At 45.1% G+C, this 72,089-nt stretch overlaps 1 long non-coding RNA gene across 1 annotated transcript; it reads left to right on the top strand.

Annotated features, from left to right (window-relative positions):
- The first annotated feature begins 54,240 nt into the window (after window positions 1-54,240).
- On the top strand, window positions 54,241-71,971 carry LOC123733411 (uncharacterized). Its single transcript, XR_006763772.1, has 3 exons — window positions 54,241-54,593; window positions 60,645-60,787; window positions 71,911-71,971. It is a non-coding gene; the product is annotated as an uncharacterized lncRNA (long non-coding RNA).
- The last annotated feature ends 118 nt before the right edge of the window (window positions 71,972-72,089 follow it).

The following is a 72,089-nucleotide window of genomic DNA, read 5'->3' as shown; positions in this document are numbered from 1 at the left end:
CTTTACTCTACAACTTCATCAGTAGTATTGTGGACAGTATTCATTGGTGAGGTGACCTCTACAACTACATCAGTCGTATTGTGGACAGTACTCATTGGTGAGGTGACCTCTAGAACTACATCAGTCGTATTGTGTACAGTTTTGATTGGTGACGTGACCTCTACAACTTCATCCGTCGTATTGTGGTGTCACGCTTGTCGTCGGTGAATGAGGACCAAAACGCAGCAGGTACGTGAATGCTCATCTTGATTTTTAATTACTCTCAAAATGAACATACAAAAATAACAAACACGAAAAACGAACGACAATAACAGTCTGACTAGGCACACGGCTAAGCACAGAACAATCACCCACAAATCACACACACAAACACACCCTAATATATGGGACTCTCAATCAAAGGCAGATAGACAACACCTGCCTTCAACTGAGAGTCCCAACCCCAATTAACCAAACATAGAAACACACACACCAGACTAACCATAGACTACAAACACATAGACCATCAACCAAAAACCCGGAAATACTAAATCAAACACCCCTTTACACAAACACACCACCCTGAACCACATAAAACAAATACCCTCTGCCACGTCCTGACCAAACTACAAAAACAATTAACCTTATACTGGCCAGGACGTGACAGTACCCCCCCCCTTAAAGGTGCTACCCCAGAAGCACCTTAACAAAAAATAACCCCAAGCAACACCAACAAAAAGTCCCCTTTTCTAAAGGGAGGGAAGGGAGGGTGGCTGCCGTCAACGACGGCACTGTGCTACACCCCCCCTCCCCAACCCACCTATTTCTGGAGGTGGCTCTGGTTCCGGCCGTTCCAGGCTGTCGGGCCACTCTGGCATCGCCGAGGGGCAGTCGGGCCAGTCTGGCATCGCCGGGGGACAGTCTGGGCAGTCTGGCAGCTCGGGACAGTCTGGGCAGTCTGGCAGCTCGGGACAGTCTGGGCAGTCTGGCAGCTCGGGACAGTCTGGCAACTCGGGACAGTCTGGGCAGTCTGGCAACTCGGGACAGTCTGGACAGTCTGGCCACTCGGGACAGTCTGGCCACTCGGGACAGTCTGGGCAGTCTGGCAACTCGGGACAGTCTGGGCAGTCTGGCAACTCGGGACAGTCTGGGCAGTCTGGCAACTCGGGACAGTCTGGGCAGTCTGGCAACTCGGGACAGTCTGGGCAGTCTGGCAACTCGGGACAGTCTGGGCAGTCTGGCAACTCGGGACAGTCTGGGCAGTTCAGGGCAGTCTGGCCACTCCGGCAGTTCAGGGCAGTCTGGCCACTCCGGCAGTTCAGGGCAGTCTGGCCACTCCGGCAGTTCAGCGCAGTCTGGCCACTCCGGCAGTTCAGCGCAGTCTGGCCACTCCGGCAGTTCAGCGCAGTCTGGCCACTCCGGCAGTTCAGCGCAGTCTGGCCACTCCGGCAGTTCAGCGCAGTCTGGCCACTCCGGCAGTTCAGCGCAGTCTGGCCACTCCGGCAGTTCAGCGCAGTCTGGCCACTCCGGCAGTTCAGCGCAGTCTGACCTCTCTGGCGACTGTTGACTGGCGGGCAGCTCTGACGACTGTTGACTGGCGGGCAGCTCTGACGACTGTTGACTGGCGGGCAGCTCTGACGACTGTTGACTGGCGGGCAGCTCTGGTGACGACTGTTGACTGGCGGGCAGCTCTGGTGACGACTGTTGACTGGCGGGCAGCTCTGGTGACGACTGTTGACTGGCGGGCAGCTCTGGTGACGACTGTTGACTGGCGGGCAGCTCTGGTGACGACTGTTGACTGGCGGGCAGCTCTGGTGACGACTGTTGACTGGCGGGCAGCTCTGGTGACGACTGTTGACGACTGTTGACTGGCGGGCAGCTCTGGTGACGACTGTTGACTGGCGGGCAGCTCTGGTGACGACTGTTGACTGGCGGGCAGCTCTGGTGACGACTGTTGACTGGCGGGCAGCTCTGGTGACTGGCGTGGCTGGGTTGACGCACTTGTAGCCTGGTGCGTGGTGCTGGTACTGGGCTTACCAGATTATGTACACGCACCTCCAGGCTAGTGCGGGGAGCGGGAACAGGACGAGTCGGACTGGGTTGACGCACTTCCGGGTCCGCACGAGAGACAGGAGCTGGAAACCCAGGGCTATGGAGGCGCACAGTCGGTCTCGATCTTACCTCCTGCACAACCCGTCTTGGCTGGATGGAACTAGTAGCCCTGTACGAGCGGGGTGCTCGTACAGGGCAGACTGGGCTGTGCAGGGGCCTGATGGTAGCCGTGCGTGAGCGGGAGTTGGGTAGCCTGGTCCTCGGAGGCGTACCGGCGACCAGATGCGCTGCGCAGGCATCCTCCTACCAGGCTGGATGCCCGCTCTAGCACGGCACCTGCGAGGGGCTGGAATAACGCGCACCGGACTGTGCGTGCGTATGGGTGAGAGAGTGCGCTCCTCAGCGAAACATAGCGCTCTCCACCCCATACGCTCCTCCATATAACCACGGGTAGCTGGCTTCCGGCTCTTCTTACGCCTAGCCAAACTACCCGTGTGCCCCCCCCAAAAAAAATTCTTGGGGGTGCCTCTCGTGCTTCTCCTTCAGCGCGTCCATGGCCTCGTACCACCGCCTCTCTGCCTTGGCTGCCTCAATTTCCCACTGCGGGCGTCGATAATCCCCAGCCTGGTGCCAAGGTCCGGCCCCGTCCAGAACTTCCTCCCAGGTCCATTTCTCCCGCCAGTCCAACTCGAAGTCCCTCTGCTCCTTCTTCTGCTGCTTGGTCCTTGAGTGGTGGGTGATTCTGTCATAGAATAAGTCGTACTCATCCTTAAAAATGTCGTACTGGAGAGAAGAGGACCAAAACGCAGCAGGTATGTGCAGGCTCATCTTGACTCTATTAACTATCAAAATGAATGCCAAAATAACAAACCATGAGAATGAACGAACAACCAACAAACAGTCTGGCAAAGCATAGGCTAAGCACAGAACAATCACCCACCAATCACACACACAAACACACCCTAATATATGGGACTCTCAATCAAAGGCAGATAGACAACACCTGCCTTCAACTGAGAATCCCAACCCCAATTAACCAAACATAGAAACACACACACCAGACTAACCATAGACTACAAACACATAGACCATCAACCAAAAACCCGGAAATACTAAATCAAACACCCCTTTACACAAACACACCACCCTGAACCACATAAAACAAATACCCTCTGCCACGTCCTGACCAAACTACAAAAACAATTAACCTTATACTGGCCAGTACGTGACATGTGGACAGTATTCATTGGTGACGTGACCCTTTACTCTACAACTACATCAGTCCTCTTCCAACTTAGCACCAGATTTACTCAAACTAAAGAGCACAGCTTCTTCGGTTTCTCTGTTACATTGTCTAGCACAAGGTATTCCTCTTTGGTCTGAAAATGCATTATTATGCACAGAAATCCTACACTGTGATCACGTCTTTTTAAACCTACACATCTATGATGACAGGCCCTAGGGCCCATAAACGACCCACCCGCTAGGCTATGGGTTCCTGTCACCGGTGTACTGTATATGCCTCACAGGAGGCTGGTGGCACAATAATTGGGGAGGACGGGCTCAGGGTAATGACTGGAGCGGAATCAGCGGAACGGTATCAAATACATCAAACACATGGTTTCCAGATGTTTGATGCCATTCCATTGGCTCCGTTCCAGACATTATTATGAGCCAGTCTCCCCTCAGCAGCCTCCACTGATATGCATCCCACATTGTTCTGTTCTGCTGTAGAGATACCTCAGGTCAGGGGACAGAGACAGACAGCCGGCGAGGGTACAGGGTTCTGCTGTAGAGATACCTCAGGTCAGGACACAGAGACAGACAGTCGGCGAGGGTACAGGGTTCCGCTGTAGAGATACCTCAGGTCAGGACACAGAGACAGACAGCCGGCGAGGGTACAGGGTTCTGCTGTAGAGATACCTCAGGTCAGGGGACAGAGACAGACAGCCGGCGAGGGTACAGGGTTCTGCTGTAGAGATACCTCAGGTCAGGGGACAGAGACAGACAGCCGGGCGAGGGTACAGGGTTTCCCACAAGGTCTCCCAGGAGAGGAGAGAGAGAGGGGTTGAGGGAGCAGAGAGAGAGAGAGAGAGGAAAGAGACAGAATCACAATGAAAAGAGAGAGAGAGAGACAGAATCACAATGAAAAGAGAGCGAGAGAATCATCATTTCAAAATACATTTTATTTGAACATATTTAGCAGATGTTATTGCGGGTGTAGTTAAATGCTTGTTTGCCAGGTCCTACTGAGCAGGTCTGAGCAGATATCATTTCACAGTTAAATTGAGACTGACTGCACGGAGGCCCTGGATCCCAGCACAGCATCAGCAGGAGCAGGAACAGCAGGAGCTGCAGGAGCAGCGAGCGAGAGCTGTCTGAACTGTGCCAGTTCCCCATTCCTGTCTCCATTTGATTCATGGGCCAGTGGCACTGCTCTCCTGGGGTAATCACAGCAATATGATTTCTGCTTCAATCCGAACACTTTAGTGCCCATCATACTGCAGACACACTTGTTGTTCAGCAGGCCCGAATATAAGAAAAACAACCCTGTGTGTCCCAAATGGCACCCTATTCCCTTAATAGTGCACTACTTTTGACCAGGGGCTTTGGAGTAGTGCACTACATAGGGAATAGGGTTCCGTGTGGGACTCACACTGAGTCAATCGGCTTCTCTTCCCTTCTCAGCCAGCAGCCAGCCAGCCAGCCAGCCAGCAGCCAGCCAGCCAGCCAGCAGCCAGCCAGCCAGCAGCCAGCCAGCCAGCCAGCCAGCCAGCAGCCAGCCAGCCAGCCAGCCAGCCAGCCAGCCAGCCAGCCAGCCAGCCAGCCAGCCAGCCAGCCAGCCAGCCAGCCAGCCAGCCAGCCAGCCAGCCAGCAGCCAGCCAGCCAGCAGCCAGCCAGCCAGCCAGCCAGCAGCCAGCCAGCAGCCAGCCAGCCAGCCAGCAGCCAGCCAGCCAGCAGCCAGCCAGCAGCCAGCCAGCCAGCAGCCAGCCAGCCAGCCAGCCAGCCAGCAGCCAGCCAGCCAGCCAGCCAGCCAGCCAGCCAGCAGCCAGCCAGCCAGCCAGCCAGCAGCCAGCCAGCCAGCAGCCAGCCAGCCAGCCAGCCAGCAGCCAGCCAGCAGCCAGCCAGCCAGCCAGCAGCCAGCCAGCCAGCAGCCAGCCAGCAGCCAGCCAGCCAGCAGCCAGCCAGCCAGCCAGCCAGCCAGCAGCCAGCCAGCAGCCAGCCAGCCAGCAGCCAGCCAGCAGCCAGCCAGCCAGCAGCCAGCCAGCCAGCCAGCCAGCAGCCAGCCAGCCAGCCAGCCAGCCAGCCAGCCAGCCAGCAGCCAGCCAGCCAGCCAGCCAGCCAGCCAGCAGCCAGCCAGCAGCCAGCCAGCCAGCCAGCCAGCAGCCAGCCAGCCAGCAGCCAGCCAGCAGCCAGCCAGCCAGCAGCCAGCCAGCCAGCCAGCCAGCAGCCAGCCAGCCAGCCAGCCAGCCAGCCAGCCAGCCAGCCAGCCAGCAGCCAGCCAGCCAGCCAGCCAGCAGCCAGCCAGCAGCCAGCCAGCCAGCCAGCCAGCCAGCCAGCCAGCCAGCCAGCCAGCCAGCCAGCCAGCAGCCAGCCAGCAGCCAGCCAGCCAGCAGCCAGCCAGCAGCCAGCCAGCCAGCAGCCAGCCAGCAGCCAGCCAGCCAGCAGCCAGCCAGCAGCCAGCCAGCCAGCCAGCCAGCCAGCCAGCCAGCAGCCAGCCAGCAGCCAGCCAGCCAGCCAGCCAGCAGCCAGCCAGCAGCCAGCCAGCAGCCAGCCAGCCAGCAGCCAGCCAGCAGCCAGCCAGCAGCCAGCCAGCCAGCCAGCCAGCAGCCAGCCAGCAGCCAGCCAGCCAGCAGCCAGCAGCCAGCCAGCAGCCAGCCAGCAGCCAGCCAGCCAGCAGCCAGCCAGCCAGCCAGCCAGCCAGCAGCCAGCCAGCAGCCAGCAGCCAGCCAGCCAGCCAGCCAGCCAGCCAGCAGCCAGCCAGCCAGCCAGCCAGCCAGCCAGCCAGCCAGCCAGCCAGCCAGCCAGCAGCCAGCAGCCAGCCAGCCAGCCAGCCAGCCAGCGCCAGCCAGCCAGCCAGCCAGCCAGCCAGCCAGCCAGCCAGCAGCCAGCCAGCCAGCCAGCCAGCCAGCCAGCCAGCCAGCCAGCCAGCAGCCAGCCAGCCAGCAGCCAGCCAGCCAGCAGCCAGCCAGCCAGCAGCCAGCCAGCCAGCAGCCAGCCAGCCAGCCAGCCAGCAGCCAGCCAGCCAGCCAGCCAGCAGCCAGCCAGCAGCCAGCCAGCCAGCCAGCCAGCAGCCAGCAGCCAGCCAGCCAGCAGCCAGCCAGCAGCCAGCAGCCAGCCAGCCAGCCAGCCAGCCAGCCAGCCAGCCAGCAGCCAGCCAGCCAGCAGCCAGCCAGCAGCCAGCCAGCCAGCAGCCAGCCAGCCAGCCAGCCAGCCAGCCAGCCAGCCAGCCAGCCAGCCAGCCAGCAGCCAGCCAGCCAGCAGCCAGCCAGCCAGCCAGCAGCCAGCAGCCAGCCAGCAGCCAGCCAGCCAGCCAGCCAGCCAGCCAGCCAGCCAGCAGCCAGCAGCCAGCCAGCAGCCAGCCAGCCAGCCAGCCAGCCAGCCAGCCAGCAGCCAGCCAGCAGCCAGCCAGCCAGCCAGCCAGCCAGCCAGCCAGCAGCCAGCCAGCCAGCAGCCAGCGAACACCATGAGGAAAAGGCAGAGGTGTCCAGGGAAAGAAAAGGAAGAGGAACGGAGGAGGGAAAACATGACAAGGGACGAGTGTCTTGGCAACAACTCTGACGCTTATCAGGAGACTGAAAGCAAGACAGAGGAAGTTATTGGATTGGTTGACGTGGTGTCGTTTATTCCCCAAAGGGTTTCTGGTAGTAGTCACTTGGCTCTGCGCTGGGGACTGGCAATGTCTGACTACGACGGAACAAAGACCCAGGATGCCTCCTAAATGGTACCCTATTGCATATGTAGTGCACCTCTTTAGACCAGAGCCCTATGGGGTAGTGCACTACTTTAGACCAGAGCCCTATGGGGTAGTGCACTACTTTAGACCAGAGCCCTATGGGGTAGTGCACTACTTTAGACCAGAGCCCTATGGGGTAGTGCACTACTTTAGACCAGAGCCCTATGGGGTAGTGCACTACTTTAGACCAGGGCCCTATGGGGTAGTGCACTACTTTAGACCAGAGCCCTATGGGGTAGTGCACTACTTTAGACCAGGGCCCTATGGGGTAGTGCACTACTTTAGACCAGAGCCCTATGGGGTAGTGCACTACTTTAGACCAGAGCCCTATGGGGTAGTGCACTACTTTAGACCAGGGCCCTATGGGGTAGTGCACTACTTTAGACCAGAGCCCTATGGGGTAGTGCACTACTTTAGACCAGGGCCCTATGGGGTAGTGCACTACTTTAGAATAGAGCCCTATGGGGTAGTGCACTACTTTAGACCAGAGCCCTATGGGGTAGTGCACTACTTTAGACCAGAGCCCTATGGGGTAGTGCACTACTTTAGACCAGAGCCCTATGGGGTAGTGCACTACTTTAGACCAGAGCCCTATGGGGCCTGACAGTTGCCATTTGAGACACAGGAAGTCTGGAGAACATTCTCCAAACCTTGCATCAGCCTTATGCAAATGATGGTGCATAATATTATAATTTTTCACAGGTTTACTTTAAATCCTATTCATTACCACTGAGAGAGGCACATTCACTGGAGAGCATTGGACACGATTGTGTAGAATATAAAATATTCTATTCAAAACATCACAGAAGATGTTGCACATGTATTTCACCACTGAGCTTAATATAATAGAAACGTAATAACAGAAACGTCTATTCTCAGTGGAGGTTGTTACATAGAATGACAGGGATTTCCTATACAGACAGGATATCTACCAATATAATGCATTTCAACTAAAGCACACATGAGAGCTTTACCCAAACAGCCTGTTGTATACTCTTCCAGGATGTGCTCCCACAATAATGTGATTTGTACTGGATATAAGGTCATGTACTGCATTCTTCTCTCCCCACACTAATCATTTCTTTAAAGCTTTGCTTTTCTACTTTACAACCCCATCAGGCTGCATTGAGTGAGCTGTTTTCTCTTTGTTGTAAAGTGGAGCCTGCCTGTAACGTTCTGGGAATGTTTTCAGTTTGCTGGGTATTCTCAAGCGGTTGTTGGTCAGAAATCAAACTGTTTTTCTATATTTATTACAGTGCCTTCAGAAAATATTCATATCCCTAGACATTTTGTTACGTTACAGCCTGAATTCGATTCCCCCATCTACACACAACACCCCATAATGACAAAGTGAAAACACGTTTGCAAATTTATTGAAAATGAAATACAGAAATATCTCATTTCCGGGGGCCTCCTGAGTGACAAAGTGGTCTAAGACACTGCATCGCAGTGCTAGAGGCATCACTACCCTTTGCTATGACACACCCCTTTGCTATGACACTCCCCTTTGCTATGACACACCCCTTTGCTATGACACACCCCTTTGCTATGACACAACCCTTTGTTATGACACACCCCTTTGCTATGACACTCCCCTTTGCTATGACACTCCCCTTTGCTATGACACTCCCCTTTGCTATGACACTCCCCTTTGCTATGATACACCCCTTTGCTATGACACTCCCCTTTGCTATGACACTCCCCTTTGCTATGACACTCCCCTTTGCTATGACACTCCCCTTTGCTATGACACTCCCCTTTGCTATGACACTCCCCTTTGCTATGACACTCCCCTTTGCTATGACACTCCCCTTTGTTATGACACTCCCCTTTGCTATGACACTCCCCTTTGTTATGACACTCCCCTTTGCTATGACACTCCCCTTTGCTATGACACTCCCCTTTGTTATGACACTCCCCTTTGCTATGACACTCCCCTTTGCTATGACACACCCCTTTGTTATGACACAACCCTTTGTTATGACACTCCCCTTTGCTATGACACTCCCCTTTGCTATGACACTCCCCTTTGTTATGACACTCCCCTTTGCTATGACACTCCCCTTTGCTATGACACACCCCTTTGCTATGATACACCCCTTTGCTATGACACTCCCCTTTGCTATGACACACCCCTTTGCTATGACACTCCCCTTTGCTATGACTCACCAAATTGATCTCAGGTACATCTGATTTCCTCTGATCATCCTTGAGACGTTGTTACAACTTGATTGGAGTCCACCTGTGGTCAACATGATTTAGAAAAACATTCCACATAAAAATGCAGGGAGAGATGTAACATACTATGTATTCATTTGTGGATGTCCATCATTGATTTCATATGATATGTTACAAATTACCATTTGTATAATATGTTACAAATTTGCTAAATTTATGATATGTTACAAATTCCAATTTGTTGTGGCAAATGTTAAATAGGTGTCTAGCTAGGCTCGAGGTTAGGGGGTTCAAGTTAGGGTTAAGGTTAGGTTAAATGGTTAGGGTTAGGAGTTAGGTTAAATGGTTAGGTTTAGGAGTTAGGCTAAATGGTTAGGGTTAGGAGTTAGGTTAAATGGTTAGGGTTAGGGTTAGCTAACATGCTAAGTAGTTGTAAAGTCACTAAAAAAGTAAAGTAGTTGAAAAGTTGCTAATTATTATTCACACCCCTTTGCTATGACACTCCAAACAGGGTCATCCAATTTCCTTTGATCATGTTTGAGACGTCACTGCGACTTGATTGGAGTCCATCTGTGTATATTTTAAACTACACAGGAGATCCTCAGACAGGCCTTTTATTTCATCAGCCTGGCATGGCTAGCACCTAGACAGCTGTCCCTATAGGAGACAGGCCCACACACACACACACACACACACACACACACACACACACTTGTCCTCTAGCGTGTCAGCTATGTCTGCCTGACTTACACGTTGTTTTTATTGGTCTCTCTTCTACATGGTCTGATGCACCATGAATCAAAATGGCTGCCGGTGTCGGCTGAGGACCCGTGACAAGTGTTGTGCTTTGGTTGTGTGTGTGTGTGTGTGTGTGTGTGTGTGTGTGTGTGTGTTTGTCAGCCTGATGGACGTGCTAGAAACTCTGAAGTGTCATCGACTGGTGGAAGGCATGCATAATATGTCTACCGAAACGCATGGGACAGAGAGCAACTTTTTTTATTCTAGTTGTTTGACGGGATGGCAGCTTAATTGGGGTCTAATAGCAACGTCTATACACCTCAGTCTCTAATATCAATCTCTAGTCTCTAATATACACCTCTAGTCTCTTCTATACACCTCTAGTCTCTAATATACACCTCTAGTCTCTTCTATACACCTCTAGTTTCTAATATACACCTCTAGTTTCTAATATACACCTCTAGCCTCTAATATACACCTCTAGTCTCTAATATACACCTCTAGACTCTAATATAAACCTCTAGTCTCTAATATACACCTCTAGTCTCTAATATACACCTCTAGTCTCTTCTATACAGCTCTAGTTTCTAATATACACCTCTAGTCTCTTCTATACACCTCTAGGCTCTAATATACACCTCTAGCCTCTAATATACACCTCTAGCCTCTAATATACACCTATAGTCTCTTCTATACACCTCTAGGCTCTAATATACACCTCTAGTCTCTAATATACACCTCTAGCCTCTAATATACACCTATAGTCTCTTCTATACACCTCTAGGCTCTAATATACACCTCTAGCCTCTAATATACACCTATAGTCTCTTCTATACACCTCTAGTCTCTTCTATACACCTCTAGTTTCTAATATACACCTCTAGTCTCTTCTATACACCTCTAGTCTCTAATATACACCTCTAGTCTCTAATATACACCTCTAGGTCTAATATTCACCTCTAGTCTCTTCTATACACCTCTAGTCTCTAATATACACCTCTAGCCTCTAATATACACCTCTAGTCTCTAATATACACCTCTAGCCTCTAATATACACCTCTAGTCTCTTCTATACACCTCTAGTCTCTAATATACACCTCTAGTCTCTAATATACACCTCTAGGCTCTAATATACACCTCTAGTCTCTTCTATACACCTCTAGCCTCTAAGATACACCTCTAGTCTCTAATATACACCTCTAGCCTCTAATATACACCTCTAGGTCTAATATACACCTCTAGTCTCTTCTATACACCTCTAGTCTCTAATATACACCTCTAGGCTCTAATATACACCTCTAGTCTCTTCTATACACCTCTAGCCTCTAAGATACACCTCTAGCCTCTAATATACACCTCTAGCCTCTAATATACACCTCTAGGCTCTAATATACACCTCTAGTCTCTTCTATACACCTCTAGTCTCTAATATACACCTCTAGTCTCTTCTATACAGCTCTAGTTTCTAATATACACCTCTAGTCTCTAATATACACCTCTAGTCTCTTCTATACACCTCTAGTCTCTTCTATACACCTCTAGTCTCTAATATACACCTCTAATATACACCTCTAGACTCTAATATATACCTCTAGTCTCTAATATACACCTCTAGGCTCTAATATACACCTCTAGTCTCTAATATACACCTCTAGGTCTAATATACACCTATAGTCTCTAATATACACCTCTAGTCTCTAATATACACCTCTAGTCTCTAATATACACCTCTAGGCTCTAATATACACCTCTAGGCTCTAATATACACCTCTAGGCTCTAATATACACCTCTAGTCTCTTCTATACACCTCTAGTCTCTAATATACACCTCTAGTCTCTAATATACATCTCTAGTCTCTAATATACACCTCTAGTCTCTAATATACATCTCTAGTCTCTAATATACACCTCTAGTCTCTAATATACACCTCTAGTCTATTCTATACACCTCTAGCCTCTAAGATACACCTCTTGTCTACCTCCTCTCAACATTAATGTTTGATTTGGATTGTTTGATGTTTGAACTTTAAAACCTCGACAGTAAAGCTTTAAACTGTCACTCCAGTCTCATTTTCATCTCATTTAACACCTGATTTACTTCACAGAAGGATTTACTTTTAAATCTCTTAAAAGCACCTTGAATAAAGTCAAATCACCTCAAATCAGTGTGGACATAAAAGTGATGTATTTCTGCTCCAGTAGCTATTCAGTGTGGCATCACATATTGCATTCTAAGTCCAAAATGGCATAATATTACCTACATAGTGCACTACTTTTGACAAGAGGACTATGGGCCCTAGTCTAAAGTAGGGCACTACACCTATGGGCCCTGATCTAAAGTAGTGCACTACACAGGGAATAGGGTGCCGTTTGGGATGTACCTTGATAATGGTCGCAGTATAAAGGCCCTTTGTGTCAGTGGAAAGACCTCTTGTTAAGGGAGCAATAAACCTCACAGCATCCCACGTAGAGTAACACACACACACACACACACACACACACACACACACACACACACACACACACACACACACACACACACACACACACACCGCTCCTGAGCTAGCTGGAGGAGGCTCTGAATTGGAGTGCCTTTGTTTGAAACAATCACTGCCACTCAGTAAGGATACCTCCCAAATGGCAACCTGTTCCCTATATAGTGTAGTACTTTAGACCTGGGCATAGGGACACTAAGTGGAATATGTTGCTGTTCGGGATGCATCCTAAGGCTTTGTTGCCACATGCTTCATTGTTGGCTAAGAAGAAGGTACAATTACCTGGTTGTTACCACAATTGAACTGAGATTGAGAAGTAACAATTACATTGATTATACTTCCAGGCACATTGTATAACCCGAGTTGTACACTCAGGAACTGTAACAACTTGTGAAAGTGAAAAGCACATGTCTTTGTCAGAGAAAGAAAGATCATGTGGAGATCACTATGAAACTCTGTGTTGTTCAGAATATCACTTTCTAACACAAATCAGCAGCAAGAGGCACTAAGACATGAGGAGGAGGAGGGGGAGGAGGGGGAGAGGAGGATGAGGAGGGGGGAGGAGGGCGGAGGGAGGAAGAGGAAGAGGAGAAAGAGGAGGAGGAGGGGGAAAACCAGGTGAAGAATTCAAACAATGTGAGATGTCATTTTGGGATGGATGGATGGTTGTGTGTTTGGGATGGAACATCAAGAAGCTGGGCCTGGGCGGATATGTTTACACTATGAAGGAACACTGGGGCAATATGTTTACACTGAAGGAACACTGGGCGGATATGTTTACACTATGAAGGAACACTGGGGCAATATGTTTACACTATGAAGGAACACTGGGCGGATATGTTTACACTATGAAGGAACACTGGGGGGATATGTTTACACTATGAAGGAACAATGGGGGGATATGTTTACACTATGAAGGAACACTGGGCGGATATGTTTACACTATGAAGGAACACTGGGGGATATGTTTACACTATGAAGGAACACTGGGGGGATATGTTTACACTATGAAGGAACACTGGGGGATATGTTTACACTATGAAGGAACACTGGGCGGATATGTTTACACTATGAAGGAACACTGGGGCAATATGTTTACACTATGAAGGAACACTGGGGGGGATATGTTTACACTATGAAGGAACACTGGGGGGATATGTTTACACTATGAAGGAACACTGGGGGATATGTTTACACTATGAAGGAACAATAGGGGGATATGTTTACACTATGAAGGAACACTGGGGCAATATGTTTACACTATGAAGGAACACTGGGGGGATATGTTTACACTATGAAGGAACACTGGGGGGATATGTTTACACTATGAAGGAACAGTGGGGGATATGTTTACACTATGAAGGAACACTGGGGCAATATGTTTACACTATAAAGGAACACTGGGGCAATATGTTTACACTATGAAGGAACACTGGGGCAATATATTTACACTATGAAGGAACACTGGGGCAATATATTTACACTATGAAGGAACACTGGGGGGATATGTTTACATTATGAAGGAACACTGGGGCAATATATTTACACTATGAAGGAACACTGGGGGGATATGTTTACATTATGAAGGAACACTGTGTAACAGCTTTCTTCTTGAAGAGAGGACCAAGGCGCAGCGGGTTGCGTGCTCAACATTATAATTTATTAAATGTGAACACCAGAAAACAAAGAAATGACGACAGGAAACAGTTTTGCAGGCTACACCAACGCAATGCAAAAACAACTACCCACAATTAACAAACAAAACACATCCCTATATATAGGACTCTCAATCAAAGGCAACTACAAACACCTGCCTTCAATTGAGAGTCCAACACCCAATTACCTAACATAGAAATTACTAAACTAGAAAGAACATAGAAATACAAAAACATAGAACACAACCCAAAACCCGGAAATAATAAATCAAACACCCTTCTAAACAAACCACCACCCCGAACCACATAAAACAAATACCCTCTGCCACGTCCTGACCAAACTACAATAACAAATAACCCCTATACTGGTCAGGACGTGACACACTGGGGCGATATGTTTACACTATGAAGGAACACTGGGGAAATATGTTTACACTATGAAGGAACACTGGGGAAATATGTTTACACTATGAAGGAACACTTGGGGATATGTTTACACTATGAAGGAACAATGGGGGGGATATGTTTACACTATGAAGGAACACTGGGGGGATATGTTTACACTATGAAGGAACAATGGGGGGGATATGTTTACACTATGAAGGAACACTGGGGGGGATATGTTTACACTATGAAGGAACACTGGGGCAATATGTTTACACTATGAAGGAACACTGGGGGGGATATGTTTACACTATGAAGGAACACTGGGGGATATGTTTACACTATGAAGGAACACTGGGGGGATATGTTTACACTATGAAGGAACACTGGGGCAATATGTTTACACTATGAAGGAACACTGGGGCAATATGTTTACACTATGAAGGAACACTGGGGGGGATATGTTTACACTATGAAGGAACACTGGGGGGGATATGTTTACACTATGAAGGAACACTGGGGCAATATGTTTACACTATGAAGGAACACTGAGGGGGATATGTTTACACTATGAAGGAACACTGGGGCAATATGTTTACACTATGAAGGAACACTGGGGGGATATGTTTACACTATGAAGGAACACTGGGGGATATGTTTACACTATGAAGGAACACTGGGGGGATATGTTTACACTATGAAGGAACACTGGGGGGGATATGTTTACACTATAAAGGAACACTGGGGGATATGTTTACACTATGAAGGAACACTGGGGGGATATGTTTACACTATGAAGGAACACTGGGGGGATATATTTACACTACGAAGGAACACTGGGGGATATGTTTACACTACGAAGGAACACTGGGGGATATATTTACACTATGAAGGAACACTGGGGCAATATGTTTACACTATGAAGGAACACTGGGGCAATATGTTTACACTATGAAGGGGCACTTCAACTGTTATCTGTTGGTCTGAATGACAGATACGCTAGGCCTACAATAGAAAGAGCTATAGTGTGTGTGTGTGTGTCAGACAAGGCCTACACTACTCCATATAGAAACAGAGCACTAGAATATCTACGTCCCCTCTCTGCTCTTCTAGTCCCCAGATGTAATATTTCCTCATTTTACAGATGACAATGAAAGCATAACCCACTCTAATACGTTTTGAATCATCTACTGTACTTGCCCTCAGTGTGTGTGTGTGTGTGTGTGTGTGTGTGTGTTATAGCTTTCGATGTTCCTTTTAATTGTTCTCTGGACAGCGCTGCCTGCCCGGAGGGGTTTCTCACCCCCCTCCCTTCATCTGTGACTCAGCTCTCTGTGGGCCTGGACACTAAAGAATAGACTGTGTTCCAAATGGCACCCTATTCCCAATATAGTGCACTACTTTTGAGCAGGGCCCATAAGGCTACTGTCAAAAGGAGTGCACTATGTAAGGAATAGGGTGCCATTTGGGACGAAGGCTGTGTAAGAGGCTAGGGGAGTGTGAAAGTCCCAAAATAGACTAGACTCCTCCCCCTCTGCTTCAGGTGATTTTTCCTCATGTAGGACTGAGTCCAACATGGCACCCTATTCCCTATATGTACAGTATAGTGCCCATGGGTCCTGATTAAAAGATGTGAACTATATAGGGAATAGGGTGCCATTTGGGATGCAGTTTGATTAATTGAAGGACAAGCAGTCCTGTTTGATTGTGATGAATAGGGAAGAGTTGCTATTGTGAAAAGCTCTTGTATAGCAATATTACCTTTGGCTGATAACCAATACAGTATAGCAACATTATCACTGGCTGATAACCAATACAGTATAGCAACATTATCTTTGGCTGATAAACAATACAGTATAGCAACATTATCTTTGGCTGATAAACAATACAACATGAAAGACAAATGAAAAACATTCAAAAAATCTGCTCACACTAGAAACTAGACCTTATTCTGCCTCCTCTAGAAACTAGACCTTATTCTGCCTCCTCTAGAAACTAGACCTTATTCTGCCTCCTCTAGAAACTAGACCTTATTCTGCCTCCTCTAGAAACTAGACCTTATTCTGCCTCCTCTAGAAACTAGACCTTATTCTGCCTCCTCTAGAAACTAGACCTTATTCTGCCTCCTCTAGAAACTAGACCTTATTCTGCCTCCTCTAGAAACTAGACCTTATTCTGCCTCCTCTAGAAACTAGACCTTATTCTGCCTCCACTAGAAACTAGACCTTATTCTGCCTCCTCTAGAAACTAGACCTTATTCTGCCTCCTCTAGAAACTAGACCTTATTCTGCCTCCTCTAGAAACTAGACCTTATTCTGCCTCCTCTAGAAACTAGACCTTATTCTGCCTCCTCTAGAAACTAGACCTTATTCTGCCTCCTCTAGAAACTAGACCTTATTCTGCCTCCTCTAGAAACTAGACCTTATTCTGCCTCCTCTAGAAACTAGACCTTATTCTGCCTCCTCTAGAAACTAGACCTTATTCTGCCTCCTCTAGAAACTAGACCTTATTCTGCCTCCTCTAGAAACTAGACCTTATTCTGCCTCCTCTAGAAACTAGACCTTATTCTGCCTCCACTAGAAACTAGACCTTATTCTGCCTCCTCTAGAAACTAGACCTTATTCTGCCTCCTCTAGAAACTAGACCTTATTCTGCCTCCTCTAGAAACTAGACCTTATTCTGCCTCCTCTAGAAACTAGACCTTATTCTGCCTCCTCTAGAAACTAGACCTTATTCTGCCTCCTCTAGAAACTAGACCTTATTCTGCCTCCTCTAGAAACTAGACCTTATTCTGCCTCCTCTAGAAACTAGACCTTATTCTGCCTCCACTAGAAACTAGACCTTATTCTGCCTCCACTAGAAACTAGACCTTATTCTGCCTCCTCTAGAAACTAGACCTTATTCTGCCTCCTCTAGAAACTAGACCTTATTCTGCCTCCTCTAGAAACTAGACCTTATTCTGCCTCCTCTAGAAACTAGACCTTATTCTGCCTCCTCTAGAAACTAGACCTTATTCTGCCTCCTCTAGAAACTAGACCTTATTCTGCCTCCTCTAGAAACTAGACCTTATTCTGCCTCCACTAGAAACTAGACCTTATTCTGCCTCCACTAGAAACTAGACCTTATTCTGCCTCCTCTAGAAACTAGACCTTATTCTGCCTCCTCTAGAAACTAGACCTTATTCTGCCTCCACTAGAAACTAGACCTTATTCTGCCTCCTCTAGAAACTAGACCTTATTCTGCCTCCTCTAGAAACTAGACCTTATTCTGCCTCCTCTAGAAACTAGACCTTATTCTGCCTCCTCTAGAAACTAGACCTTATTCTGCCTCCTCTAGAAACTAGACCTTATTCTGCCTCCTCTAGAAACTAGACCTTATTCTGCCTCCTCTAGAAACTAGACCTTATTCTGCCTCCTCTAGAAACTAGATCTTATACTTCCTCCGCAAGCATCTGTTTCTGCATGATCTAATGATCTACTCATCATTCAGGATTCACACACATACACACCTCAAATTCCTCTAATGATGTGCGAGAGAAAACTTGAGAAACTTGACAAAGAATTTGCCACCGGTTAAATGACAGTCAGGCAATCATTTATTGTGTGATGCAAATAGATTGGAGGGTGAGATCCAGGCCTCTAGGAGTCTTCTCGACTATTACATCAGCAGTAACACGCCATTCTCTGGGGCAGAGCTGGCAACACTGGATGTATCTTAAATGGCACCCTATTCCCTATCTAGTGCACTTCTTTTGACCGCAGCCCGATGAAAAGTAGTGCACTATAAAAGGGAATAGGGTGCCATTTGGGACGCAAACACCGAGGCTGCTGTGTTCTCTCTGATTATAATAAAATGTGAATTAATTCATGTTGGATAATTAGTGAACTGTGTTGTGAATGAGAGTGGGCTGGCCAACAGAGAGTCTCGGTCTGCATCCCAAATTGCACCCATAGCTTACTACCTATACAGGCCCTGATAAACAAATGTAGTGCGCTATATAAGGCAAAGGGTGCAGATTGGGATGCATTAGGTTCTGGTACCCTTTTGGATAAAGACACAGATTAGATCGTATTTGTATTTATTAGGGATCCCCGTTAACTGTTGCCAAGGCAGCAACTACTCTTCCTGGGGTCCAAGCACATTAAGGCACTTACATAAAACAAAAGATAAAAACAGTACATCATATAACCTTATTAGACCACTACATATCTACAACACAAAATGTATAATACCACCATACAACAATGTACGTGTGTGTAGAGTGCGTGTGCTAGCGTATGTGTGCGTATGCATGTGTCTACCTGTGTGTGTCTCTTCACAGTCCCCGCTGTTCCACAAGGTGGATTTTTACCTGTTTTTAAAAATCTGATTCTACTGCTTGCATCAGTTACAGTACCTGATGTGGAATAGAGTTACATGTAGTCATGGCTCTATGTAGTACTGTGCGCCTACCATAGTTTGTTCTGGACTTGGGGATTGTGAAGAGACCTTTGGTGGCATGTCTTGTGGGGTATACATGGGTGTCAGAGCTGTGTGCCAGTAGTTTAAACAGACACCTCAGTGCATACAGCTTGTCAACACTTCTTACAAAAACGATTAGTGATGAAGTCAATCTCTCCTCCACTTTGAGCCATGAGAGATTGACATGCATATTATTAATGTTAGCTCTCCGTGTACATTTAAGAGCCAGCCGTGCTGCCCTGTTCTGAACCAATTGCAATTTTCCAAAGTCCCTCTTTGTGGCACCTGACCACATGACTGAACAGTAGTCCAGGTGCGACTAAACCAGGGCCTGTAGGTCCTGCCATGTTGATAGTGTTGTTAAGAAGACAGAGCTTTATTATGGACAGACTTCTCTCCATCTTAGCTACTGTTGTATCAACATGTTTTGACCATGACAGTTCACAATCCAGAGTTACTCCAAGCAGTTTAGTCACCTCAAGTTGCTCAATTTACACATTATTCATTACAAGACTTTGTTGAGGTTTAAGGTTAGGTGACTGATTTGTGCCAAATACAATGGTTTTAGTTTTTGAAATATTTAGGACTATTCCTTGCCACCCATTCTGAAACTAACTGCAGCTCTCTGAGCAAAGTGTTGCAGTCATTTCAGTCGCTGTAGTAGCTGACGTGTATGGTGTTGAGTCATCTGCATACATACACACTGGCTTTACTCAGAGCCAGTGGCATGTCATTAATAAATGTTGAAAAAAGTAATGGGCCTAGACAGCTGCCCTGGGGAATTCCTGATTCTATCTGGATTATGCTGGAGAACCTTCCATTAAAGAACACCCTCTGTTCTGTTAGACAGGTAACTCTTTATCCACAATGTAGCAGGGGGTGTAAAGCTATAATACATACATTTTTCCAGCAGCAGACTATGTTCGATAATGTCAAAAGCAGCACTGAAGTCTAACAAAACAGCTCCCACAATATTTGTATCATTCATTTCTCTCAGCCAATCATCAGTCATTTGTGTAAGTGCTGTGCTTGTTGAATGTCCTTCCCTATAAGCGTGCTGAAAGTCTATTGTCAATTTGTTTACTGTAAAATAACATTCTATCTGGTCAAACACCATTTATTCCCAAAGTTTACTAAGGGTTGGTAACAGGCTGATTGGTTGGCTATTTGAGCCAATAAAGGGGGCTTTACTATTCTTGGGAATTACTTTTGTTTCCCTCCAGGCCTGAGGGCACACACTTTCCAGTAGGCTGAGATTGAAGATACGACAAATAGGAGTGGCAATATCGTCCGCTATTATCCTCAGTAATATTCCATCCAAATTGTCAGACCCCTGTGGCTTGTTATTGTTGATAGACAACATTATTTTTACCTCTTCCACACTCATTTTAAGGAATTCAAATGACAATGCTAGTCTTTCATAATTTGGTCAGTTATACTTGGATGTGTAGTGTCGGTGTCACAACGTCGACTGAAGGTGGCGCCTTTCCCCGTTCGGGCGGCGCTCGGCGGTCGTCGTCGCCGGCCTACTAGCTGCCCCCAATCCTCTGTTCTTTTTCCTTTTGTTAGGTCTAGTTTAGGTTTGCACCCGTGTTGTATTAGTTCATTAGTGGGGGGGTTATTTAGGCTTTCTGTTTAGGTTTGTTTTTGTGCGTGATTGTTTTCGTCAGGTTGGTTAGGCTGGGGTTCGGTGTTTTTCCTCTGCCTGTGTATGTGTAAGGCTGATGCGTTTTGGGCTGCGCCCCTGTTTTCGGGCTCATACTGTGTATTTTGTATTGCTGCCCTGCCTTGCCTGTTTTTGGCTGTTTGAGGGTTATGCTCATTAAATGTGTGTTCACGGACATTTGTCTCCTGCGCCTGACTTCACCCCTCCTGCTTCCTTGAGTACCCCCCTTGACAGTCGGCGTTCGTTGCTGGCATATCATTCCTAAATTTGTTCATCTTGCCAATGAAAAAATCATTAAAGTAGTTGGCGATATCGGTGGATTTTGTGATGAATGAGCCATCTGATTCAATGAATGATGGAGCTGAGTTTTCCGTTTTGCCAAACATTTCATTTAATAAGGTGCTCCAAAGCTTGTTGCTGTGCATTCTTTATATCATTTATCTTTGTTTCATAGTATAGTTTATTTTTTATTCAGTTTAGTCACACGAGTTCTCAACTTGAAGTACGTTTGACTATTAGTTGTGCAGCCAGATTAATTTGCCATTCCTTTCGCCTCATCCCTCTCAACCATAACGTTTTGGAATTCCTCATTAATCCACAGGGGATTTAACAGTTTTTACAGTCATGTTCTTAATGGGTGCATGCTTATTAATAACTGGAATAAGCAATTTCATAAATGGGTCAAGTGCAGCGTCTGTTTACTCCTCATTACACACCACAGACCAGCAAATATTCTTTACATCATCAACATAGGAATCACTACAAAACTTACCATGTAGTGAGGTGTAACATATCATACTGTAACTACCATTCCACCATGTAGTGAGGTATAACATATCATACTGTAACTACCATTTAGTGAGGTATAACATATCATACTGTAACTACCATGTAGTGAGGTGTAACATATCATACTGTAACTACCATGTAGTGAGGTGTAACATATCATACTGTAACTACCATGCTACCATGTAGTGAGGTATAACATATCATACTGTAACTACCATGTAGTGAGGTGTAACATATCATACTGTAACTACCATGTAGTGAGGTGAAACATATCATACTGTAACTACCATGCTACCATGTAGTGAGGTGTAACATATCATACTGTAACTACCATGTAGCGAGGTGTAACATATCATACTGTAACTACCATGTAGTGAGGTGTAACATATCATACTGTAACTACCATGTAGTGAGGTGTAACATATACTGTAACTACCATGCTACCATGTAGTGAGGTGTAACATATCATACTGTAACTACCATGCTACCATGTAGTGAGGTGTAACATATCATACTGTAACTACCATGCTACCATGTAGTGAGGTGTAACATATCATACTGTAACTACCATGCTACCATGTAGTGAGGTGAAACATTTCATACTGTAACTACCATGTACTGTGGTGTAACATATCATACTGTAACTAGCATGTAGTGTGGTGTAACATATCATACTGTAATTACCATGTAGTGAGGTGTAACATATCATACTGTAACTACCATGTAGTGAGGTGAAACATATCATACTGTAACTACCATGTAGATATGGTGTAACATATCATACTGCAACTACCATGTAGTGAGGTGTAACATATCATACTGTAACTACCATGTAGTGAGGTATAACATATCATACTGTAACTACCATGCTACCATGTAGTGAGGTATAACATATCATACTGTAACTACCATGTAGTGAGGTGTAACATATCATACTGTAACTACCATTCTACCATGTAGTGAGGTGTAACATATCATACTGTAACTACCATTCTACCATGTAGTGAGGTGTAACATATCATACTGTAACTACCATGTAGTGAGGTGAAACATATCATACTGTAACTACCATGTAGTGAGGTGTAACATATCATACTGTAACTACCATGTAGTGAGGTATAACATATCATACTGTAACTACCATGTAGTGAGGTGTAACATATCATACTGTAACTACCATGTAGTGAGGTGTAACATATCATACTGTAACTAGGTATAACATATCATACTGTAACTACCATGTAGTGAGGTATAACATATCATACTGTAACTATCATGCTACCATCTAGTGAGGTGTAACATATCATACTGTAACTACCATGTAGTGAGGTGTAACATATCATACTGTAACTACCATGTAGTGAGGTGTAACATATCATACTGTAACTACCATGTCATAAGGTGAAACATATCATACTGTAACTACCATGCTACCATATAGTGAGGTGTAACATATAATACTGTAACTACCATGTAGTGAGGTATAACATATCATACTGTAACTACCATGTAGTGAGGTGTAACATATCATACTGTAATTACCATGTAGTGAGGTGTAACATATCATACTGTAATTACCATGTAGTGAGGTATAACATATCATACTGTAACTACCATGTAGTGAGGTGAAACATAGCATACTGTAACTACCATGTAGTGAGGTGTAACATATCATACTGTAACTACCATGTCGTGAGGTGAAACATATCATACTGTAACTACCATGTAGTGAGGTGTAACATATCATACTGCAACTACCATGCTACCATGTAGTGAGGTATAACATATCATACTGTAACTACCATGTAGTGAGGTGTAACATATCATACTGTAACTACCATGTAGTGAGGTGTAACATATCATACTGTAACTACCATGTAGTGAGGTGTAACATATCATACTGTAACTACCATTCTACCATGTAGTGAGGTAAAACATATCATACTGTAACTACCATGTAGTGAGGTGTAACATATCATACTGTAACTACCATGCTACCATGTAGTGAGGTGAAACATATCATACTGCAACTACCATTCTACCATGTAGTGAGGTGTAACATATCATACTGTAACTACCATGTAGTGAGGTATAACATATCATACTGTAACTACCATGTAGTGAGGTGTAACATATCATACTGTAACTACCATGTAGTGAGGTGTAACATATCACACTGTAACTACCATGTCATAAGGTGAAACATATCATACTGTAACTACCATGTAGTGAGGTATAACATATCATACTGTAACTACCATGTAGTGAGGTATAACATATCATCCTGTAACTACCATGTAGTGAGGTGTAACATATCATACTGTAACTACCATGCTACCATATAGTGAGGTGTAACATATAATACTGTAACTACCATGTAGTGAGGTATAACATATCATACTGTAACTACCATGTAGTGAGGTGTAACATATCATACTGTAATTACCATGTAGTGAGGAATAACATATCATACTGTAACTACCATGTAGTGAGGTGAAACATAGCATACTGTAACTACCATGTAGTGAGGTGTAACATATCATACTGTAACTACCATGTCGTGAGGTGAAACATATCATACTGTAACTACCATGTAGTGAGGTGTAACATATCATACTGCAACTACCATGCTACCATGTAGTGAGGTATAACATATCATACTGTAACTACCATGTAGTGAGGTGTAACATATCATACTGTAACTACCATGTAGTGAGGTGTAACATATCATACTGTAACTACCATGTAGTGAGGTGTAACATATCATACTGTAACTACCATTCTACCATGTAGTGAGGTGTAACATATCATACTGTAACTACCATTCTACCATGTAGTGAGGTGTAACATATCATACTGTAACTACCATGTAGTGAGGTGAAACATATCATACTGTAACTACCATGTAGTGAGGTATAACATATCATACTGTAACTACCATGTAGTGAGGTGTAACATATCATACTGTAATTACCATGTAGTGAGGAATAACATATCATACTGTAACTACCATGTAGTGAGGTGAAACATAGCATACTGTAACTACCATGTAGTGAGGTGTAACATATCATACTGTAACTACCATGTCGTGAGGTGAAACATATCATACTGTAACTACCATGTAGTGAGGTGTAACATATCATACTGCAACTACCATGCTACCATGTAGTGAGGTATAACATATCATACTGTAACTACCATGTAGTGAGGTGTAACATATCATACTGTAACTACCATGTAGTGAGGTGTAACATATCATACTGTAACTACCATGTAGTGAGGTGTAACATATCATACTGTAACTACCATTCTACCATGTAGTGAGGTGTAACATATCATACTGTAACTACCATTCTACCATGTAGTGAGGTGTAACATATCATACTGTAACTACCATGTAGTGAGGTGAAACATATCATACTGTAACTACCATGTAGTGAGGTGTAACATATCATACTGTAACTACCATGTAGTGAGGTATAACATATCATACTGTAACTACCATGTAGTGAGGTGTAACATATCATACTGTAACTACCATGTAGTGAGGTGTAACATATCATACTGTAACTAGGTATAACATATCATACTGTAACTACCATGTAGTGAGGTATAACATATCATACTGTAACTATCATGCTACCATCTAGTGAGGTGTAACATATCATACTGTAACTACCATGTAGTGAGGTGAAACATATCATACTGTAACTACCATGTAGTGAGGTGTAACATATCATACTGTAACTACCATGTCATAAGGTGAAACATATCATACTGTAACTACCATGTAGTGAGGTGTAACATATCATACTGTAACTACCATGTAGTGAGGTATAACATATCATACTGTAACTACCATGTAGTGTGGTGTAACATGTCATACTGTAACTACCATTTAGTACTGTAACTGCCTGCCTGCCTCCCTTCCTTCCTTCCTTCCTTGCCTCCCTCCCTCCCTCCCTCCCTCCCTCCTTGCCTGCCTGCCTGCCTGCCTGCCTGCCTGCCTGCCTGCCTGCCTCCCTCCCTCCCTCCCTCCCTCCCTCCCTCCCTCCCTGCCTGCCTGCCTGCCTGCCTGCCTGCCTGCCTCCCTCCCTCCCTTCCCTCCTTGCCTGCCTCCCTTCCCTCCCTCCCTCCCTCAACATATCATACTGTAACTACCATGTAGTGAGGTGTAACATATCATACTGTAACTACCATGTAGTGAGGTGTAACATATCATACTGTAACTACCATGTAGTGTGGTGTAACATATCATACTGTAACTACCATGCTACCATGTAGTGAGGTGTAACATATCATACTGTAACTACCATGTAGTGAGGTGTAACATATCATACTGTAACTGCCATGTAGTGAGGTGTAACATATCATACTGTAACTACCATGTAGTGAGGTATAACACATCATATTGTAACTACCATATAGTGAGGTATAACATATCATACTGTAACTACCATGTAGTGAGGTGTAACATATCATACTGTAACTACCATGTCATAAGGTGATACATATCATACTGTAACTACCATGTAGTGAGGTATAACATATCATACTGTAACTACCATGTAGTGAGGTATAACATATACTGTAACTACCATGTAGTGAGGTGTAACATATCATACTGTAACTACCATGCTACCATATAGTGAGGTGTAACATATAATACTGTAACTACCATGTAGTGAGGTATAACATATCATACTGTAACTACCATGTAGTGAGGTGTAACATATCATACTGTAACTACCATGTAGTGAGGTGTCACATATCATACTGTAACTACCATGCTACCATATAGTGAGGTGCAACATATCATACTGTAACTACCATGTAGGGAGGTGTAACATATCATACTGTAACTACCATGTAGTGAGGTATAACATATCATACTGTAACTACCATGTAGTGAGGTGTAACATATCATACTGTAACTACCATGTCGTGAGGTGAAACATATCATACTGTAACTACCATGTAGTGTGGTGTAACATATCATACTGTAACTACCATGTAGTGTTGTGTAACATATCATACTGTAACTACCATGTAGTGAGGTGTAACATATCATACTGTAACTACCATGCTACCATGTAGTGAGGTGTAACATATCATACTGTAACTACCATGTCGTGAGGTGAAACATATCATACTGTAACTACCATGTAGTGAGGTGAAACATATCATACTGTAACTACCATGAAGTGAGGTATAACATCTCATACTGTAACTACCATGTAGTGAGGTGTAACATATCATACTGTAACTACCATGTAGTGAGGTGTAACATATCATACTGTAACTACCATGTAGTGAGGTATAACATATCATACTGTAACTACCATGTAGTGAGGTATAACATGTCATACTGTAACTACCATTTAGTACTGTAACTGCCTGCCTGCCTCCCTTCCTTCCTTCCTTCCTTCCTTCCTTCCTTCCTTCCTTGCCTCCCTCCCTCCCTCCCTCCCTGCCTGCCTCCCTCCCTCCCTCCCTCCCTCCCTCCCTCCCTCCCTCCCTCCCTCCCTCCTCCCTCCCTCCCTCCCTCCCTCCCTGCCTGCCTGCCTCCCTCCTTCCCTCCTTGCCTGCCTCCCTTCCCTCCCTCCCTCCCTCAACATATCATACTGTAACTACCATCTAGTGAGGTGTAACATATCATACTGTAACTACCATGCTACCATGTAGTGAGGTGTAACGTATCATACTGTAACTACCATGTAGTGAGGTGTAACATATCATACTGTAACTACCATGTAGTGAGGTGTAACATATCATACTGTAACTACCATGCTACCATGTAGTGAGGTGTAACATATCATACTGTAACTACCATGTAGTGAGGTGAAACATATCATACTGTAACTACCATGTAGTGAGGTGTAACATATCATACTGTAACTACCATGTAGTGAGGTGTAACATATCATACTGTAACTGCCATGTAGTGAGGTGTAACATCTCATACTGTAACTACCATGTAGTGAGGTATAACATATCATACAGTAACTACCATGCTACCATGTAGTGAGGTATAACATATCATACTGTAACTACCATGTAGTGAGGTATAACATATCATACTGTAACTACCATGTAGTGAGGTGTAACATATTATACTGTAACTACCATGTAGTGAGGTGTAACATATCATACTGTAACTACCATGCTACCATGTAGTGAGGTGTAACATATCATACTGTAACTACCATGTAGTGAGGTATAACACATCATACTGTAACTACCATGTAGTGAGGTGTAACATATCATACTGTAACTACCATGTAGTGAGGTATAACATATCATACTGTAACTACCATGTAGTGTGGTATAACATATCATACTGTATCTACCATTTAGTACTGTAACTCCCTCCCTCCCTCCCTCCCTCCCTCCCTCCCTCCCTCCCTCCCTCCCTCCCTCCCTGCCTGCCTGCCTGCCTGCCTGCCTGCCTGCCTGCCTGCCTGCCTGCCTGCCTGCCTTCCTTCCTTCCTTCCTTCCTTCCTTCCTTCCTTCCTTCCTTCCTCCCTCCCTCCCTCCCTTCCCTCCTTGCCTGCCTCCCTCCCTCCCTTCCCTCCCTTCCTGCCTCCCTCCCTCCCTCCCTTCCCTCTTTGCCTGCCTGCCTCCCTCTCCCTCCCTCCTTGCCTCCCTCCCTCCCTAAGTCATATTAAGTCATGACTGTACATTTAGATCCAGGCATCCAGCTGGTGCTATTTTCTACATTGTAGAATAATAGTGAGCACATCAAAACTATGAAATAACACATATGGAATCATGCAGTAACCAAAAAGTGTTAAACAAATCAAAATATATTTTCATTTTTACCAACCAGATGGGATGGCGTATCGCTGCAGAATGCTGTGGTAGCCATGATGTGCCTTGAATTCTAAATAAATCACTGATAGTGTCATGGTTAGATGGTTAGACCCAGCTGGTTAAGGTGAGTCATGGTTAGATGGTTAGACCCAGCTGGTTAAGGTGAGTCATGGTTAGATGGTGAACCCAGCTGGTTAAGGTGAGTCATGGTTAGATGGTTAGACCCAGCTGGTTAAGGTGAGTCATGGTTAGATGGTTAGACCCAGCTGGTTAAGGTGAGTCATGGTTAGATGGTGAGACCCAGCTGGTTAAGGTGAGTCATGGTTAGATGGTTAGACCCAGCTGGTTAAGGTGAGTCATGGTTAGATGGTTAGACCCAGCTGGTTAAGGTGAGACCCAGCTGGTTAAGGTGAGTCATGGTTAGATGGTTAGACCCAGCTGGTTAAGGTGAGTCATGGTTAGATGGTGAGACCTAGCTGGTTAAGGTGAGTCATGGTTAGATGGTTAGACCCAGCTGGTTAAGGTGAGTCATGGTTAGATGGTTAGACCCAGCTGGTTAAGGTGAGTCATGGTTAGATGGTTAGACCCAGCTGGTTAAGGTGAGTCATGGTTAGATGGTGAGACCCAGCTGGTTAAGGTGAGTGATGGTTAGATGGTGAGACCCAGCTGGTTAAGGTGAGTGATGGTTAGATGGTGAGACCCAGCTGGTTAAGGTGAGTCATGGTTAGATGGTTAGACCCAGCTGGTTAAGGTGAGTCATGGTTAGATGGTTAGACCCAGCTGGTTAAGGTGAGTCATGGTTAGATGGTTAGACCCAGCTAGTTAAGGTGAGTCATGGTTAGATGGTTAGACCCAGCTGGTTAAGGTGAGTCATGGTTAGATGGTGAGACCTAGCTGGTTAAGGTGAGTCATGGTTAGATGGTGAGACCCAGCTGGTTAAGGTGAGTGATGGTTAGATGGTGAGACCCAGCTGGTTAAGGTGAGTCATGGTTAGATGGTGAGACCCAGCTGGTTAAGGTGAGACCCAGCTGGTTAAGGTGAGTCATGGTTAGATGGTGAGACCCAGCTGGTTAAGGTGAGTCATGGTTAGATGGTTAGACCCAGCTGGTTAAGGTGAGTCATGGTTAGATGGTTAGACCCAGCTGGTTAAGGTGAGACCCAGCTGGTTAAGGTGAGACCCAGCTGGTTAAGGTGAGTCATGGTTAGATGGTTAGACCCAGCTGGTTAAGGTGAGTCATGGTTAGATGGTTAGACCCAGCTGGTTAAGGTGAGACCCAGCTGGTTAAGGTGAGTCATGGTTAGATGGTTAGACCCAGCTGGTTAAGGTGAGTCATGGTTAGATGGTTAGACCCAGCTGGTTAAGGTGAGACCCAGCTGGTTAAGGTGAGACCCAGCTGGTTAAGGTGAGACCCAGCTGGTTAAGGTGAGACCTCATTCTCTGCCTTGTACCTCCTGGTGGGGGGGTTCACATCTTGTTTTGCTTCATGGAAGATGAAAACACACGGACAATAAATAGACAGTGTGACTCCAGTAGATGTAGGAAGGTCTAGAGAGAATCTAGAGATGTAGGCTACTGTGGGTCAAAGGTCTGTGAGGCTGGAGGAAGAGAGAGCAGGAGGAGCAGTGTTCACCCAGAATGGTTCTGCAAAGCTCTCTGCAGTCAAGTAATAGGTGCTTGTCTGAATGTGAACATTGTTTTGGTTTCATACAGTAACATGTTTGTGACTCTGTAGCCCCTCCGTCATTCAGTGTTTCTGTATCTCATACTGTGTTTTTCTAGAAGAACACGTGCTGACCTACACAACCGCTGTTACGTCTGCTGCAGTGGTGAAATTACTCACAGACATAATATGGCATGACCGATTTTTATTCTACACTACACTACAGACAAACCCATCTATACACGCACACACACACACACACACACACACACACACACACACACACCAAGGGCCGTGATGTTCACAGAGCATCGAAAGTGCAGGCTCCGTTTTTAACATAGAACAATTGCCTGTGATAATCCATTTAGCCAAATACCATGAGGCCAGAGAGATAGATGTGTGATAATCCATTTGGCCAACTACCATGAGGCCAGAGAGATAGATGTGTGTCACCTCTTTTGGAGCTGTAGAGAATGAGGGTGTCTCCCAGATGGTACCCTATTCTCTATATAGTGCACTACTTTAGACCAGAGTCCTATTCCCTATATAGTGCACTACTTCAGACTAGAGCCCTATTCCCTATATAGTGCACTACTTTAGACCAGAGCCCTATTCCCTATTGTCATGACGTTGCCCTCTTTGGGTTTTCTATGTACCATCCCCCTACCTCCCCCTTCTCAGGCCCTGTTTGAGCGGTCGTAAATTCCTAAGAAAATGTCCCGCCTCATGGCCACAGTATAAAGACAGGGTGTTTTCATAGAGAGACAAAGGAATTCTTCCACCTCACAGGACTGGAGAACCGAATGACATTTATGTTCTGGAGAAGGTATAAAAGATTGGTGAAGAATCCAGCCACGAACTGGTCCGATTGGTACAATTTTGTGAAACTCATGAGGGACAATACGGCCACATTGCCATGGCTCTGTTTATATAATAGCCTCAGTTGTGAGACTTATATCTAATGGTTGTATAACATGAATGAATAAGGATGGAACTGTTTGGGAAATTGTGTAAATGTGATTTTGGACTGTTTAATGAAGGAAACGTCCTATAACGACATTAATGAATGTCACTCTGAACTACCTATTCTAACCACGACAGAGAGAGAGAGAGAGAGAGAGAGAGAGAGAGAGAGAGAGAGAGAGAGAGAGAGAGAGAGAGAGAGAGAGAGAGAGAGAGGACGGACAGACTCTCCAATAGAACAAAACTCTCCAACAAAGATCCCGACGACACACTGAGCGTAAATATGTATATTGATTGCAATTGTTCCCGAATGAGTGAGCGTTCATGTGCAAAGGATTAGCATATCAATTGTTAATATTTATCAACTCTGTAGTGTCTTCTCCGCTGACCCCACTCCCCTTTTGTCTAACAAGCCGCCATGCCGGTTTAGCCCACTAGGGCACATTCCTTTATCATTTCTTTGTAACGATACCTACTGTTTGTTATGCATTTCTGTGAATTACTTAGATTAGTAAATAAATGATTTTAAGACAATTGTTGTATGGATGACTCATAGTGAAGACTGGGTTCGTGCAGATAATCAACAATTTACGACGTTTGGAATGAGACTGACGAGGTAACTAATATGTCATTAATCAGGAGACTCATAGATCAGATATTATGATATCTGAAAGTTATATTAGGAAAATTATAACTTTGTAATCTGAATATTTTCCTTGGTGCCCCGACCTAGTTAATTACAGTTACACGATTAATCAGTTTAATCGCGTAATTATAATTACAGAGAGTTTTTTGATAAACATGTCTTCAGTTTAATGATGCCAAAGACACAACACTATATAGTGGACTACTTTAAACCAGAGCCCTATTCCCTATATAGTACACTACTTTAGACTAGAGCCCTATTCCCTATATAGTGCACTACTTTAGACCAGAGCCCTATTCCCTATATAGTACACTATTTTTGACCAGAGCCCTATTCCCTATATAGTGCACTACTTTAGACCAGAGCCCTATTCCCTATATAGTGGACTACTTTAAACCAGAGCCCTATTCCCTATATAGTACACTACTTTTGACCAGAGCCCTATTCCCTATATAGTGCACTACTTTAGACCAGAGCCCTATTCCCTATATAGTACACTATTTTTGACCAGAGCCCTATTCCCTATATAGTGCACTACTTTAGACCAGAGCCCTATTCCCTATATAGTGCACTACTTTAGACCAGAGCCCTATTCCCTATATAGTGCACTACTTTAGACCAGAACCCTATTCCCTATATAGTTGTCACGTCCTGACCATGGTAAGCTGTTATTTTCTATGGTAGAGTAGGTCAGGGCGTGACAGGGGGGTTTATTCTATGTGTTCTATTTCTATGTTAGCTTCTAGTTTTTGTATTTCTATGTTGGTTTGTTTGCGATGATCTCCAATTAGAGGCAGCTGGTCCTCGTTGTCTCTAATTGGAGATCATACTTAAGTAGGGTTTTTTTCTACCTGGGTTTTGTGGGTGATTATTTTTGAGTAGTGTTTGTTTCACCTATGCGTCACGGTTTGTTGTTTTGTTTATTCAGTTTATTTATGTATTGCATAATTTCACAGATTAAATCAAATGTGGAACGACACACACGCTGCACCTTGGTCCTCTTCTCCTTATGACAACCGTGACAATAGTACACTACTAAAGACCAGAGCCTGACAGTGAATGCTCTCCATAGTCAGTCAACTCTATGGTGCTCTTGGCTCCAAAGCAACAACACAAAACATTAGAAGGCCATGATATGGTCCAAAATCTCTCTCTCTCCCTCTCTCCTTCTCAGTCATACACACAGTACCTTACATAACGACTTCCTGCCCCAATCACAAACATATTATTTCTAACAAACATCAGGTATTACTATGACAATGTCACGGAAATGACAAAAACAATCCTTAATCTGAAATGAGGCCAGGTCTGTCATCAGTCTTTCTCTCCCTCTCTGTCCCTGTTTGCTGAGTGTCATATAGCCAACAGAAGGAGCCAGATGCCACTGTTTGAGTGCTACGGGCATACTTCTCATCTCTATCTCTCCCATCATGCACCACTGCCCCTGCAAGGTAACATAATTGGTTGTGTGTCCCAAATGGCACCCTATTCCCTTTATAGTGCACTACTTTAGACCAGAGTCCTATTCCCTATATAGTGCACTACTTTAGACCAGAGTCCTATTCCCTATATAGTGCAGTACTTTAGACCAGAGTCCTATTCCCTATTTAGTGCACTACTTTAGACCAGAGTCCTATTCCCTATATAGTGCACTACTTTAGACCAGAGTCCTATTCCCTATATAGTGCACTACTTTAGACCAGAGCCCTATTCCCTTTATAGTGCACTACTTTAGACCAGAGTCCTATTCCCTATATAGTGCACTACTTTAGACCAGAGTCCTATTCCCTATATAGTGCAGTACTTTAGACCAGAGTCCTATTCCCTATTTAGTGCACTACTTTAGACCAGAGTCCTATTCCCTATATAGTGCACTACTTTAGACCAGAGCCCTATTCCCTGTGTAGTGCACTACTTTAGACCAGAGCCCTATGGGGAATAGGGTTCCATGTGGAGGACATCATGTGCCAGATTGACTATAAATGGCTGAGATGATCCTGGGCTATACTATGGGGTCAAAAAAAACAGATCTATCATAGAGCTGGGGATGGGGATCCGGTCCTCTGACTCTCTCTCTGTCTGTTTCTCCCTCTCTGCCTCTCTTTGCTCTATATCTCTCTGTGTTTCTCCCCTCTCTGCCTCTATCTCTCTGCTCTGTATCTCTCTGTTCTATATCTCTCTGCTCTGTATCTCTCTGTTCTATATCTCTCTGCTCTGTTTCTATCTGCTCTATATCTCTCTGCTCTGTTTCTCTCTGCTCTATATCTCTCTGCTCTCTCCTCTATATCTCTCTGATCTCTCCCTCTCTGCTATATTTCTCTCTGCTCTATATCTCTCTGCTCTCTCTTCCTCTCTGCCTTTCTCCCTCTCTCTGCTCTCTCTTTACATAGCTCCCTCCCTTGCTCTCTCTGAGTCTCTCTCTCTATCTCCCTCTCTTGTGCTCTCTCCATCTCTTAATATCTCTTTGTTTCTCTCTCTCCATCTCTCCCTCTCTTTTTTCTCAAATGTTATACCTTCCCTCCTTACTGACACCTACTGGAGACATGTTGTGTTGCAGTGATGATTCTGTGTCGACTGTGTTGCAGGTATCCCTGGACATGTTGTACCCTCAGACACTTCTGCCTCAACACTTGTTGCTGCTGAACTGCTCACGTGTTTAACTATTGACTAAGGATTTAACTGGTATTACATATGAGATCATGGGATTACGTGTCCCCCTATTAGAAACAGGTGGCGTGAGGCTTCATCATGCTACAGTATGAGAACATTTAAAACGATGAAGTGTCTTGTGGTCCATAGTGACAGTCCCAAGAAGCTGTGTTTGGTCAGGGGTTAACCTCCGTCTAGTGTAGAGGGTTTTCTCCTACACAGGCCTACACTAACTGAAACGTCATCCAACCATTATCAAACATGATTAGCTTTCCTCTATTGGCATTCTCCTTCCTATAACGTTACCATCAAGTCTGTCATCCAGACATATTAACCTCTATAACGTTACCATCTGGTGTACCTCCGACTGTTCCAACAGTCATTTATCTCTCAGCTGTCTGATTCAGAACACATTTTATGGCTCATTGTTTTCCTATTACAGGACTAAAGGGATTGACAGTTTTATGATGAGCATGTAAACAATTGGCCCTATGAAAACACCACAACAGAAGTTCAGTTATTTAGCAAATTAATTTAATATGATAAATGGAAGTACATAGAAAAATGTGTGACCCCCAAGCACTATGGAAGATATTTGATGTGTCTGAATAACAAACTGTGTGTGTGTGTGAGATAGGGAGAGGTATACTAGGGAGAGGTATACTACAGATAGATATATAGAGAGGTATACTACAGATATATATAGAGAGAGGTATACTATAGATAGATATAGAGAGAGGTATACTACAGATAGATATAGAGAGAGGTATACTACAGATAGATATATAGAGAGGTATACTATAGGTAGATATATAGAGAGGTATACTATAGATAGATATAGAGAGAGGTATACTATAGGTAGATATTTAGAGAGGTATACTATAGGTAGAGATAGAGAGAGGTATACTATAGGTAGAGACAGAGAGAGATATACTATAGGTAGATATAAAGAAAGGTATACTATAGGTAGAGATAGAGAGAGGTAAACTATAGATAGATATATAGAGATATACTATCGGTAGATATAGAGAGAGGTATACTATAGGTAGATATAGAGAGGTATACTATAGATAGATATATAGAGAGGTATACTATAGGTAGATATATAGAGAGGTAAACTATAGGTAGATAAAGAGAGAGGTACACAATAGGTTGATATAGAGAGAGGTATACTATAGGTAGATATAGAGAGGTAAACTATAGATAGATATAGAGAGGTATACTATAGGTAGAGTTAGAGAGAGGTATACTATAGGTAGATATAGAGAGAGGTATACTATAGGTAGAGTTAGAGAGAGGTATACTATAGGTAGATATAGAGAGAGGTATACTATAGGTAGATATATAGAGAGGTATACTATAGGTAGATATAGAGAGAGGTATACTATAGGTAGAGTTAGAGAGAGGTATAATATAGGTAGAGATAAAGCCGCTTTGAATTGAATTGAATAGAGAAAGAGGGAGAAATAGCGCGTGAGAGAGAGATAGACAGAGAGAGGGCCTGAGAGAGGGGGAAGAGAGAGACAGAGAGAGTGGGGAGACAGAAAGGGAGGGGGGACAGAGAGAGAGAGAGAGAGGGACAGAGGGGGGGAGACAGAGAGGGGGGGTGGAGACTGGGGAGTGCACTGAGCAGCATAACAGTAACGTAGAAACCCAAACGCCTGTCATCTTCATCACTCAAGTGGTTCATGAAGACTTGGCAGCTTTTTTTGTACAAATCATTCATAAAAAAACTAGGCTTAACCAACGTTATGTACAAGTTGATATCAATATCCCAGGTCGAGATGATCCAAATTAATTTCTGTTCATTCATTCAAAATAAACCATTCGGTTTTATATAACAGTACTTGATGAAACTGAAATGATTAATTACATATCTGTACTTGATGAAAGTGAAATGAGTATCCTTATTGTTTTGCTTCTTTTATTGATTTAATTACCTCAGGGAGAACTACGACAGATTCTCATATTAATATTCTGAAGAGCCCTGGACCATTTTTACAGCATTAAGCTACAAACTGCACCGCCGACTGAGTCTAATTGAGTTTTTAATAGTAATTTTAATCATGTTTGACCTCCCGTCTGCCACAGTGTCATTAAACAGAATGCGCTGCATCAAACTGGGCCTTATTTGATTTCATACTCAAATTAGTTAAGATGTTGGAAACTGGTGAGCTGAATTTCAATTGGAGCACAGCTAGGGGAGGTGCCAGCGAGCAGTGGAGGACACCCACCAGGCTACTGTGTCAATACAGAAGAGGCAAATGTTGAATATGCATTTTAGAATTGGTAATTGTTTAACATGCTTTCAGGAGCAGCAAGAGGAACTTCCCCTCCCTACCTTCAGGATATGCTCAAACTCTACACCCCAACCAAGCACTCCGTTCTGCCACCTCTGGTCTCTTGGTCCTCTCACCCCTACGGGAGGGCAGTTCCCTCTCAGCCCAGTCCGAGCTCTTCTCCGTTCTGGCACCTCTGGTCTCTTGGTCCTCTCACCCCTACGGGAGGGCAGTTCCCTCTCAGCCCAGTCCAAGCTCTTCTCCGTTCTGACACCTCTGGTCTCTTGGTCCTCTCACCCCTACGGGAGGGCAGTTCCCTCTCAGCCCAGTCCGAGCTCTTCTCCGTTCTGCCACCTCTGGTCTCTTGGTCCTCTCACCCCTACGGGAGGGCAGTTCCCTCTCAGCCCAGTCCAAGCTCTTCTCTGTCCTATCACCTCTGGTCTCTTGGTCCTCTCACCCCTACGGGAGGGCAGTTCCCCTCTCAGCCCAGTCCAAGCTCTTCTCCGTTCTGCCACCTCTGGTCTCTTGGCCCTCTCACCCCTACGGGAGGGCAGTTCCCTCTCAGCCCAGTCCAAGCTCTTCTCCGTTCTGCCACCTCTGGTCTCTTGGTCCTCTCACCCCTACGGGAGGGCAGTTCCCTCTCAGCCCAGTCCAAGCTCTTCTCCGTTCTGTCACCTCTGGTCTCTTGGTCCTCTCACCCCTACGGGAGGGCAGTTCCCACTCAGCCCAGTCCAAGCTCTTCTCTGTCCTGTCACCTCTGGTCTCTTGGTCCTCTCACCCCTACAGGAGGGCAGTTCCCTCTCAGCCCAGTCCAAGCTCTTCTCTGTCCTATCACCTCTGGTCTCTTGGCCCTCTCACCCCTACGGGAGGGCAGTTCCCACTCAGCCCAGTCCAAGCTCTTCTCTGTCCTATCACCTCTGGTCTCTTGGTCCTCTCACCCCTACGGGAGGGCAGTTCCCTCTCAGCCCAGTCCAAGCTCTTCTCCGTTCTGACACCTCTGGTCTCTTGGCCCTCTCACCCCTACGGGAGGGCAGTTCCCTCTCAGCCCAGTCCAAGCTCTTCTCCGTTCTGCCACCTCTGGTCTCTTGGTCCTCTCACCCCTACGGGAGGGCAGTTCCCTCTCAGCCCAGTCCAAGCTCTTCTCTGTCCTGTCACCTCTGGTCTCTTGGTCCTCTCACCCCTACAGGAGGGCAGTTCCCTCTCAGCCCAGTCCAAGCTCTTCTCCATTCTGCCACCTCTGGTCTCTTGGCCCTCTCCCCCCTATGGGAGGGCAGTTCCCACTCAGCCCAGTCCAAGCTCTTCTCTGTCCTGTCACCCCAATGGTGGAACCAGCTTCACCCTGAAGCTAGGACAGCAGAGTCCCTGCCCATCTTCTGAAAACATCTGAAACCCTACCTCATCAAACAGCATCTTAAATAATCCCACAGCACCCCCCTCATCGGGAACGTTCATGAACTCTTGACTTCCCCCCCCTTACTAGCTCTGACCCAGCTGATAGTTACTTGAATGAGGAAAAATGTACTTACTATGACAGTGGTATGTGGTTGTCCCACCTAGCTATACCTTAAGATGAACTGTAAGTCGCTCTGGATAAGAGTGTCTGCTAAATAGCTGATATGTAAAATGTAGATTGGTGATTTTCCTGGTTGATTTACCAGTTTCATTACACTGCTATCAGAAGTGAATTCGAGGAACCTTGTCTTAGTTGGTGCTAGCTTGGCCGGCCTGGCTGCTGAGTGAGAGTCCACATTCTCATAGCAGGATTTACAAGTGTATCGGAAATGCTACACATTATTTGCACCTACCAACACACACAGATCATCTAGACAGGATGAGCACCACTAGGCTATCAGAGATTCTTACAGGCTACATAACTTCCACTAGACAGGATGAGCACCACTAGGCTATCAGAGATTCTTACAGGCTACATAACTTCCACTAGACAGGATGAGCACCACTAGGCTATCAGAGATTCTTACAGACTACATAACTTCCACTAGACAGGATGAGCACCACTAGGCTATCAGAGATTCTTACAGGCTACATAACTTCCACTAGACAGGATGAGCACCACTAGGCTATCAGAGATTCTTACAGGCTACATAACTTCCACTAGACAGGATGAGCACCACTAGGCTACCAGAGATTCTTACAGACTACATAACTTCCAATAGACAGGATGAGCACCACTAGGCTATCAGAGATTCTTACAGACTACATAACTTCCACTAGACAGGATGAGCACCACTAGGCTATCAGAGATTCTTACAGACTTCACAACTTCCACTAGACAGGATGAGCACCAATAGGCTACCAGAGATTCTTACAGACTACATAACTTCCACTAGACAGGATGAGCACCACTAGGCTATCAGAGATTCTTACAGGCTACATAACTTCCACTTCAATCATTATAACTACAGGCTACATTTCTGTTGAATTCCTGACACTACGCGATGAGCGTAATTTACAGTAAGCCAAACGCCACTTCTCCAAGTGCGCAAATATTTTCTGTGGGAGTTTCAGAAAAAGCAAACTAAGTGAAATTAAGTGCATGTTCTATATGGTTGATGTGAAATGTCCTACATGACAGTAGCCGATTAGAATCTACCGCGAATAGGAGTAAATGCCCAATCAGAGAGCAACACCCGCTGTAGCGGGCGGAAAAGTGTCTGTGTCGTTTTCATAGTAAAGACATCACTTTCACAGTAGCATATCACACAACGCCTGTGTGTAATGCAAATGAATGATAACAGTGAACGTTTGCCTACTTCTTGTATTAGGCTACACACGGTATTGGTCCGATACCACTGCGACATACAACATGTAGTCCTATCTGAACTGCATCCATTTACACATTAAGAAAGCTAGCTAACGTTAGTGATTGCCACCTAGCTACCAAGCTAATTGTGCTTTCAACTACATGCTCTTGCAGATTTTACTCAGGAGTCTCCGTTGTTTGCTTGGAGTCGGTGTGCTCGTGCGCACCCTTATTCGAATTCAGCATCACATCGCAGTTTTTCAACGCACCCATATGTACTGTACACAAGTTTGACACTGGTGTGTAGATCAGTAGCTTCAGACTGCAGTAACTTGTTAGGAAAGTCGAGGAGCCCCAGGTTTTGTGAGTCATGTTAGCAATAAATGTAAAGCTTTCTATAAGCCTGTGCCCTTAAGTCTCACATATGCATGAGTAGGTTTGATTTCACCGAGCATCTCTGTGGTATTGCCACTTGATTTCAAAATGATTGACGCCATTGGCGATGTGGCCAGTCCCAGGGTACTACTGTGCATCCATCGTGGTTTTCCTAAAGGAGTTGTACAGGGAGCTACACACATTGACAAAATCCACTATTGCCTCCTCAGATGACATAGCGTGCACCACAACCAAATGCAGACCTTGAACCTGGGGCTACAAAAAGCCTGCTTTCCCCCACTGAAAATGCGGTTTGGGTAAGTGTCTAGACACACCTGCATTGGATTCTCATCACCGAGGTGGTCAGGTGGCTATGGTAACGCTGGCTTCTCATCACCGAGGTGGTCAGGTGGCTATGGTAACGCTGGCTCCTCATCACCGAGGTGGTCAGGTGGCTATAGTAACGCTGGCTTCTCATCACCGAGGTGGTCAGGTGGCTGGGGTAACGCTGGCTCCTCATCACCGAGGTGGTCAGGTGGCTATGGTAACGCTGGCTTCTCATCACCGAGGTGGTCAGGTGGCTATGGTAACGCTGGCTCCTCATCACCGAGGTGGTCAGGTGGCTATGGTAACGCTGGCTCCTCATCACCGAGGTGGTCAGGTGGCTGGGGTAACGCTGGCTTCTCATCACCGAGGTGGTCAGGTGGCTATAGTAACGCTGGCTCCTCATCACCGAGGTGGTCAGGTGGCTATGGTAACGCTGGCTCCTCATCACCGAGGGGTCAGGTGGCTATGGTAACGCTGGCTCCTCATCACCGAGGTGGTCAGGTGGCTGGGGTAACGCTGGCTCCTCATCACCGAGGTGGTCAGGTGGCTGGGGTAACGCTGGCTCCTCATCACCGAGGTGGTCAGGTGGCTGGGGTAACGCTGGCTCCTCATCACCGAGGGGTCAGGTGGCTATGGTAACGCTGGCTCCTCACCACCGAGGGGTCAGGTGGCTATGGTAACGCTGGCTCCTCATCACCGAGGTGGTCAGGTGGCTATGGTAACGCTGGCTCCTCATCACCGAGGTGGTCAGGTGGCTGGGGTAACGCCGGCTCCTCATCACCGAGGTGGTCAGGTGGCTATAGTAACGCTGGCTCCTCATCACCGAGGTGGTCAGGTGGCTATAGTAACGCCGGCTCCTCATCACCGAGGTGGTCAGGTGGCTATAGTAACGCCGGCTCCTCATCACCGAGGTGGTCAGGTGGCTATAGTAACGCTGGCTCCTCATCACCGAGGTGGTCAGGTGGCTGGGGTAACGCTGGCTCCTCATCACCGAGGTGGTCAGGTGGCTATGGTAACGCTGGCTCCTCATCACCGAGGTGGTCCGGTCGCTGGGGTAACGCTGGCTCCTCATCACCGGATGACGTGTTTCTGCATAAGAGGCGAAGTGACAGTCCCAATTCGGTAAAAATCTGTCTTCTCCAGCAGGTGGTGTTGTTTTGTTTCTTTCGTGCACCAAGCGAGGAGTTTTTGTACAGAGGCCAATAGCTAGATTTCCAAACAATTGGCGACAGATTTTCATGCGAATATACTAAAATCAGCCTAAAAACAATATGCGCATTTTCACACCAGAGACATGTTTCCATTAAATTGACTTGTTGCAGATAAAAGGCTGTGTGTGATGACATAGTGCATATCAAAATACCTTTTGCGGTTCCCATTCCCATGTACCGAATAAGAAATACAAGTTAAATATGTTTCCATCGCATTAAAAGTGTGCCCACTCTGGTAGGTTTGCAACGCGCGCTCTAGCCAGCAGATACAGTGTAAGGTATAGCCTATATGATGAGATTAATATGGACAAAACAGCAACATTATTTATATTTGTTAAAATGGCAGCCAAGTGTAACAGTTTAGCTTCCATCCCTCTCCTCGCCCCAACCTGGGCTTGAACCAGGGACCCTCTGCACACATCAACAACTGACACCCACGAAGCATCGTTACCCATCGTGCCACAAAAGCCACGGCACTTGCAGAGCAAGGGGAACAACTAATTCAGGTCTCAGAGCAAGTGACGTCACCCGATTGAAACGCTATAACTAGCCATTTCACATCGGTTACACAAGCATCGATCATCATGTCTCAAGAATAAGACCCTCAATATTGATTGGAAATGAGCAAAAAGCTTGACACCCTTTGAAGTTCATCATAACTAATTTCATCTGTAGCATAATAAACGGCATGGTTTCCTGAGTCGTAGTGGGAGGAGCACACAACAAATCATGGTGTGACTGCAAGTTAAGGTCGATATGATGGTTAAGATTGAATCCTACTATACCGGCTCTGACGCTCATCGGATGTGGCAGGGCTTGAAAACTATTACGGACTACAAAGGGAAACCCAGGCGGGAGCTGTCCAGTGACGCGAGCCTACCAGACGAGCTAAATGCCTTTTATGGTCGCTTCGAGGCAAGCAACACTGAACCATGCACGAGAGCACCAGCTGTTCTGGATTACTGTGTGATAACACTCTCGGTAGCCGATGTGAACAACACCTTTAAACAGGTCAACATTCACAAAGCCGCTGGGCCAGACGGATTACCAGGACGTGTACTCAAAGCATGCGCGGACCAATTGTCAAGTGTCTTCACTGACATTTTCAACCTCTCCCTGAGCGAGTCTGTAATACCTACATGTTTCAACCTCTCCCTGAGCGAGTCTGTAATACCTACATGTTTCAACCTCTCCCTGAGCGAGTCTGTAATACCTACATGTTTCAACCTCTCCCTGAGCGAGTCTGTAATACCTACATGTTTCAACCTCTCCCTGAGCGAGTCTTTAAAACCTACATGTTTCAATCTCTCCCTGAGCGAGTCTGTAAAACCTACATGTTTCAACCTCTCCCTGAGCGAGTCTGTAATACCTACATGTTTCAACCTCTCCCTGAGCGAGTCTGTAATACCTACATGTTTCAACCTCTCTCTGACCGAGTCTGTAATACCTACATGTTTCAACCTCTCCCCTGACCCAGTCTGTAATACCTACATGTTTCAACCTCTACCTGAGTGAGTCTGTAATACCTACATGTTTCAACCTCTCCCTGACCTAGTCTGTAATACCTACATGTTTCAACCTCTCCCTGACCCAGTCTGTAATACCTACATGTTTCAACCTCTACCTGACCCAGTCTGTAATACCTACATGTTTCAACCTCTACCTGACCCAGTCTGTAATACCTACATGTTTCAACCTCTCCCTGAGCGAGTCTGTAATACCTACATGTTTCAACCTCTCCCTGAGCGAGTCTGTAATACCTACATGTTTCAACCTCTCCCTGAGCGAGTCTGTAATACCTACATGTTTCAACCTCTCCCTGACCCAGTCTGTAATACCTACATGTTTCAACCTCTCCCTGACCCAGTCTGTAATACCTACATGTTTCAATCTCTACCTGAGTGAGTCTGTAATACCTACATGTTTCAACCTCTCTCTGAGCGAGTCTGTAATACCTACATGTTTTAACCTCTCCCTGAGCGAGTCTGTAATACCTACATGTTTCAACCTCTCTCTGAGCAAGTCTGTAATACCTATATGTTTCAACCTCTCCCTGAGCGAGTCTGTAATACCTACATGTTTCAACCTCTCCCTGAGCAAGTCTGTAATACCTACATGTTTCAACCTCTACCTGAGTGAGTCTGTAATACCTACATATTTCAACCTCTCTCTGAGTGAGTCTGTAATATCTACATGTTTCAAGCTCTTCCTGAGCGAGTCTGTAATACCTACATGTTTCAACCTCTCCCTGAGCGAGTCTGTAATACCTACATGTTTCAACCTCTCCCTGACCCAGTCTGTAATACCTACATGTTTCAACCTCTCCCTGAGCGAGTCTGTAATACCTACATGTTTCAACCTCTCCCTGAGTGAGTCTGTAATACCTACATGTTTCAACCTCTACCTGAGTGAGTCTGTAATACCTACATGTTTCAACCTCTCCCTGAGCGAGTATGTAATACCTACATGTTTCAACCTCTCCCTGAGCGAGTATGTAATACCTACATGTTTCAACCTCTCCCTGAGCGAGTCTGTAATATCTACATGTTTCAAGCTCTTCCTGAGCGAGTCTGTAATACCTACATGTTTCAACCTCTACCTGACCCAGTCTGTAATACCTACATGTTTCAACCTCTACCTGACCCAGTCTGTAATACCTACATGTTTCAACCTCTCCCTGAGCGAGTCTGTAATACCTACATGTTTCAACCTCTCCCTGAGCGAGTCTGTAATACCTACATGTTTCAACCTCTCCCTGAGCGAGTCTGTAATACCTACATGTTTCAACCTCTCCCTGACCCAGTCTGTAATACCTACATGTTTCAACCTCTCCCTGACCCAGTCTGTAATACCTACATGTTTCAATCTCTACCTGAGTGAGTCTGTAATACCTACATGTTTCAACCTCTCTCTGAGCGAGTCTGTAATACCTACATGTTTCAACCTCTCCCTGAGCGAGTCTGTAATACCTACATGTTTCAACCTCTCTCTGAGCAAGTCTGTAATACCTATATGTTTCAACCTCTCCCTGAGCGAGTCTGTAATACCTACATGTTTCAACCTCTCCCTGAGCGAGTATGTAATACCTACATGTTTCAAGCAGACCACCATAGTCCCTTTGCCCAAGGAAGCAAATGTAACCTGCCTAAAGATTACCGCCCCATAGCACTTATGTTTGTAGCCATGAAGTGCTTTGAAAGGCTGGTCATGGCTCACATCAACAGTATCCTCCCGGACACCTATGTGAGAATGCTGTTCATTGACTACAGCTCAGTGTTCAACACCATAGTGCCCACAAAGCTCATCACTAAGTTAAGGACTCTGGGACTCAACACCTCCCTCTGCAACTGGATCTTGGAATTCCTGACAGGCCGCCCCAGGTGGTAAGAGTAGGCAACAACACATCTGCTACGCTGATCCTTAACACTGGGGCCCCTCATGGGTGTGTACTTAGTCCCCTCCTGTACTCCCTGTTCCCCCACGACTGCGTCTATAGGGAGGAGGTCAGAGACCTGGCAGTGTGACAACCTCTCCCTCAATGTGAGCAAGACAAAGGAACTGATCGTGGACTACAGGAAAAGGCGGGCCGAACAGGCCCCCATTAACATCGACGGGGATGTAGTGGAGCGTGTCGAGAGATTCAAGTTCCTTAGTGTCCACATCACTAACGAACTATCATGGTCCAAACACACCAAGACAGTTGTGAAGAGGGCACGACAAAACCTTTTCCCCCTCAGGAGACTGAAAAGATTTGGCATGGGTCCCCAGATCCTCAAAAGGTTCTACAGCTGCACCATCGAGAGCATCCTGACCGGTTGCATCACTGCCTGGTATGGCAGAGGGTAGTGCAAGTCATAGACTGTTTTCTATGCTACTGCACAACAAGCGGTACCGGAGGGCCAAGTCTAGGACCAAAAGGCTCCTCAACAGCTTTTACCCCCAAGCCATAAGACTGCTGAACAAATAATAAAATCGCCACCGGACTATTTAAATTGACCCCCCCTCGAGTACACTGCTGCTACTCGTTGTTTATTATCTATGCATAGTCACTTCAACCCTACCTACATGTACAAATTACCTCAACTAACCTGTACCCCTGCACACTGACTCGGTACCGGTACCCCCTCTATATAGCCTCGTTATTGTTATTCTTATTGTGTTACTTTTTATTATTATTTTTCTTTAGTCTATTTAGTAAATATTTTCTTAACTCTTCTTGAACTGCACTGTTGGTTAAGGGCTTGTAAGTAAGCATTTCACGGTAAAGTCTACACTTGTTCTATTCGGCGCATGTGACAAATAAAGTTTCATTTCATTTGATTTAGTATATCAATATTTGCAGATAAAGGCGTTTCTCACATAATTCATTTTACCAACACAAAAAGATCCCACCTTGTCTAGCATATTTTGTTTTGTTGACATTTGGAGAGTTTGTGTTTTCCATCAGGCCATAAGGCCTGTAGTGAAAAAAAACATGTATTTTACTTGCATAAAAAGGTTGGATGGAAACCTGGTTAGTGAGAGTGTCAAATTTGGTCAACAAAAAACTGTAATGGCTTATTTGCTATGTGAGGTTTATTTGATAGAAAAGACGTTTCGAACTTTGTGAAAAACACTTTGGGGTGCATTCGTAAATTCACTCTGGCTATTTACTCTGTTCTCAGAGCACTCTCGTCTGAGTGTGCCAGAGCGCAGATTAACTGATGAATTTACAAACACTCAACACGGGTTGAATATGGCCGGTGTCAGTAAACATAGGCCAAAAAAATGCAGAATGAAATGATTGCCAGCAGCACAGTTACAGTCACCAACACTCTGGATAACATGAAAACACCATAACAATCTCTGCTAGGGTGAGTAAAATGGTCAGAGTGAGATTCTCTCTCATTTGTGTCTGTTAGTAGCTAGCCAGTTAGCTTGGGTGCTTGACTGCCGTTGTGAGGTCAGACCGCTCGGATCAACCCTACTCCTCGGCCAGAGCATCCAGTGTGCGCTCCGTCTGAATGTCGGACAATCTGACAACGCTCTGAATTTATGAACGCCAAGAGCGGACTCTGAGTGCACTCTGGCACTCCAGATTGAATTTAGAACATACCCTATCGGAGTTGTCTTGAGATGGCTATGTATATTCATGAAATGAGGCTATTAGCATATAATTTTCTGCGTTGAATACAGGCGGTTGACGTCAACAACCCTCATTGAGTATTCAAATATGTATAAATAATTAGATGTATCCACCAATCCAAAGAGAGGAATAGGCGAGAGCTTGACAGCCCCCCAATGCCGCTTTGTGGACAACAACTCCCATGGTTAGGGCGGAGAGAGACAGGTATTGTCAGGAAATATTGTCCGTTTATCCGTCTTAGCAAAATTTTTTTTTTTTATACATTATATGAAGTTTAGCTAGTCAACGTTGCCATGACATCACCTACAAGGGTGATCGGGGATTTGGTCGTTAATAGAACGTTACAATACAGTGCAGAGCGCTCGATTTGGCTGCTGGGGAGCAAGGAGACCAACAGCTCTACTAAAACCATTCATAATAACAATTATTTATTACATTTGTAAAGCGTTTTTCATTATTCAAGAATAATCTCAATGCGCATAAAATAACAGTTAAAAATAGAACAAGTTTAAAAACAAATATATATAACCATATCATAAACGCGCCAATCAAAGTCTTGGAGGAAGGGTAGGCCAGCCGATAAAGATGAGTCTTAAGGCCTGCTTTAAAAGCTCAAACATTGAACAGCCCTGCGATTGTCAAGAAGGGACTTCCAACGGCGTAGTGTGTGGGAGGAAAATGCACGGTCCCCCATTGTTCGGAGCTGGGTCCTCGGTGCATGCAGTTTGGCTTCATGCACCCAGAAAACTGCGTGCCGCTTTCAAGGAATTGTTAAATAAATGTTAACTAGGCTATTTGATTGTAATATCATCACTGGAGAACATATAACTACAAATGTCCTATTATTATATGCAAAACAATTGCGCACATTTAACCAAATCGCCATCAGGGTTATAGGCCAACAGCAAGTAAACTACATGCTTTTCATGATCAGTTAACATCATTTGATCATGCAATTTCAGATAGGTGAGGTTTGCCTCATGATATCTCTCAGTATTGTCCACATATTCTACATCTGCATTGCTTGCTGTTTGGGGGTTTAGCCTGGGTTTCTTCTGTATAGCACTTTGTGACATCTGCTGATGTAAAAAGGGCTTGAAAATACATTTGATTGATTGATTGACCATTAATTGGATATGAGTGATATAAAATAAAAGTGAACTCTACCTGAAAAGTATGTGTGGTGTCGGTTAATTCACCATCCTTTGTGGGCTCTGCCTGTCAAGCAGCAGAACGGCGCATTTGCAGATGTAACTTTACTGTTTGTAAATTGATAATATTTACTTTGCAAGCTACGGGTAGAAACTTTGTACAGTTGACTAAACATAGTGGTATGTAGACCTAATGTACCTTTTTTCTGCAACCAGCATTGGCCTACCTAGCGAAGTTATTATCACCTGTTCAACAAGCTAACTGTCAGGGGCTAAACTAGATGGCTAGTTAACAAGCTAACTGTCAGGGGATAAACTAGATGGCTAGTTAACAAGCTAACTGTCAGGGGATAAACTAGATGGCTAGTTAACAAGCTAACTGTCGGGATAAACTAGATGGCTAGTTAACAAGCTAACTGTCAGGGGATAAACTAGATGGCTAGTTAACAAGCTAACTGTCAGGGGATAAACTAGATGGCTAGTTAACAAGCTAACTGTCAGGGGATAAACTAGATGGCTAGTTAACAAGCTAACTGTCAGGGGATAAACTCGATGGCTAGTTAACAAGCTAACTGTCAGGGGATAAACTAGATGGCTAGTTAACAAGCTAACTGTCAGGGGATAAACTAGATGGCTAGTTAACAAGCTAACTGTCAGGGGATAAACTAGATGGCTAGTGAACAAGCTAACTGTCAGGGGATAAACTAGATGGCTAGTTAACAAGCTAACTGTCAGGGGATAAACTAGATGGCTAGTTAACAAGCTAACTGTCAGGGGATAAACTAGATGGCTAGTTAACAAGCTAACTGTCAGGGGATAAACTAGATGGCTAGTTAACAAGCTAACTGTCAGGGGATAAACTAGATGGCTAGTTAACAAGCTAACTGTCAGGGGATAAACTAGATGGCTAGTTAACAAGCTAATTGTCAGGGGATAAACTAGATGGCTAGTTAACAAGCTAACTGTCAGGGGATAAACTAGATGGCTAGTTAACAAGCTAACTGTCAGGGGATAAACTAGATGGCTAGTTAACAAGCTAACTGTCGGGATAAACTAGATGGCTAGTTAACAAGCTAACTGTCGGGATAAACTAGATGGCTAGTTAACAAGCTAACTGTCAGGGGATAAACTAGATGGCTAGTTAACAAGCTAATTGTCAGGGGATAAACTAGATGGCTAGTTAACAAGCTAACTGTCAGGGGATAAACTAGATGGCTAGTTAACAAGCTAACTGTCAGGGGATAAACTAGATGGCTAGTTAACAAGCTAACTGTCGGGATAAACTAGATGGCTAGTTAACAAGCTAACTGTCGGGATAAACTAGATGGCTAGTTAACAAGCTAACTGTCAGGGGATAAACTAGATGGCTAGTTAACAAGCTAACTGTCAGGGGATAAACTAGATGGCTAGTTAACAAGCTAATTGTCAGGGGATAAACTAGATGGCTAGTTAACAAGCTAACTGTCAGGGGATAAACTAGATGGCTAGTGAACAAGCTAACTGTCAGGGGATAAACTAGATGGCTATATCCAGATGTTGTTTGATCTGCTTTCTATCTATAGTGGTGATGACAGAAGTCCAACTGACAACTTTACCAGGATGAGGACTTTCTGATGTTAAACTTTTTCCAAAAGACTAATCTCTGATGAAGCACATGTTGTTTGCTTAGCTAGCTAGCTTGCTAGCCACATGCCAAATGGATCTGCCTTCCATCACCCTATCTGAAAATACATAATCAATTGCTCTTTACTGATCATGAAAATAATGCAATTACTTGCTGTATGTGTGAAGAAGCAGTTTCTGCCTATCTTCATACTGTATTATCAGAGTTTCTAAACCTAGAGGTGCAACATTGTTCAAAGTGGGAGAGATTGACTTCCTCACAACTTGTTTTTGTAAAAACATTGACAAGCTGAATGTACCGAGGTGTCTGTTTGAACTACTTGCACACAGCTTGGACACCCATGTATACCCCACAAGACATACCACCACATGTCTTTTCACAATCCCCAAGTCCAGAACATACAATGGTAGGCCCACAGTACTACATAGAGCCATGTCTACATGGAGCTCTATTCCACATCAGCAGTAGAATCCGATTTTTAAAAACAGGTAAAAATCCACCTTGTGGAACAGCGGGGACTGTGAAGAGACACACAGGTAGACACATGCATACACACACATACGCTAGCACACACACTCTACACACACGTACATTGTAATATTGTTGTATGGTGGTATTGTTTATTTTGTATTGTAGTGGTCTAAAAATGTCATATGATGTACTGTTTTATATTTAGTTTTATATGTAATGTGCCTTAATGTTGTTTGGACCCCAGGAAGAGGTAGCAGGTAATGGGGATCCCTAATAAATACAAATACATCGCAAGACTTCACGAAACGCTTGAGAAACAGACCAGGCCGAGTTTTGTGGAGTCAATCTGAGAAGTGACAGATTCTTCATTAGTTGTACATTTTCTCGAAATCTAAAAGCACAATGTAGATTCAAGCCAAGATCTTAAGTAGTTGAACATGTCATTACTCCAACCTAATTAAAGTGACAAACTGACATGTTTTAATTTTCGTCAAAAACAACTTTATATCGAAGGAGTGCCTTTGATTTGACGGACTATAAAGCCATCATTATGGCTAAACCTCGACTGCTAATCTTATGCCTAACCTAAATTAAGACCAAAAAGCTAATTTTAGTTTTTGTTTTCATATTACATTTTTGTTTTTATGATATAGCCAAGTTGTACTTTATGGCTGTGTTAACTAGTGACATCTCGGACAAACTCACTAGTCTGCTCCCGTCCCCCTATAACAAACTCACCAGTCTGCTCCCGTCCCCCAATAACAAACTCACTAGTCTGGTCCCGTCCCCCTATAACAAACTCACTAGTCTGCTCCCGTCCCCCTATAACAAACTCACCAGTCTGGTCCCGTCCCCCTATAACAAACTCACCAGTCTGGTCCCGTCCCCCTATAACAAACTCACTAGTCTGGTCCCGTCCCCCTATAACAAACTCACTAGTCTGGTCCCGTCCCCTATAACAAACTCACTAGTCTGGTCCCGTCCCCTATAACAAACTCACTAGTCTGGTCCCGTCCCCCTATAACAAACTCACTAGTCTGCTCCCGTCCCCCTATAACAAACTCACTAGTCTGGTCCCGTCCCCCTATAACAAACTCACTAGTCTGGTCCCGTCCCCCTATAACAAACTCACTAGTCTGCTCCCGTCCCCTATAACAAACTCACTAGTCTGGTCCCGTCCCCTATAACAAACTCACCAGTCTGGTCCCGTCCCCCTATAACAAACTCACCAGTCTGGTCCCGTCCCCCTATAACAAACTCACCAGTCTGGTCCCGTCCCCCTATAACAAACTCACCAGTCTGGTCCCGTCCCCCTATAACAAACTCACCAGTCTGGTCCCGTCCCCCTATAACATACTCACTAGTCTGGTCCCGTCCCCTATAACAAACTCACTAGTCTGGTCCCGTCCCCCTATAACAAACTCACTAGTCTGGCCCCGTCCCCCTATAACAAACTCACTAGTCTGGTCCCGTCCCCCTATAACAAACTCACTAGTCTGGTCCCGTCCCCTATAACAAACTCACCAGTCTGGTCCCGTCCCCTGTAACAAACTCACCAGTCTGGTCCCGTACCCCAATAACAAACTCACCAGTCTGGTCCCGTCCCCTATAACAAACTCACTAGTCTGGCCCCGTCCCCCTATAACAAACTCACCAGTCTGCTCCCGTCCCCCTATAACAAACTCACCAGTCTGGTCCCGTCCCCCTATAACAAACTCACTAGTCTGGTCCCGTCCCCTATAACAAACTCACCAGTCTGGTCCCGTCCCCTATAACAAACTCACTAGTCTGGTCCCGTCCCCTATAACAAACTCACTAGTCTGGTCCCGTCCCCCTATAACAAACTCACTAGTCTGGTCCCGTCCCCCTATAACAAACTCACCAGTCTGGTCCCGTCCCCCTATAACAAACTCACCAGTCTGGTCCCGTCCCCCAATAACAAACTCACCAGTCTGGTCCTGTCCCCCAATAACAAACTCACTAGTCTGGTCCCGTCCCCTATAACAAACTCACTAGTCTGGTCCCGTCCCCCTATAACAAACTCACCAGTCTGGTCCCGTCCCCTATAACAAACTCACCAGTCTGGTCCCGTCCCCCAATAACAAACTCACTAGTCTGGTCCCGTCCCCCTATAACAAACTCACCAGTCTGGTCCCGTCCCCCTATAACAAACTCACCAGTCTGGTCCTGTCCCCCAATAACAAACTCACTAGTCTGGTCCCGTCCCCTATAACAAACTCACCAGTCTGGTCCCGTCCCCCTATAACAAACTCACCAGTCTGGTCCCGTCCCCCTATAACAAACTCACCAGTCTGGTCCCGTCCCCTATAACAAACTCACCAGTCTGGTCCCGTCCCCCTATAACAAACTCACCAGTCTGGTCCCGTCCCCCTATAACAAACTCACCAGTCTGGTCCCGTCCCCCTATAACAAACTCACTAGTCTGGTCCCGTCCCCCAATAACAAACTCACCAGTCTGGTCCCGTCCCCCTATAACAAACTCACCAGTCTGGTCCCGTCCCCTATAACAAACTCACTAGTCTGGTCCCGTCCCCTATAACAAACTCACTAGTCTGGTCCCGTCCCCCTATAACAAACTCACTAGTCTGGTCCCGTCCCCTATAAGAAACTCACCAGTCTGGTCCCGTCCCCTATAACAAACTCACCAGTCTGGTCCCGTCCCCCTGTAACAAACTCACCAGTCTGGTCCCGTCCCCCTATAACAAACTCACCAGTCTGGTCCCGTCCCCCTGTAACAAACTCACCAGTCCGGTCCCGTCCCCCTATAACAAACTCACCAGTCTGGTCCCGTCCCCCTATAACAAACTCACTAGTCTGGTCCCGTCCCCAATAACAAACTCACTAGTCTGCTCCCGTCCCCCTATAACAAACTCACTAGTCTGGTCCCGTCCCCCTATAACAAACTCACTAGTCTGGTCCCGTCCCCCTATAACAAACTCACTAGTCTGGTCCCGTCCCCCTATAACAAACTCACTAGTCTGGTCCCGTCCCCCTATAACAAACTCACCAGTCTGCTCCCGTCCCCCTATAACATACTCACTAGTCTGGTCCCGTCCCCCTATAACAAACTCACCAGTCTGGTCCCGTCCCCCTATAACAAACTCACCAGTCTGGTCCCGTCCCCCAATAACAAACTCACCAGTCTGGTCCCGTCCCCCTATAACAAACTCACCAGTCTGGTCCCGTCCCCTATAACAAACTCACTAGTCTGGTCCCGTCCCCCTATAACAAACTCACCAGTCTGGTCCCGTCCCCTGTAACAAACTCACCAGTCTGGTCCCGTCCCCCTGTAACAAACTCACCAGTCTGGTCCCGTCCCCTATAACAAACTCACCAGTCCGGTCCCGTCCCCCTGTAACAAACTCACCAGTCCGGTCCCGTCCCCCTATAACAAACTCACCAGTCTGGTCCCGTCCCCCTATAACAAACTCACTAGTCTGGTCCCGTCCCCCAATAACAAACTCACTAGTCTGCTCCCGTCCCCCTATAACAAACTCACTAGTCTGGTCCCGTCCCCCTATAACAAACTCACTAGTCTGGTCCCGTCCCCCTATAACAAACTCACTAGTCTGGTCCCGTCCCCCTATAACAAACTCACCAGTCTGCTCCCGTCCCCCTATAACATACTCACTAGTCTGGTCCCGTCCCCCTATAACAAACTCACCAGTCTGGTCCCGTCCCCCTATAACAAACTCACCAGTCTGGTCCCGTCCCCAATAACAAACTCACCAGTCTGGTCCCGTCCCCCTATAACAAACTCACCAGTCTGGTCCCGTCCCCCTATAACAAACTCACTAGTCTGGTCCCGTCCCCCTATAAGAAACTCACCAGTCTGGTCCCGTCCCCCTATAACAAACTCACCAGTCTGGTCCCGTCCCCCTGTAACAAACTCACCAGTCCGGTCCCGTCCCCCTATAACAAACTCACTAGTCCGGTCCCGTCCCCCTATAAGAAACTCACCAGTCTGGTCCCGTCCCCCTGTAACAAACTCACCAGTCTGCTCCCGTCCCCCTATAACAAACTCACCAGTCTGGTCCCGTCCCCCTATAACAAACTCACTAGTCTGGTCCCGTCCCCCTATAACAAACTCACTAGTCTGGTCCCGTCCCCCTATAACAAACTCACTAGTCTGGTCCCGTCCCCTATAACAAACTCACCAGTCTGGTCCCGTCCCCCTATAACAAACTCACTAGTCTGGTCCCGTCCCCTATAACAAACTCACTAGTCTGGTCCCGTCCCCCTATAACAAACTCACCAGTCCGGTCCCGTCCCCCTATAACAAACTCACCAGTCTGGTCCCGTCCCCCTATAACAAACTCACTAGTCTGGTCCCGTCCCCTATAACAAACTCACTAGTCTGGTCCCGTCCCCCTATAACAAACTCACCAGTCTGGTCCCGTCCCCCTATAACAAACTCACCAGTCTGGTCCTGTCCCCCAATAACAAACTCACCAGTCTGGTCCCGTCCCCCTATAACAAACTCACCAGTCTGGTCCCGTCCCCCTATAACAAACTCACTAGTCTGGTCCCGTCCCCTATAACAAACTCACTAGTCTGGTCCCGTCCCCAATAACAAACTCACTAGTCTGGTCCCGTCCCCCTATAACAAACTCACCAGTCTGGTCCCGTCCCCCTATAACAAACTCACTAGTCTGGTCCCGTCCCCCAATAACAAACTCACCAGTCCGGTCCCGTCCCCCTATAACAAACTCACCAGTCTGGTCCCGTCCCCCTATAACAAACTCACTAGTCTGGTCCCGTCCCCCTATAACAAACTCACTAGTCTGGTCCCGTCTCCCAATAACAAACTCAACTTTGACCCCAGTAGCGAAATCGCCTGGTTCTGCAGCTCCTCCTCTCTGCAGAGCAAAGTGAGATCTCCATTCAAACACATCCAAAACTCCGCAGGATGAGACTAAATTCTCTGCTATTCCGCCGCTGATCATCACTTCGCTCCATCGAAAGGAAAGTGACAGTGGAAACTGAATCGATTTCAATCGTTAAGAGAAGTAAATAGGTAAATAAGTGGATAAGAATTCCGCCCCGTGATACTGACTAGTGGTTGCTAGCAGGCTACTCCAACAGACTGCAAACATGGCGAGCGCCTCATACCATATCTCTAATCTATTGGAAAAAATGACATCAAGCGACAAGGATTTCAGGTAAATACAATATTCTAACAGTCTATGCATTTGAAATGACGCTGTGATTCTGAACTTTTACTCAAACCGGTATCGTCCCATATGAAAACCCTGCAAGTTAGCTAGCTAGGCCTCAAATCAATTCTGTCATTTGGCTAGTCTGCTAACGTTCGCTAGCTAGCTAGCTAACTAACAATGTTAGCCACTCGCTATAAACAGATTATTGCGAGGAACCCACATTAACATTTTGACATTATATTTATAATTTGTCAGTTTTGCAAAGTATATAGCTAGCTAGTTACATTTAACACTGTCATGTTGCTAACTAGCTGGCTAATTCGCTCTGACAGTCGTTACTGTCAACGCTAGCTAGTAAACTAGCTAACGTTTTGAGGTAGAAAACGTTATCGAATTTAGCTAGCTAACTCAACCAAGTGGACTACACTAGTTAGCTAGTTTGTTAACTAAGTAGTTAGCTAAAAAGGCATTGCACATATCCCAGCAGTCTACAAATGCCATATCAATGATTGCTTAGCTAACGTTAGCTAGCCACAGTACATCCATAACATAATTCAGCCAGCATGTTTATGTTTTTGGCTGCTCGGGGAGTCAAAATGTAGTTCATGTATGTAGTTAGGTAGTTAGCTGATTTAGCTAGCTTTGAAGCATACCACTACCTCACTGTCAGGTGGTTTATATAAACCATACCAAACACACAATCAGAACCAACGAACTAGAAACAACTTGATTGACTTCCAAACCGTGAATTAGTCTGCAGCCATATCAACTTCACATTAGAGGAACACTTGTTTTTACAGAAAATATGATGATGTAAGCCAGCATTCTGCTCTTCACAATTCTGTTACAGTTGCCAGGAGTCATGAACTTACCTGTATAACTACACAGCATACATGTATAACTACATAGTCGTAATCTACCACCTGATAAATGTTTCAGTTTTTTCACTACAGAGATCATCTTAGATGTGTGCACCTGTGGGAATCCAAAGCTGCGTTCCTGTTGTCTTGTTCTGGTGTTTTCCAGTGTTTCCCACACCTGTAGAGATGATAGATAGGTAGACACAAAGTCATTTGTCACTGACATTTGCTCTGAAATGTCAGATGTTACAACTATAAAACATATTGAAAGTAACCAGTCCCCTGACATACTGAGTGTGCCCCAATAATATGTAATGTCTCTCGGGCCCATCTCTGAAACGGTTTACCATAACCATGTATTAACCTCACCCCCAGGCTCAATTGCTAGAGTGAGCCGTCTGGTTGGATGAGATTTCCTATGCACGTGTGGGAACTCCTAGCCTCTCTTCTTTCTTGTCAACTTAGGCTACTTCCCAGATTCTCAGTCTTGCCAATAACTCTACAGGTCCCAGACTATTTCAGGTTCATAATAATGACTAACGGTGGCTTGTGTTCTGTGGTACCTGGGGTGGGACGGTGAGAAATGGTACAGGACTATTTTACAGGAAGCCTGTTCCACTGTGTGCCCCCATTGCCTTCTAGTTTTGAGGGATTGCTTATACAGCTGCCAAAAGCATGACTTGACACCAGCTCACTGGATTATCCATCATGGTTGAATGACATTGTAAATCCACCTCTAGAATCAGAACTCTGAAGTGAATCAGTCAAGAAATAGCTGTTGAGAGTTTAGGCCTAACCTCTGAGCCTGACGGTGGGAGTGGAGCCTGACGGTGGGAGTGGAGCCTGGCGGTGGGAGTGGAGCCTGGCGGTGGGAGTGGAGCCTGGCGGTGGGAGTGGAGCCTGACTATCTGACATTTGTGTCAGTTTTAGGCCTATTTGAATTTGAGTTCTAACACCACATTATAGAGGGAGTAAAGGGGTGCTCCTTGCTTCTGCACGTTTGCATGATGACATCATTATTAGCAGGGTGAAATCAATGGCCTTTCACATTTGAGTGGGAGGTCTAATGTTATCCACTCTGTCATGTTTGTGTAGGTGTGAGTCTTGTCCTCGTCTAATTTAGGGCCCTTTATAATGAGGGTGGTGGAGAACGAGGACGGAATCAACTAAATGATTTGAACTTGTTAGACTGTGTTCATTTGGCCAAGATTATTATAAAACATGAACAAAATGTATCAGTGATTTGTATTTTCCTTCAGCTGGGGAAAGCCCCTGTCTGTGTGTGCCCGTTTGTCTACCACTAAGTGTAGCAGTTAGCGATGATGCTAATAATGACAACAGTCTTCTGGTAGATGGAAAGGCTTTCCCAAAAACCTTCTCAATTAAATGTTAACTACAAGGAGCCTTCCTGGCAGAATGATATGTATAATGATGATGATTTGCATCAATTATTAGCAATCACATGTGTGCTACAGAAACACCGCTAACCAAACAAGTCTCTTGCTGGTGCCACAGATTTATAGGGTATCTACACCCCAAAATGAGCATTTCTTAGATTTTACCCAGACCTCAAAAGTGGACTTAGAACATCACATAAAAAAAATACAAAATTAAGTGTGATTTTTGACAGAAAAAAATTGAAAAAAACTAAACAGAGAATTGAATTTTGGGTAAAATAAAATAGATTTTCTAAGGTCCTACTAATGTTTATCTAGTGTGGTGGTGGTACCGTGGTGGTACCGTGGTAGTGAAGATTGATTTCCACTATAGAAGATCACCCCCTGGTAGAAAGTGTTTTCCCACGCACCAGTTTAGAGAGAGAGAGAGGAGTGTGGGTGCTCCAGCCCAGTACCTCATGCTGTGGGGCTGCCGCTCTGTGAGTGTGGGTGCTCCAGCCCATTACCTCATGCTGTGGGGCTGCCGCTCTGTGAGTGTGGGTGCTCCAGCCCATTACCTCATGCTGTGGGGCTGCCGCTCTGTGAGTGTGGGTGCTCCAGCCCATTACCTCATGCTGTGGGGCTGCCGCTCTGTGAGTGTGGGTGCTCCAGCCCATTACCTCATGCTGTGGGGCTGCCGCTCTGTGAGTGTGGGTGCTCCAGCCCATTACCTCATGCTGTGGGGCTGCCGCTCAGTGAGTGTGGGCCATGGACCTCATGCATTATTCATTATTTTTCTCTCTTCCTTCTCGCTGTCCCTCTTGTTTAAAAAGCTTCTTGCGTTCCGATGAGGGGGGGGAAAGACGACGCGTCAGAGATTATCAAACGAGCCTAGTGTTGAGGAGCATAGTATTTAGGAAAAGGTCTTTCTTGAATCACACCAGGAGTTCTTTGATGTGTTAAGATGGAGACAAGATGGTGTCTTAAAGCTGATCTTGTGTGATGTATACTCCCATGTATTAAATTGGATTTGATGGTAAAAGTTACCCCACCACTCTAAGAGATCAGAGCTGGTCTGTCTGGTATCATCTAGTGCTTTAGGCTTCAATCGTTCCTCTCCTCGGAGATAGTAGCTTGATCTTTGTACTAGTGTTGATTTGCTTTGGCTTCTAATGTCAGAGCACTTGACTTGTTACCTTCTCTTGGCTCAGTGGTGTTAAAACCCTTTGGAGGGTTCCATTCTCTTAGCTCAGTGGTGTTAAAACCCTTTGGAGGGTTCCATTCTCTTAGCTCAGTGGTGTTAAAACCCTTTGGAGGGTTCCATTCTCTTAGCTCAGTGGTGTTAAAACCCTTTGGAGGGTTCCATTCTCTTAGCTCAGTGGTGTTAAAACCCTTTGGAGGGTTCCATTCTCTTAGCTCAGTGGTGTTAAAACCCTTTGGAGGGTTCCATTCTCTTAGCTCAGTGGTGTTAAAACCCTTTGGAGGGTTCCATTCTCTTTGCTCAGTGGTGTTGAAACCCTTCGGAGGGTTCCATTCTCTTAGCTCAGTGGTGTTAAAACCCTTTGGAGGGTTCCATTCTCTTAGCTCAGTGGTGTTAAAACCCTTTGTAGGGTTCCATTCTCTTAGCTCAGTGGTGTTAAAACCCTTCGGAGGGTTTGGCCGGTCGGGCTTTCCTTGGCTCATTGTGCTCTAGCGACTCCTTGTGACAGGGCCGGGCGCATGCAAGTTGACCCCGGTTGTCAGTGGAACTGTGTTTCCTCTGACGCATTGGTGCTGCTGACATCCCGGTCAAGCAGGCGGTGTGATAAAGAGGTAGGCGGCCAGGCGGGTCATGTTTTGGAGGACGCATGACTTCGCCTCTCCCGAGCCCTTTGAGGAGTTGCAGAGATGAGCCAAGGGATGTAATTCAGGGAAAAGGGGGTATGCTTGTGGCCATACCACCCTGAACACGCCTGATTAGCACTGGGACGGGAGACCGCCTGGGAGAATACCAGGTGCAGTAAGCTATATAAAATAACAACATAGAAATAGACGTGGCGCGAACGATGTTCCCTAATGCTGGAAGGTGGGCCTCTGCTCTAGAAGATTCTTTAGTTGGATGTCTTATGAACATATAACATCATAACCCTGTTAGTCTAACTGGGTCTTCTTCCTCCCTGTGTGTTCCTGTAGATTAATGGACTAGTTTTTCAACCACTCTACACATTTCTTGTTAACAAACTATAGTTTTGGCAAGTCGGTTAGGATATCTACTTTGTGCAGGACACAAGTAATTTTTCCAACAATTGTTTACAGACAGATTATTTCACTTATAATTCACTGTATCACAATTCCAATGGGTCAGAGGTTTACATACACTAAGTTGACTGTGCCTTTAAACAGATTGGAACATTCCAGAAAATGTCATTGCTTTAGAAGCTTCTGATAGGCTAATTCACATCATTTGAGTCAATTGGAGGTGTACCTGTGGATGTACTTCAAGGCCTACCTTCAAACTCAGTGCCTCTTTGCTTGACATCATGGGAAAATCAAAAGAAATCAGCCAAGACCTCAGAAAATAAATTGTAGACCTCCACAAGTCTGGTTCATCCTTGGGAGCAATTTCCAAATGCCTGAAGGTACCACGTTCATCTATACAAACAATAGTACGCAGGTATAAACACCATAGGACCACGCAGCCATCATACCGCTCAGGAAGGAGACGCGTTCTGTCTCCTAGAGATGAGCGTACTTTGGTGCAAATCAATCCCAGAACAACAGCAAAAGACCTTGTGAAGATGCTGGAGGAAACAGGTACAAAGTATCTATATCCACAGTAAAACGAGTCCTATATCGACATAACCTGAAAGGCCACTCAGCAAGGAAGAAGCCACTGCTCCAAAACTGCCATAAAAAAGCCAGACTACGGTTTGCAACTGCACATGGGGACAAAGATAGTACTTTCTGGAAAAATGTCCTCTGGTCTGATGAAACAAAAATATAACTATTTGGCCATAATGACCATTATGTTTGGAGGAAAAAGGGGGAGGCTTGCAAACCGAAGAACACCATCCCAACTGTGAAGCACGGGAGTGGCATCATCATGTTGTGGGGGTGCTTTGCTGCAGGACGGACTGGTGCACTTCACAAAATAGATGGCATCATGAGGAAAATAAAATTATGTGGATATATTGAAGCAACATCTCAAGACATCCATCAGGAAGTTAAAGCTTGGTCACAAATGGGTCTTCCAAATGGACAATGACCCCAAGCATACTTCCAAAGTTGTGGCAAAATTGCTTAAGGACAGAAAGTCGAGGTATTGGAGTGGCCATCACAAAACCCTGACCTCAATCCTATAGAAAATGTGTGGGCAGAATTGAAAAGTGTGTGCGAGCAAGGAGGCCTACAAATCTGACTCAGTTACACCAGCTCTGTCAGCAGGAATGGGCCAAAATCCACCCAACTTATTGTGGGAAGCTTGTGGAAGGCTACCCAAAACGTTTGACCCAAGTTAAACAATTTAAAGGCAATGCTACCAAATACTAATTGAGTGTATGTAAACTTCTGACCCACTGGGAATGTGATGAAATAAATAAAAGCTGAAATAAATCATTCTCTCTACTATTATTCTCACATTTTCACATTCTTAAAATAAAGTGGTGATCCTAACTGACCTAAAACAGGGAATTTTTCTTGGATTAAATGTCAGGAATTGTGAAAAACTGAGTTTAAATGTATTTGGCTAAGGTGTATGTAAACTTCTGACATCAACTGTATATAACATCATAACCCTGTTAGTCTAACTGGGTCTTCTTTCTCCCTGTGTGTTCCTGTAGATTCATGGCCACCAACGACCTGATGTCGGAGCTGCAGAAAGACTCCATCAAGCTGGACGATGACAGTGAACGCAAGGTGGTCAAGATGATCCTCAAGCTACTGGAAGACAAAACGGAGAGGTCCAGAATCTGGCCGTCAAGTGGTGAGAGATCTCTGCCTCTCTGTGTGTGTGTGTGTGTGTGTGTGTGTGTGTGTGTGTGTGTGTGTGTGTGTGTGTGTGTGTCTCAGGGTTTCCATTAGGAAAATGTGGCACCGGACAACGTGACCGGGAAGGTTTTAATTTACAGGCTATTATTTGAGATATTTACCGGACCCATATGCGTTGGGGTGCATAACCCATTAGGGCATCATGTAGGAAAGTGTTTTTTAACATCCATTGTGAATGATATACACTGCTCAAAAAAATAAAGGGAACACTTAAACAACACAATGTTACTCCAAGTCAATCACACTTCTGTGAAATCAAACTGTCAACTTAGGAAGCAACACTGATTGACAATAAATTTCACATGCTGTTGTGCAAATGGAATAGACAACAGGTGGAAATTATAGGCAATTAGCAAGACACCCCCAATAAAGGAGTGGTTCTGCAGGTGGGGACCACAGACCACTTCTCAGTTCTTATGCTTCCTGGCTGATGTTCTGGTCGCTTTTGAATGCTGGCGGTGCTTTCACTCTAGTGGTAGCATGAGACGGAGTCTACAACCCACACAAGTGGCTCAGGTAGTGCAGCTCATCCAGGATGGCACATCAATGCGAGCTGTGGCAAGAAGGTTTGCTGTGTCTGTCAGCGTAGTGTCCAGAGCATGGAGGCGCTACCAGGAGACAGGCCAGTACATCAGGAGACGTGGAGGAGGCCGTAGGAGGGCAACAACCCAGCAGCTGGACTGCTACCTCCGCCTTTGTGCAAGGAGGAGCAGGAGGAGCACTGCCAGAGCCCTGCAAAATGACCTCCAGCAGGCCACAAATGTGCATGTGTCTGCTCAAACGGTCAGAAACAGACTCCATTAGGGTGGTATGAGGGCCCGACATCCACAGGTGGGGGTTGTGCTTACAGCCCAACACCGTGCAGGACGTTTGGCATTTGCCAGAGAACACCAAGATTGGCAAATTCGCCACTGGCGCCCTGTGCTCTTCACAGATGAAAGCAGGTTCACACTGAGCATGTGACAGACGTGACAGAGTCTGGAGACGCCCGTGGAGAACGTTCTGCTGCCTGCAACATCCTCCAGCATGACCGGTTTGGCGGTGGGTCAGTCATGGTGTGGGGTGGTATTTCTTTGGGGGGCCGCACAGCCCTCCATGTGCTCGCCAGAGCTAGCCTGACTGCCATTAGGTACCGAGATGAGATCCTCAGACCCCTTGTGAGACCATATGCTTGTGCGGTTGCCCCTGGGTTTCTCCTAATGCAAGACAATGCTAGACCTCATGTGGCTGGAGTGTGTCAGCAGTTCCTGCAAGAGGAAGGCATTGATGCTATGGACTGGCCCGCCCATTCCCCAGACCTGAATCCAATTGAGCACATCTGGGACATCATGTCTCGCTCCATCCACCAACGCCACGTTGCACCACAGACTGTCCAGGAGTTGGCGGATGCTTTAGTCCAGGTCTGGGAGGAGATCCCTCAGGAGACCATCCGCCACCTCATCAGGAGCATGCCCAGGCGTTGTAGGGAGGTCATACAGGCATGTGGAGGCCACACACACTACTGAGCCTCATTTTGACTTGTTTTAAGGACATTACATCAAAGTTGGATCAGCCTGTAGTGTGGTTTTCCACTTTAATTTTGAGTGTGACTCCAAATCCAGACCTCCATGGGTTGATAAATTGGATTTCCATTGATTATTTTTGTGTGATTTTGTTGTCAGCACATTCAACTATGTAAAGAAAAAAGTATTTAATAAGATTATTTCATTCATTCAGATCTAGGATGTGTTATTTTAGTGTTCCCTTTATTTTTTTGAGCAGTGTATTAAAGTCCTTACAGTAAGCTATTTGAAAAATCTTTCCAACAGTCTCCCCTTGGATAATAATGACTAGTCGTCGGTGTGAAAGAGCGATGGAAGTTATAGACCTACTGCTGCATTGGCCTATAGGCTGTGAGTTCCATGCGCTAATTTCTTTAGCCACCAATGGACCACAGTGTATCAATGTGTCCATATGACAGAGAGGCTGGTGATCTGGCATTAGTTGACTTTTTTAAACTTTGAGATTTTTCTCATTTTAATTCAGATTATGATTAATCACGTGACAGTGATTTTGATAAACAAATGTTTAAAAACAATTTTTATGAAACTGTTCCACGAATATGCGCATATGAAAATCATAACTGACATGCAGAACGGTAGAAGTGGTAGGATAAATTGTATGCTTCCCCAAACTTGAAAATCACGTGCTGCCTATGAAGTCTTCAATCACTGAACAAAAAATGTAAACGCAACAGGCAACACTTTTACTGAGTTACAGTTCATATAAGGAAATCAGTCAATTTGAAATAAATTCATTAGGCCCTAATCTATGGACTTCACATGACTAGGCGGGTGCAGCCAATCAGAATGAGTTTTTCCCCACAAAAGGGCTTTATTACAGACAGAAATACTCCTCAGTGTCATCAGCTGTCTCAGACGATCCCGCAGGTGAAGAAGCCGGATGTGAAGGTCCTGGGCTGGTGTGGTTACACGTGGTCTGTGGTTGTGAGGCAGGTTAGATGTACTTGTAAGTCGCTCTGGATAAGAGCGTCTGCTAAATGACTTAAATGTAAATGTACTGCCAAATTCTCTAAAACAATGTTGGAGGCGGCTTATGGTAGCGCAATGAACATTCAATTCTCTGGCGACAGCTCTGGTGGATATTCCTGCATTCCGCATGCCAATTGCACGCTCTCTCAAGTTGAGACATCTGTGGCATTGTGTTGTGAAAAACTGCACATTTTAGTGGCCTTTTCTTGTCCCCCAGCACAAGGTGCACCTGTGTAATGATATTGCTTTTTAATCAGCTTCTTGATATGCCACACCTGTCAGGTGGATGGATTATCTTGGCAAAGGAGAAATGCTCACTAACAGGGATGTAAACTCATTTGTTTACGTAAAAAGCTTTTTCTGCGTACTGAACATTTACCGGATCTTTAATTTCAGCTCATGAAACATGGGACCAACACTTTACATGTTGATTTTATATTTTTGTTCAGTGTAAAATAATTGCCTCCACCTTTCTATGGTTGGATTTAGCCTTTAGGTTACTCTAAAAACAAGGAAAAACATGCCTCATAATATGAAATAAAACATTCGGGTTAAAAAACCATTAAGTATGTAATCAAAATGCGTATGGCCTAAAGCTTCCATTGTAAAGTGGTGGGAGACGCACTGACAGCTTTTATTCCTGCACTTGAATGGGAGACGCTCTTCAATTACCAGTTGAGAAATACAAATATTAGCTCTTAATCGAGCACCAAAACTGTTTTGAACACAAACAAATAGCATTTAAAATGAATGTGCAATAAATGGGCTTCTGGAAGCACATGTTTTACTCCGGCAGCAACAAGCTGAGGAGCTGCAGGAGAAACCCCACTCTGTAGGTTATGATAGTTGTGTTGGATAAATAAGATGCATTGATGACTAACCAAAATACACACAGGCCAATTTAATTCCCAAAATGATGCAAATGAACCTATAGACCAATAAGCATGACGGTCATTAGTTTATTATTTTGTAATGGGTTTGGTTTTCACCTGGCCACTTTGGCCGGCAACAGTTTATTATACATTTTTTGGCTTTTCATGTTTTTCTATAACGGAAACCCTGGTGTCTCTGTCTGAACTTCAGGCACCATTATAGAGGTTTAAACATGGCTGTCAAACACTGAGACTGAGAGAGGGGCTGAATCACCTGACTGACTGGCTCGGCCCTGTGGGAGACTATCTAGACCCTAACTATCTGTCTGCCTCTGTCTGTCTCTCTGCCTCTGTCTGCCTCTGTCTGTCGCTATGTCTTTCTGCCTCTTGTCAGTCACTGTCTGTCTCTGTGTCTTTCTGCCTCTCTGTCACTGTCTTTCTGTCTCTGTCACTCTGTCGCTATGTCTTTCTGTGTCTGCCTCTGTCGCTATGTCTTTCTGCCTCTCTCTGTCGCTATGTCTCTCTGCCTCTCTCTGTCGCTATGTCTTTCTGCCTCTCCCTCTCTCTGCCTCTCTCTGCCTCTGCCTCTCTCTGTCGCTATGTCTGTCTGCCTCTGTCGCTATGTCTCTCTGCCTCTCTCTGTCGCTATGTCTCTCTGCCTCTCTGTCGCTATGTCTTTCTGCCTCTCTCTGTCGCTATGTCTCTCTGCCTCTCTCTGTCGCTATGTCTCTCTGCCTCTCTGTCGCTATGTCTTTCTGCCTCTCTGTCGCTATGTCTCTCTGCCTCTCTCTGCCTCTGCCTCTCTCTGTCGCTATGTCTCTCTGCCTCTCTCTGTCGCTATGTCTCTCTGCCTCTGTCTTTCTGCCTCTGCCTCTCTCTGTCGCTATGTGTCTCTGCCTCTCTCTGCCTCTGTCTTTCTGCCTCTGCCTCTCTCTGTCGCTATGTCTCTCTGCCTCTCTCTGTCGCTATGTCTCTCTGCCTCTCTCTGTCGCTATGTCTCTCTGCCTCTCTCTGTCGCTCTGCCTCTCTGTCTTTCTGCCTCTGCCTCTCTCTGTGGCTATGTCTCTCTCTGCCTCTGCTTCTCTCTGTGGCTATGTCTCTGCCTCTCTCTGTTGCCATGTCTCTCTGTTGCCATGTCTCTCTGTGGCTATGTCTCTCTCTGTCTCTGTCTTTCTGCCTCTCTCTGCCTCTGCTTCTCTCTGTGGCCATGTCTCTCTCTGCTGCCATGTCTCTTTCTGCCTCTCTGTCGCTATGTCTTTCTGCCTCTTGTCAGTCACTGTCTGTCTCTGTGTCTTTCTGTCTCTGCTTCTCTGTCGCTATGTCGTTCTGCCTCTGCCTCTCTCTGTCGCTGTCTTTCTGTCGCTATGTCTCTGCCTCTCTGTCGCTGCCTCTCTGTCGCAATGTCTTTCTGCCTCTGTCAGTCACTCTGTTACTATGTCTTTCTGCCTCTCTGTCTTTCTGTCTCTGTCGCTATGTCTTTCTGCCTCTCTGTCTTTCTGTCTCTGTCGCTATGTCTTTCTGTCTCTGCTTCTGTCAGTCACTCTGCCTCTTTCTCTCTGCCTCCGTTTCTCACTCTCTTTCATTCATATCGTTTCACAACACTATGGACAGTGTTATTGAATAACCCTGTTTGCTTCAGTTTGCGTGTCTTATTGTATATTTCATGTCAGAGCAGCATTGGTTTTATCTTCCTTGCCCCAGCTAGGGGGATATGTCTCGGTGCTTATGAGCCAGCGGCAGTGTGATCGTCTTGGCTCTCACTCTCAACAAACCATTAGAATTAGGCTTCTAAGGGATTATGTGATCAATAAGAAGATTAATTAAAATTCATCTCTCTAGGCTGTATTTCTCACACATTTCTAATGTTAATATAGGCTACAGTAACACTGCAGTTTGCCTGCTTTCGTATCGTTGCCATTTTGAAGTAGTAATCTACTCTGTTGTATGTCGTGAATGCAGAATGTAAGAAAGGCGCTGTGCCTCTTTGTGGACTGGCTGCACCACTATGTAAGAAAACAAACACAAAAGATATCATTTTAAGGCCATTTTTTTGTTGCTCTAGATTGCAGTAAATGGCAGTTACAGGTGTTAAAAAACCCCGCAAAGATCTCTCATTACAGAGATGAAGGATCAGGTGACACTGACCTGGATGGCTAGAACAAGTAGGCTCAACTGATGATGTACTGTGTAATAAACGGGTCTCTTCCTCTCTCTGCTGCTGATAAGAGGCCCTAAAACTGTCTGGTTGAGGCACTCAGCCTAACTGGTAATATGGTAGTGTGTTACTCAGTCTGTTCTGATTAAACAACAGCCCTTTTTAAACAAGGGACCCACTTCACATGGTTCACAGTGGGGTAACAAGGTGGTTTTATCATGACATTCGATTAACTCTGGACTAGCTTCTGTTGGAACGAGAGAACCAGTTAGATTGTGTTGTGTTCCAGCCTGGGTCTGTTGGTCAGTAAGGTGAAGGAGTACCAGGTAGTTTATATTGATATATATATTGTGTTGTGTTCCAGCCTGGGTCTGTTGGTCAGTAAGGTGAAGGAGTACCAGGTAGTTTATATTGATATATATATTGTGTTGTGTTCCAGCCTGGGTCTGTTGGTCAGTAAGGTGAAGGAGTACCAGGTAGTTTATATTGATATATATATTGTGTTGTGTTCCAGCCTGGGTCTGTTGGTCAGTAAGGTGAAGGAGTACCAGGTAGTTTATATTGATATATATATTGTGTTGTGTTCCAGCCTGGGTCTGTTGGTCAGTAAGGTGAAGGAGTACCAGGTAGTTTATATTGATATATATATTGTGTTGTGTTCCAGCCTGGGTCTGTTGGTCAGTAAGGTGAAGGAGTACCAGGTAGTTTATATTGATATATATATTGTGTTGTGTTCCAGCCTGGGTCTGTTGGTCAGTAAGGTGAAGGAGTACCAGGTAGTTTATATTGATATATATATTGTGTTGTGTTCCAGCCTGGGTCTGTTGGTCAGTAAGGTGAAGGAGTACCAGGTAGTTTATATTGATATATATATATGTGTTGTGTTCCAGCCTGGGTCTGTTGGTCAGTAAGGTGAAGGAGTACCAGGTAGTTTATATTGATATATATATTTGTGTTGTGTTCCAGCCTGGGTCTGTTGGTCAGTAAGGTGAAGGAGTACCAGGTAGTTTATATTGATATATATATTGTGTTGTGTTCCAGCCTGGGTCTGTTGGTCAGTAAGGTGAAGGAGTACCAGGTAGTTTATATTGATATATATATTGTGTTGTGTTCCAGCCTGGGTCTGTTGGTCAGTAAGGTGAAGGAGTACCAGGTAGTTTATATTGATATATATATTGTGTTGTGTTCCAGCCTGGGTCTGTTGGTCAGTAAGGTGAAGGAGTACCAGGTAGTTTATATTGATATATATATTGTGTTGTGTTCCAGCCTGGGTCTGTTGGTCAGTAAGGTGAAGGAGTACCAGGTAGTTTATATTGATATATATATTGTGTTGTGTTCCAGCCTGGGTCTGTTGGTCAGTAAGGTGAAGGAGTACCAGGTAGTTTATATTGATATATATATTGTGTTGTGTTCCAGCCTGGGTCTGTTGGTCAGTAAGGTGAAGGAGTACCAGGTAGTTTATATTGATATATATATATTGTGTTGTGTTCCAGCCTGGGTCTGTTGGTCAGTAAGGTGAAGGAGTACCAGGTAGTTTATATTGATATATATATATTGTGTTGTGTTCCAGCCTGGGTCTGTTGGTCAGTAAGGTGAAGGAGTACCAGGTAGTTTATATTGATATATATATATTGTGTTGTGTTCCAGCCTGGGTCTGTTGGTCAGTAAGGTGAAGGAGTACCAGGTAGTTTATATTGATATATATATTTGTGTTGTGTTCCAGCCTGGGTCTGTTGGTCAGTAAGGTGAAGGAGTACCAGGTAGTTTATATTGATATATATATATTGTGTTGTGTTCCAGCCTGGGTCTGTTGGTCAGTAAGGTGAAGGAGTACCAGGTAGTTTATATTGATATATATATTGTGTTGTGTTCCAGCCTGGGTCTGTTGGTCAGTAAGGTGAAGGAGTACCAGGTAGTTTATATTGATATATATATTGTGTTGTGTTCCAGCCTGGGTCTGTTGGTCAGTAAGGTGAAGGAGTACCAGGTAGTTTATATTGATATATATATATGTGTTGTGTTCCAGCCTGGGTCTGTTGGTCAGTAAGGTGAAGGAGTACCAGGTAGTTTATATTGATATATATATTGTGTTGTGTTCCAGCCTGGGTCTGTTGGTCAGTAAGGTGAAGGAGTACCAGGTAGTTTATATTGATATATATATTGTGTTGTGTTCCAGCCTGGGTCTGTTGGTCAGTAAGGTGAAGGAGTACCAGGTAGTTTATATTGATATATATATTGTGTTGTGTTCCAGCCTGGGTCTGTTGGTCAGTAAGGTGAAGGAGTACCAGGTAGTTTATATTGATATATATATTGTGTTGTGTTCCAGCCTGGGTCTGTTGGTCAGTAAGGTGAAGGAGTACCAGGTAGTTTATATTGATATATATATTGTGTTGTGTTCCAGCCTGGGTCTGTTGGTCAGTAAGGTGAAGGAGTACCAGGTAGTTTATATTGATATATATATTGTGTTGTGTTCCAGCCTGGGTCTGTTGGTCAGTAAGGTGAAGGAGTACCAGGTAGTTTATATTGATATATATATATTGTGTTGTGTTCCAGCCTGGGTCTGTTGGTCAGTAAGGTGAAGGAGTACCAGGTAGTTTATATTGATATATATATTGTGTTGTGTTCCAGCCTGGGTCTGTTGGTCAGTAAGGTGAAGGAGTACCAGGTAGTTTATATTGATATATATATTGTGTTGTGTTCCAGCCTGGGTCTGTTGGTCAGTAAGGTGAAGGAGTACCAGGTAGTTTATATTGATATATATATTGTGTTGTGTTCCAGCCTGGGTCTGTTGGTCAGTAAGGTGAAGGAGTACCAGGTAGTTTATATTGATATATATATTGTGTTGTGTTCCAGCCTGGGTCTGTTGGTCAGTAAGGTGAAGGAGTACCAGGTAGTTTATATTGATATATATATTGTGTTGTGTTCCAGCCTGGGTCTGTTGGTCAGTAAGGTGAAGGAGTACCAGGTAGTTTATATTGATATATATATATTGTGTTGTGTTCCAGCCTGGGTCTGTTGGTCAGTAAGGTGAAGGAGTACCAGGTAGTTTATATTGATATATATATTGTGTTGTGTTCCAGCCTGGGTCTGTTGGTCAGTAAGGTGAAGGAGTACCAGGTAGTTTATATTGATATATATATATGTGTTGTGTTCCAGCCTGGGTCTGTTGGTCAGTAAGGTGAAGGAGTACCAGGTAGTTTATATTGATATATATATTGTGTTGTGTTCCAGCCTGGGTCTGTTGGTCAGTAAGGTGAAGGAGTACCAGGTAGTTTATATTGATATATATATTGTGTTGTGTTCCAGCCTGGGTCTGTTGGTCAGTAAGGTGAAGGAGTACCAGGTAGTTTATATTGATATATATATTGTGTTGTGTTCCAGCCTGGGTCTGTTGGTCAGTAAGGTGAAGGAGTACCAGGTAGTTTATATTGATATATATATTTGTGTTGTGTTCCAGCCTGGGTCTGTTGGTCAGTAAGGTGAAGGAGTACCAGGTAGTTTATATTGATATATATATTGTGTTGTGTTCCAGCCTGGGTCTGTTGGTCAGTAAGGTGAAGGAGTACCAGGTAGTTTATATTGATATATATATTGTGTTGTGTTCCAGCCTGGGTCTGTTGGTCAGTAAGGTGAAGGAGTACCAGGTAGTTTATATTGATATATATATTGTGTTGTGTTCCAGCCTGGGTCTGTTGGTCAGTAAGGTGAAGGAGTACCAGGTAGTTTATATTGATATATATATTGTGTTGTGTTCCAGCCTGGGTCTGTTGGTCAGTAAGGTGAAGGAGTACCAGGTAGTTTATATTGATATATATATTGTGTTGTGTTCCAGCCTGGGTCTGTTGGTCAGTAAGGTGAAGGAGTACCAGGTAGTTTATATTGATATATATATTGTGTTGTGTTCCAGCCTGGGTCTGTTGGTCAGTAAGGTGAAGGAGTACCAGGTAGTTTATATTGATATATATATATTGTGTTGTGTTCCAGCCTGGGTCTGTTGGTCAGTAAGGTGAAGGAGTACCAGGTAGTTTATATTGATATATATATATTGTGTTGTGTTCCAGCCTGGGTCTGTTGGTCAGTAAGGTGAAGGAGTACCAGGTAGTTTATATTGATATATATATTGTGTTGTGTTCCAGCCTGGGTCTGTTGGTCAGTAAGGTGAAGGAGTACCAGGTAGTTTATATTGATATATATATATTGTGTTGTGTTCCAGCCTGGGTCTGTTGGTCAGTAAGGTGAAGGAGTACCAGGTAGTTTATATTGATATATATATTGTGTTGTGTTCCAGCCTGGGTCTGTTGGTCAGTAAGGTGAAGGAGTACCAGGTAGTTTATATTGATATATATATTGTGTTGTGTTCCAGCCTGGGTCTGTTGGTCAGTAAGGTGAAGGAGTACCAGGTAGTTTATATTGATATATATATATTGTGTTGTGTTCCAGCCTGGGTCTGTTGGTCAGTAAGGTGAAGGAGTACCAGGTAGTTTATATTGATATATATATATTGTGTTGTGTTCCAGCCTGGGTCTGTTGGTCAGTAAGGTGAAGGAGTACCAGGTAGTTTATATTGATATATATATTTGTGTTGTGTTCCAGCCTGGGTCTGTTGGTCAGTAAGGTGAAGGAGTACCAGGTAGTTTATATTGATATATATATTGTGTTGTGTTCCAGCCTGGGTCTGTTGGTCAGTAAGGTGAAGGAGTACCAGGTAGTTTATATTGATATATATATTGTGTTGTGTTCCAGCCTGGGTCTGTTGGTCAGTAAGGTGAAGGAGTACCAGGTAGTTTATATTGATATATATATATTGTGTTGTGTTCCAGCCTGGGTCCGTTGGTCAGTAAGGTGAAGGAGTACCAGGTAGTTTATATTGATATATATATTGTGTTGTGTTCCAGCCTGGGTCTGTTGGTCAGTAAGGTGAAGGAGTACCAGGTAGTTTATATTGATATATATATTTGTGTTGTGTTCCAGCCTGGGTCTGTTGGTCAGTAAGGTGAAGGAGTACCAGGTAGTTTATATTGATATATATATTGTGTTGTGTTCCAGCCTGGGTCTGTTGGTCAGTAAGGTGAAGGGAGTACCAGGTAGTTTATATTGATATATATATTGTGTTGTGTTCCAGCCTGGGTCCGTTGGTCAGTAAGGTGAAGGAGTACCGGGTAGTTTATATTGATAATACGCCTATTGTGTTGTGTTCCAGCCTAGGTCCGTTGGTCAGTAAGGTGAAGGGAGTACCAGGTTGCTTATATTGATATATATATTGTGTTGTGTTCCAGCCTGGGTCTGTTGTCAGGCAAGGTGAAGGGGAGTACCAGGCAGTTTATATGATATATATATTGTGTTGTGTCTCCAGCCTGGGTCTGTTAGTCAGTAAGGTGAAGGAGTACCAGGCAGTTTATATTGATATATATATTGTGCTGTGCTCCAGCCTGGCCTGCTGGTCAGTAAGGTGAAGGAGTACCAGGTATTATATTGATATATATATTGTGCTGTGTTCCAGCCTAGGTCCGCTGGTCAGTAAGTGTGAAGGAGTACCAGGTCGAGACTATAGTGGACACACTTTGTACTACAACATGCTGGCAGACAAGGAACAGCTCCGAGACATCTCCAGCATCGGACTGAAGACTGTCATAGGAGAACTGCCCCTGCATCCAGCGGCGTACCACCATGACCCCTGAC

Source organism: Salmo salar, unplaced genomic scaffold (genome assembly GCF_905237065.1).
Source record: "Salmo salar unplaced genomic scaffold, Ssal_v3.1, whole genome shotgun sequence".
In the NCBI taxonomy this organism is placed as follows: domain Eukaryota; kingdom Metazoa; phylum Chordata; class Actinopteri; order Salmoniformes; family Salmonidae; genus Salmo; species Salmo salar.
The sequence above is the reverse complement of the archived record's forward strand: the minus strand, read 5'-3'. Positions and strand labels throughout refer to the sequence as shown.